At 42.7% G+C, this 72,089-nt stretch overlaps 1 pseudogene across 1 annotated transcript; it reads right to left on the bottom strand.

Annotated features, from left to right (window-relative positions):
• Positions 1-35,953: 35,953 nt before the first annotated feature.
• On the bottom strand, positions 35,954-43,411 carry LOC310782969 (SPRY domain-containing SOCS box protein 1 pseudogene; annotated as a pseudogene). The gene is made up of 2 exons: positions 43,330-43,411; positions 35,954-36,762 (listed from the first exon to the last, which is right to left on the bottom strand). The product of its transcript is annotated as an SPRY domain-containing SOCS box protein 1 pseudogene (transcript).
• Positions 43,412-72,089: the final 28,678 nt, after the last annotated feature.

Genomic DNA, 72,089 nt, shown 5'->3' with positions numbered 1-72,089 from the left:
AGCCATGAAAATAAACAGGAATGATTATCTCAGTCGCGAACATGCCATTGAGACAAGCATCCCTCATGTCACGCTGCTGGTAGCTGAGGATTACGAGCAAAAACATGTAGGGGCAATGATGGCAGAATCAGAGAGTGCCATCTTTGTACCAATAAAAGAAAACCCTGCTATTTGGAGGAGTGAAGATCACCGATTCATTAAAATCATGATATCTGCTCAGGGGCTGGGCCAGGCACAAGTGGTGCAGATGACAAATGAATCAATACTCAGTGGCAATTTGGACTCAGACCCTGAGAGAGAAGAGATGATAAGACAAGTCCCAGAGTGTCTGTGGTCACGACACAGCGCTGACATAGGACTTGTTAAGTCAGCCCAGCCAGTGAGGGTTGACCTCCGACCTGAGACAAAGCCCCCATGGAGGCCTCAGTATCCTTTAAACAAAGAAGCCGTTGAGGGAATTGAGCCGCAGATAAACGGCCTTGTCCAAGCAGGAGTTTTGAAGATAACCCAGACCCCCCAGTGTAACACACCTCTACTGCCAATAAAAAAGCCTGACGGTTCATACCGTCTTGTACATGATTTGAGGGCTGTGAATGACGTTGTAATTGACTTCTCAGCAGATGTTCCAGACCCACACACATTGCTAGCACAAATTCCAGCGGAAGCAGCTTGGTATACGGTCATAGATTTATGTGGAGCATTTTTTAGTGTTCCTCTTAGTACTGAGTCTCAAGGGCTTTTTGGGTTTACGTACAAAGGTCAATCTTACCAATACCAACGATTGCCGCAGGGGTTTAAACACAGCCCACACATTTTTAACAAAGTGTTAAGGGAGGACTTGGAGGATGTAGGCCAACTGTTGGACAGTACTGTTATTCAGTATGTAGATGATATTATCATTTGCTCAACCAATAGGGAAACATGCCATAAGGATTCAATTAAATTGCTACAGGTCCTGGCACAGCGGGGTCATAAAGTTTCTCAGAAAAAGTTGCAGTATGTCCAGGAGAAGGTGGTTTACCTAGGCCAATCAATAACTCATGGCCACAGGGCCATCTCTGATAGTCACCTTGATGCCATTCGGAAAGCTCCAAAGCCTAGAACTGTCAGGGAGATGATGGCATTTCTTGGTATTTCTGGCTATTCGTCGGCATGGTTGGAGGATTATGCTAAGCTGACAGGGCCTCTGAGAGCTATGGTTAAAAGTACAGGGAGTGATCGACTCCATTGTAATCTAACTTGGACAGAAGATGGCCATTTGGCGTTTGAAACAATCAAGCAAAAGCTACAGGAGGCCCCAGCGTTAGCATTACCAGACTATTCAAAAAAATTTGTGTTATATGTGTCTACTTCAGTAGGAGGTAGATTTGCATGTGCAGTTCTATGTCAGCCGACAGGAACGGGAGTGGGTCCGCAGCCTATTGCGTACTACTCCACAGCCTATTCAGAGGTGGAAATGGGGTTACCACTATGCTACAGAGCAATGGTGGGAGTCTATTTGATGTATGAGAGGGCATCAGCAGTTACCATGGGATACCCAGTGACTATCCTCACACATCATAGTCTTAGAAACCTTTTGCAGCATGGCAGATACACTTTGACCATGCCTAGGCTCAGAGACTATTATAGGCTTTTAGAGCAAGAGGATGTTACTTTGACACGATGTAACACAGTGAACCCAGCTGAGAATTTGCCAACCATGGAGGACGGGGAACCCCACGATTGTGTGCGGGAAGCAGAAAGGTATTCGAGACTCAGGTCAGACTTACAGGCCCTCCCATTGAAGGAGGCGGACCTGGAGTACTGGACTGATGGATCTTGTTACCGCGTGGGAGATACGTTGTGCGCCGGCTATGCAGTAATCAAAGCCCAGGGCTCTGGCTTTGTAGTAGAGAAAGCTGAGGTGATTCCACAGCCAGCCTCGGCCCAGCTAGCTGAGCTGGTTGGTCTTACTGAAGCATGTTTACTAGCAGAAGGTAAACGAGTGACAATTTATACAGATAGCGCGTATGCACAAGGTGTTTCGCATCTTTTTGGTGCGGTATGGAGAAATCGAGGGTTTAAAACTGACGGGTCACCTATTCAACATCATGCACAAATAGTGAAACTGTTACACGCCATAATGAAACCCAAACAAATAGCAATTGCTAAGTGTGCGGCACATAGGTCTGACATGTCACGAGTTACAAAAGGTAACCAGGCGGCCGATGAAGCTGCCAAGCGGGTCACAGGAGCGGATAGACTTGGAAAAGTTCTTCTAGTGACTCATGAAATGGAGCTAGAGGACAAGATCACTCTTAAAGATGTGGTGATGATGCAGGAGGCTGTCCATGCAGTAGACAAACAGTTGTGGCTGGACAGAGGTGCTAGTCAGGACTCCACAGGCTTGTGGAGGAACCATCAAGGGCTAGTAGTGGCACCCCCCGACCTGCTGGGTCTGATGATTCAGGAGGCGCATGGGCAAGCACATGTCTCCAGGGGGGAGGTCAAAAGGAAGATTACAAACGAGTATGGCTTTTGGGCACCATATTTGTTATCACAAATTGATCATGTCATCGGCAGATGTACAATTTGTTTGAAAAACAATATCAGAAGAGGAGTGTTAATTCCTCCAGGACATATACCTACCCCAAAAGGACCAATGACCGAGCTGGTCATAGATTTTGTCGATATGATAAAACCAGTTGCGGGGAAAAGGTATTTGTTAGTTGTGGTGGATCGTTTCTCGAGGTGGCCGGAGGCCTGTCCAACTAAGAGAAAAGACGCGCAGTCGGTTGCTAACTTTCTATGTCGTGAGGTTTTCAGTCGTTGGGGCCTTCCGGATCGGATTTCAAGTGACAACGGCCGCGAGTTCATAGATAAAGTTGTGAAACTTATCCTACAAAAATTAGGAATCAAACAGCGCCTTGGCTCAATTTATCATCCCGCTTCCCAAGGAATTTGTGAACGGATGAATGGCGTAATAAAAAACCGCGTCTCAAAGATATGTCAACACTAGGGGCGTCACGATACACTCAGTTCACGATACGATACGTATCACGATACTGGGTTCACGATAACGATACGATACGATTTTAACAATATTTTTTTAAACTTGAATAATGACAATATATGACTGGAAAAGTAGTATTTTATTTGAAATTCACAAATACAAAACATGCTGTTGTGGGAAATTGTTATTACAATAACAACTAGAAAAAACATGAGATTGGAGATAAGGCTTATCTTGAAATAGAATGAGTTACACCGTCACTAAGATTTACTTTGAACTAAAAGGTTTCTCAGCAGTATAAATTCTCATTATGCATCTTCAGTTTTTCTTCAAACTCAAACAACAAGACTTTTCTTAATCTATTTTTTATGCATCTTCAGTTTTTCCTGTCAAGTAAACAGTTTTGCCAGAAACTCAATTGAATGGTTTCTCTCCTGTATAACTTCTCATGTGTCTCTTCAGAGACTTGTTCAACTGAACTACTTTCCACACATTGAACTTCAACGAACAAAGACGTTTCTTAGTCTATTTTTTGATTTTTTGATTTTTTTTTTTTTTTGTGATATGAGATTTCATCTCAACGATACATATCGTGACGTTTTACTATCGCGAAATTTCGTGGGACGATATATTGTGACACCCCTAGTCAACACACAGGGCTAAATTGGGTGGCGGCACTCCCGTTGGCATTAATGGCGTGCCGTTCGAGTCAGCTCCGTGATTTGCAGATGACGCCACACGAGCTGCTGACAGGCAGGTGCATGCCAACCCCTTGTTTGCGTACAGGCGGGAAGGGCCCGAGTCTGTCCCTGTTAGAAGATGAAATGAAATCATATGTGGAGTATTTACATACTCTACATGGCAGCATATCTGCATATGTCTCCGCAAAACAGGCAAGAGAGGAGACTGAAGGACAACAGAGAGACAACGACAGCCCTGTGCAGCCTGGAGACAAGGTGTTTGTGAAAGTGTTTAGAAGAAAGTGGTTCAACTTTCGGCGTGAGGGACCATTTGAAGTTGTGCGCTGCACTGGCACAGCAGTTCAGGTGAAGGGATCTCCTGTGTGGTATCATTTGACACATTGTGTTAAAGCACCAACTGAGGGACCTGGCTCACAAGGGCATGATGATGGAGTGCCGGAAGAGGCAGAGGAAGGTACAGAAGAACGCCTCCTGGACCAGTCTCCAGGGGGGCAGATTGACTGTGACATGGATGATGATGGGGTGCATGCTTCTGATGGTGCCGGAAACGGTCTCCCAGCTAATGACCAAGAAGGGAGATTCGGTGACATCGATCTACAGCATGCCCCAGAGCAAATTGACCCAGATCCTCCAGAAAGTGACACGCCGGAGACAGAGAGAGGTGATGTCATTTCAGGAGGACCTGGGGGTCCAAGCAGACCAGGGAGCACAAGGCCAGTCAGACGGAAGGTCAAGCCCAGACGGTTTGACGACTGTAGTTAAAGCCAAAGTAGGAGCGCAAGTTGAACTTCCATGTAAATGTACGAAATGGAGTAGTGCTGATGGTCCTATTCCTCCTAAGTGGACAGACAATCTTGGCAATGACATAGTGCTGTCTGGACCTGATGTTCATAAAGTGCCTTTTCAACAGAGGAAGTATGTTCTGTTCAATGAACACAGACATAGAAAGGTTCCAGAAGACTGTTCACTTTCTGTGAGTAACGTCAAGCGGGAAGATCAAGGGGAATATACATGTACATATGATGATCCATATTTCAAAATGAGACCTATACGTAACGTCTGGATAGCAGGTGTTGTAGTTCGCAAAGTGACACTGGTAGTGATAGGACTGGACACTACCGATGCAACAAAGACTGTTGAGGAAGTTGATGAGCGCACCACTTCAGTGTCAACCTCTCGACCTGATGGTGAGAAAACAACACCCAATCACATTCTTTCAATTCTGAGAGCTATTAACAGTACCACTACATCACTGCCGGTTACAACTTCAGTGATGACAACATCTACAACTAGGATTGTGACGACTTCCATTGCTGTGTCTACTAATAAAACTATGACGATGGGGCTCACCACAGTTAAGGTTTTGAATGAGACTGAGGGACGGGCACCTATCAACAGTTTGGTGGCACAGACAGTAAAGGAAAAAGAGGAAGTGTTTGCTAACAAGACAATGACAACAATCTTAGCACGTACAAAGGCTGTAAGTACAATACAGACACCTGTAACAGCATCTTTGAAGCCTACAGGTTTTGCAAATATGACTCAAACACCCATCACAGGGGTGACAATTAGCGTGAACAGCAGTGTGAATAACAATATGACTACCTTGATTTCAACTACTCAGAAGATTAATGTGAGTGCTTTTGATCTGACCACCCAGAGGGTCAATACAAGCATTTTGGTTCCATCTACTGGAAAACCTACTGTTGTGGGGACCACTAAAGGTACTCCCACTAAAATCCAGACGACTGTGGGTACTTCAATAATGATGGGAGAGGAGATACGGACAAATAATATTTCAGACAATCTTACAGTAATATATGGAGATGGAGATGTAGAATCTGAAGGAAGGAAGAGACGGGAATCATTTATACTAGAAGAGGATGAGATGCCTCTACTAGTGTGGGACCCATTGTTGAGGAAAGCAAGAAAGAATATGTGGTACCAATGGATGAATTTTACTGGTCATGCTACCGAGAAGGAGGACTGTTACATATGCTCCCAGGCTAAAGAGACTGTACTGATAGTAACAAATACTAAATACAACTGGAAGAATTGTGAGGCAACAAAAGCTGAATGGAGAAAGAACATGAAGGGTCCGGATGATCGTGTTGAAATTGGGAAGGTTTTTCGCAAGATTCCACTTGAGAAAATTGATTTCGCACCATTATGTGAAGCTGAATGTTTACAAATGTTGGGGTCTAAGGAGTGTTATAATGACACCATGATGAATGGTAAGGTAATGCTGGATTTGATGGACTTCGTAACCCCTATCAAGACAGTGGGGGAGCGATGTGGAGCTTTGGATATAAGAATTAGTGCGCGGTTGAGACCGGTACCCGAGGAGACAGAGTTGCATTTAGTGGGACATTTCGAATGTTTTCAGAACAAGGGGTCTTCTAATGTGGGATTTTTGAATGAGAAATTCTGTGACACTATATGGGATGTTGCTATTTCAGCTGACCCCCTTAGGGAGTGGGATCGTTCAACAGAGTGCATAACAAATTATAAGATTGCGAGTAATCGGAAAGCAAAAACTATGATTAAAGGGGAACAGACTAGACCCGCTCCAAAGGTATGTGCCTATCAGCTTGCCACCCAGGCTGTAGCAGATCAATTTTGGATCTGTGGTGGGAAAGTTCTGCTTGCCACTTTGCCATATTTCTGGCATGGGAGATGTGCCAGGGTCCAGGCAGTCCAGTCGGTTATTATTATCCCAGCAGAAGATTTGGATACGTCACCTTACGCAAGACCTAAACGAGTTCGAAGAGCTGCTCTGTGGGGTCCAGATAGTGCCCAATTATCCGGAATGCCGCCGGTAGTACCTTTTGAATTTAGGGCCATAGACCATAGTCAGTCATTCATTCAGTCTATGCTTCTTCCTCAGGTGTCTATAGGTAAAAATACCGCTTGGGTGAATTGGCTATTTTATAATCAGCAAACTTTTGTAAATGAAACGCACGATGCGTTAGGAGCGTTGGGAAGGCAGCTCACTGCAAATAGTGAAATGACCTGGCAAAACAGACAGGCTCTGGACTTCCTGTTGGCAGAGAAAGGTGCCGTATGCGAAATGTTTGGGGATCAATGTTGTACTTATATTCCTGATGAAACGGGGCCTAATGGTAGTTTTACTAGGGCAATGAATAATCTGAAGAAACTTAGGAAGGAATTGCATGACCATGCTGGGGTCGAGAAGCGGAGTGACTGGGCATCCTGGATGCTGTCATATTTTGGGTCATGGGGTATGTATTTTGTTAGAATAGGAGCTTACATTTTGATTGGACTGACGATACTCGGTTTGGTGCTCTGTTGTGGAATCCCAATCCTTAGAGGTCTGATAACCAGGGGTATAGATAGGGCAATGGACATCCAAGCCCTTCAGATGGCCCTTATGAGGCAAGAGCCTGAACTTGATGACAACAGGGACATTGATTTCCTGGTGTGATATAAGGGAAAAGGGAACACTGAGTAATCAGGTGGATGGCTTGGTTTGTGTAAAGCATGACACATTGGCAACATATAATCTAGTGTATTTGGCTGAATGTGTTGTACTTTATGCTATCTACTTTGATATTCTTTTTGATTATTATTTGTTTTTGGGTATTATTTTTGGTTGGTTTATTTTTAATCCAATAGTCATGTTTGATGGCTAAATACAGTGTTTTGTGAGTTTATTTTGATTTATCTTTAAATTTGGTCAGTCCAGTAGTTACTGACTGGCGTTTGCCTTATATGGAGTTATATGGAGGAAAGTGGTGGAGTGCCAATGGAGTGGAATGTCAAGTTTTTATTTTTATTTTTTTAACACCAGCCTTGTTGCCTGGAGCAGAGATGTCCAAAGTTTGAAGGGGGGCCAAAGTGAACAAGGGGGGAATGTGGAATGTGGAAATGAAAAGGGATACACCATATACCATATTCTTGTCACTTGTCACATGTTGTTTATGGAAGGGGTAAGAAATTGTCTGGTGGTAATAGAAGGGAGATAAATTTGGAATAAAATTAAATTTCAGATCATTTAAGATCATTTGAGGTCACTAAATCAGATTTTTGGACATACCTGATCTAAATCATTAAGATCCCTTGAGGGGTTAATAGTTTGGTTGATAGTTGTTTTACAATGTATTGTTTCCAATGTTTTTGCAAGATACTGGTTGGTTTCTGTCTTCTTTCCTTTCAGGACAATATTGGGGAGCCAACCAGAGTGTGGATAGCTGTCTGGGGACCCCTACGCTTATATGGACTCAAATCGGGACAGTGAACTGGACTGTGGGCCCTGGACAGAAATAGGAGTGCACTGATCTTTGCAAACACATTATGGAATATATGACAATACTCTACAACAGGAGGCAACATCACTGGAAAGTTTATGGTTGATATCACATTGGATGACATTTAATAATGATTGAAGCATAGCATCTGTATTGTGATTTATATTTCTATATGTTTATATCACTAAAGTGTTTGATTATGTGTATAACCTGTGATACCAATGTTATGAATGATTTGTAATGATATATTCTTGATATATTGAAGAAAAGAAAAAAAAGAAAAAGAAAAAAGAAAAAATGTATTAGGAAAAAGAAAAGAAAAAAAAAGGAAAATTATAATGGAATGAATATTTACTTTTGATAATAATCTAGTTATATATTAATTTAGTTTACTTATTTTACTTAGTTACTATTGATTTAATTCTGAGTTTAAAATAGATTGATTGAATTGGCAGATGACCATAAATTAGTGGATAATGGATAATGGTTAATGACTAACTATAAAATTTTTCCTCATCCTGCTTAAACAGGAGGGTGAGGTTTTTTCTCTGTTTTGATTGAAGAATACGCTCTTACTCTGGTTACATCCTTAGGGTGGTTACAGACCGAGAGACAGTAAGTTTGAACTGTATGATTGTTTTCCAGTTTAGACTGGGATTAGCCCAAATATAGCTGAATTCGATCCTATCCAGAATATAGTTTAGTTTATCTAGTCTAACAATAACCTCACATAATGTTCTAAACTAGGACTTTAATAGGAAATTAGCTAAAATTAGTTCACCCAAATCACAGATCTAAAGTAGGACTCTAATTAGACATTTAGAAGAATAGAGATTTTTGATGACAACAGATGGTACGCTGCTGGGAGACGAGAAACGAAGGGCTTTTTCCTGGTAAGATTGGTTATTCTTTCTGTGACTTTAGGAAGTCACAGAGGGGGGAATGCTGTATATTTCATACTAATTATGAAATATGACTATGTGAAATAGGTACAATATATTAAAATCTGGATAAACTCCTTTTTAGCATCTGATTGAACAAAAGGCCACACTGACCAATTTGGATGCCACACAGGCTGATAGCAGAGGCCTAAGGAATGCATTTGAAGTAAGCATCCTGGTGACCTCTGACCTAGGGTAAACGAAATGACAGTCAAAAAAGGGGTTCACGGATAAACAAGATGATTTCCAGATGGCATTTTATTATCCTAAAGCAGGATGTGTTGATGGATGGGCTTAGGAGGTGTCACCGTTGGCGCCGAGTCGCAGCCCAGACATCCATACCGACCATTTGGCATTTAGTGAAAAAACAAGGCCTTTTAGGGCAAAGATAGCAAACTGTGACATCATTTACTAGGCGGGTAACACCGGTGCATAAAAACTGTGTGTTCAGGCCAGAGAGCCAGACTTGACCATTCGGCCCTCTCGTCTCCTCAGCGTCTGCAGCGTTGTGTTCGATACCAGTATTTGCTGTTGAAGAATAAACGCTATTCTGTTTACATCAAACTGTGTGTCGACCGGTCTTCATTCATCTCATCTGAACCAGAGACAGCACTAGTCCCGATTTATCCACTGGGGGGTTGCACTTGATTGCCTGGCCCTAGAACCACTGAGGTCATAGTGACTGACAGGGTATGTGACACATCATCATCTCTTTTGTAATGTCAAATCAGTGTTTTCAAAATGTATCTGTATATTATTTAGACATACAAAAAAAAAAGTTTGACACCCCTGTTGGGGCGTTGGTGGTGAGATCAATGAGTAAGCCCTTTGACTGCAGGGCAAATATGAAGTTAGTGACAGAACATGGCTCTTGGGTCCCTGGACAGGTCTGTATTGGAGGTGCAGGACTAGTGATGCCAGAAGGAAGGCACGGCAGGAACGACGTCTGAGAAAAACAAATGAAACACAGAATCCCACAATCACGGGTTATTTGACAAAGATGAGTTATCGATAAAGAACAGTCTCTGATTTTATTGCTATTGTCAAACACCACCTATCCAAAACAAGCCTAGATAAATCTAACAACAACAACAACAACAACCATAAATGTATAATAATGTATATGCCTCAAATAAAAGTAAAATTAACCATTTTTTTTTAAATCTTTGTCTCATTTCAGGCGTGCCCGCTACCTGGCCTACAGATGTTTCGTCTCCTGGGTCTGGGGCTATCTCGGCAAAAAAAACAGGGTTGTTTTGCCTGCTTGTGTTGTGCAACGTATACATGAGGAGTACCCAGATGAAGATGGGGAATACACAGGCTTTAAACCTCCCATTTAATCTAAAAATAAAACATATGTTTGACCATATTTGTGTAACTCCAGTGTCTACCTGGGAGTGCTTGTCTTACTCCAGTCTCTAAGCACAGCACACACTCGGGAATGGGTCTGTAGTGGTGATGGAGGTCACAAAGGCGTAGTGAGGCAAAGGAGGTGATGGAGGAGTGCCGCCTTACAGGCTCCTACTGGAGCAGGAGAAAATGAAGAGAAGAAAAACAAATAAAGGTCACAGTGCCACTTGTGAAACCTATCATCCACATTCTTGCGCTGATGTCAAAACATTTCTGTATGAATGAAAAGCTTATGTTGGACACACCTTTGTGGCAGTGTTCCCTGGCCCAGTTGAGTAAAGCTTGCTGGACGCCCATTTAATTTATACCCAGCTGAGAACAGAGAAACGCCCATCAGTCTGCATGTCATTTACATTACATGTACTCATAATACTCACTGATTTGCCCATTCTCATATAGTAAACCGATCTAAAAATCCGATCTAAAAATCTAAAAATCTAAAAATCGTATTTATAATATTATAAATATATAAGTATTATATAATTATATTAAGTATGAATTATTCTGCTATATTTGTTGTAGTGTAGTGTCCTGTCCTGTTGTTTTATCATTTTGTTATTATTTTTTTATTTTTTTGTTTTGTCTGTCTTGTTTCCCTTGAATTGTAACCTGACTTGTTGTTTTGTATCTTAGGACCCCCTCGAAAACGAGATTATTCATCTCAAGGGGTTTTTCCTAAATAAATCAATTTGAACAACAACAACAAAAAGAAAAGTCATGCAATACACTGGACAGAAATAAAAAAATATTTCATTCATCAAGTCAGTGTAGACATACCTTGTTGAGGACAGGTGTTCGTGTGCTGAAGGGCTTCTGTTGTCCCCCTATGAGCCAGAACAGGTTGACCAGCACCTTCTCCCTTTTTCTGAAGATCAGGTGAGAGAAGAGTACAACGATTTAGAGTCACTGATAGTATTGAAGGAAATGATTAATAGTCAGTTTCTCCAACTCCATCAAAGTAAAACTGATTGAAATGTCAAGGTAGAGGTTTTGTGTTGCTGTCTCTACCTGCATCTGGTACACATTCATCCAGTTCTGCTAGTTCTGCTAGACGTCAGCTGCCTAGAGATCACGCTCGCACACACACACACACACACACACACACACACACACACACACACACACACACACACACCTATACATACATACACACAAAATTATGATTTACTCTGCAACTCCCTCTTGTCTATATGTGTCACAACTTACTTATTTGAAATGGAGGCTGTTGTGGAGCTATTGCAGCGATGGGCCCGGGTCATCCTGTGCTGGATCCGTTCCCACCCCAGCTGGAAGGCTGAACCTGGTCACATGGCTTGCGACTGCTTCTGCCTTGTCAGGTCGCTCAAATGATGAGCACAGGAATCCAGGGACAACCTCTGCTTGCAGCTCAGCCAGAAATGGGGCGTTGTCGTGGATGACCTCATTGAACAGCAGGTCTGTCAGATCAGTGACATACTCTAAAACACAGGAGAGAGAGACAGAGCAGAGCACATAACATAGCACATCCCTAATACGGTCTCAACGGTTGACAATCTGGTACCAAAGTAACTGCAATATAAAAAGTTGTGTTTATTTGATGTTTCAAATGTCACACTGGTAAATGTAGTTGAATGGATGTCTAAACCAGTCTTCACCATTGACACAACATGTTCTCCTCTCTTGGCCTTTGGGAATTTAATTTTGTAGCGCAGTTCTCCTGCTGCAGTCCTCGCTTGGGGTCGCCCAGAGTTTTCATTAAAATGCATTGCGGCAAGGTAAAGCCTGAAATGAGAAGGATTTGTTTGTGATTACTAAAAAATAGTTAGTAAAAGGCTAGAAGGTAACATTTTACATTGGTGGGATCAGCGCCTGCCTAGTCTACACAAGTCATATGGAAAACAGCTACTGTATATTCCTGGGCAGATTTTCACTTACATAATATGTAAGCACTATGTATCACTCTGGAGCCCTGTTACTACACAATATTTACAATATTAATGACTATACAATTCACCTGCAGAGCATCCCTAAGTAAGAGAAGGCCACGTTTTTTGGTGCGAACCGCAGAATCACACTGTGGAACCCCTCCAAGGCAGATGTTTGGTAGAGAGGGCTCAGTTTTTGCACATCACCAAGAACACGCTTGTTCATGAGCACCTTTTCCAACCTGTGGAAGGCCTTTGTTGCTACAGTGGGAAATAGAATAACATAATGAGAAAATATGAGTACACAGCAGCTGAGAGTACATTACAGCATTCTAATCAAATACATAATTGCTATTGAATAGTGGCATACCTGTACCAGTGTACGTACCTGGCTTCAGCCACTTGTGTATGTCAGTGGAAGGGGGGTGCAGACACTTGGGGAATAGTGGATCGTCGTGGACATGCACATTCTGGATGTGGTTCAGAAGAGATGTCCACTTTGCCACAGTTCCCGCTCCACTGGATGAACCAGATGCTGACCAGTAGAGGTGGTTTTTGATGCTCTTCTGCCACAACTTGACCTTTGTGCAGTCCTTCTCCTTGGTGATGGCCTGCACCTTCTTGTTGAGTGCTGAGAACATTTTGAGAAGATGGGAGTTTTATTCTACAGTGGGTGTTTGTGCTGTAAATTAGGATTTGCGGTGCTACAAAGAAAAATACATTTTCCAAATGATCCTACCTTTACATAAATGCCACACATCATAAAAGTGGTCAATCTCTGGTTTCTGTTCCCGGAGAAACTTCTGAATCATGACGTGTCTGTCTGTCACCATGGAAGCCACTTTGACACCAGATCTCTCAAGAAATTGCAGACTCCGGATCAGCCCCTCTTTTTCCATCCGGACACTGTTTCCCACTTCATTGCTCTGTGGATCATAAACAGACACACACATCACAAATAAATATCATACATACAAGATCTACCTCCTTGGAGATCTGCGCTGTACTAGCTTGTATTAACTATGTACCTGAACAAGTTGGATATCAACAATTTTGTTGGTGGTGAGATTCATCATGGAGTATGAGCCATACTTTGCGCAATGGCCTGGGGCCGGTTGCACCAACTGGTCTTACACTGGTCTTAAGCTAAGTTGGTCGTAACTTTACGACCCAACAGCTACGCCGGTTGCACCAAGACGGCTTAAGCCTTCTTTTCACTAAGCCCAGGCGTAACTCCTACGCCTGGTCAGGAGGAGGCGTAGAGCCGGGGTCCACCCGCTATGCCGACCACCCGCTATGCCGACCACCCGCAATGCCGACCTTAGGTTTAGGCGTGGGGGTGGGAGAGGTTAGGTTTTGGGTTAAGGTCTGGGGGAGGTTAGGTTTAGGCATGGCATGGGGGGAGGTTAGGTTTGGCGTGGGGGCTGGGAGAGGTTAGGTTTTGGGTTAGGGTCTGGGGGAGGTTAGGTTTAGGCATGGGGGGAGGTTAGGTTTGGCGTGGGGGCTGGGAGAGGTTAGCTCCACCGACACGCTGCACGCCGCCTCGCTCAGCTGGTTCTGCTTGTGGGCTATCGGCATTGCGACCTGTCGGCACTGCGGCCTGTCGGCACATAGACGCGGCACCAGTCGCCTGCCTGTAACAGAGATCTCCGCGGAGACCTTTTTGAGTCCTTTACCGTCATCGTCGTAACACAGCCAGTTCTCCGTCTTTGAAAGCACGATGTTAGATTACAACGAACTAGTTGTGTGGCTTAGCCTTCCCAAATGTTGCCGTTAATTTTTTTAGAATTTAATACATAGAATTGGGAACGTTACATTCAATTTCATTCAGACTGTCTGTCAGGCTCAATCGCCACCATTTTTCCCCCGGAGCGAGGGAGGGTGGGAGGAGTGGTGCCGCGTCTATGTGCCGACAGGCCGCAGTGCCGACAGGTCGCAATGCCGATAGCCCACAAGCAGAACCAGCTGAGCGAGGCGGCGTGCAGCGTGTCGGTGGAGCTAACCTAACCTCCCCCAGACCCTAACCCAAAACCTAACCTCTCCCAGCCCCCACGCCAAACCTAACCTCCCCCCATGCCATGCCTAAACCTAACCTCCCCCAGACCCTAACCCAAAACCTAACCTCTCCCACCCCCACGCCTAAAGCTAAGGTCGGCATTGCGGGTGGTCGGCATAGCGGGTGGTCGGCATAGCGGGTGGACCCCGGGAGGAGTGTAGTGTAGTGACGCACTTACAGTAGTGGCTGAGAGAGCATAGTGGCACAGTGCGCTCCAAGCAGGTCGCGAGGCACACATCATCCAATCAGAGGGCATTCCCCGGCAATTCACATGGACATGCATTGCTAAGACCAGCGTAGTTAAGACCAGAGTAAGCCGTGTTGGTGCAACAGGCGTAAATCCACTCTAAAGACGGGTCTTAACTAAGACCGACGTAGGAGTTACGACCAGGCATAGTTAAGACCAGTTGGTGCAACCGGCCCCTGGACTGTCGGCTCTCATATCGCCTCCAAGAGAGACAGTTTGCCGCTCTTTCAGCCCCTCAAGCAGTTTGGTCTGGTGTGAGCACCATTTATGCAGCACGGAAGGCAGGATGTAGCTGCGCACATGATTTATATGGGCCGTTCTGCTGAAGATTCTCACGTGCATTGCATTGAGCACCTGTAATGTAGAAGCAGAAAGAACATCTGTAACAGTGTGTTCATAGCATGTACTTTTGGGATGCGCTGACCTGTGAAACAAAATGTGAGTAGAGTCACACTCTACCAGGGTGAGAAAAATACAAAGCTGTGTGAGAAGAAACACGTTTAGATGAAGTCATTATTATGTACAAACCTTGTTAGTCTGGACAAAGTAAGAGCCTGTGTAGTACACGGCGGCTGATAGGTGCAGATTTCCTGCTGGAGTCTGGCCCACGAATGGTTGGCTATCCCAACGTCTTGTGTTGGAGCAGCTCTGGTAGGAGCACGTCTGGGTCACCGAAAGGAATGTTCCTTTGACAAACGTCTGTACCTTGCAGACTCTTGAGCAGGTGGGGCACAATTTAAAAAGCTCAAGGAGCTTCTCCTCGTACACCAAATACTTCACCATGCTCTGTAGTGTCTTGGGTGGTGCTCTGTTGACAGATAAAATCACAGGAAACATAAAAAGAAAGAATTGTTAGAAAGTGTATTATTTATAAAGGTCTAAAAATTCATAGTGAAATTACACAATAACATTATCACATCAGCATATCAATGTATCAAGTCTAATGATGCATGTTCCTATTAAGACGGATTAACAAAGATCAAGCAAGTTAACTTACTGTTCACTGGTGCTGTCATCCAATTCAGCCGTGCTGGGAAGGTAGGTGGAGCAATCATGATCGTCCTGGGAGGAAATGGTTTGAGATTCCTGTGAGGATTCAAAGAGAGGATGCTTTGATGGTGGCGTGTCTAGAGGTGGTCCTGCTGTCCGCTTCTGTGGGGTTGAAGGCATGGAAGAGCGGATGAAGCTCAGATGTGTCGTCGTCACCTACACCAATGGTCATAGTTGCCACGACAGCTTGAGAACCTACAAAATGTAGATGTAAAAAGGGTACTGAAAATGGTGATCAAAATGCGTGCAACTAGGAGGCCTATCCTGACCATGTATTATAAAATCTATTTCCACAATAGCTGGTGACTCCACTATTCCTCACATACAACTCTTCATTACAAATAAAATAAAAAAATTATATAGAAATTCTCCATACGTTATATTCCAGTTAAACCTAGAATCTGTCTGACAGACATTCACAAAGACAAACTAAGAACTAGACCTTTCAGCATACCTTTATGCATATGGGTTAGGTTCATTTTAGACAGTTGTGTAGCCTTGGTCCTTTTCCCCACAAAATGGTCCGTCTGACAACCAACTTCTTTGGTGGCTTTCTGGATGTCACACTGGCACTCAGTCTCTCTGGTGGTTGGCATGTCACATTGGCTCGCCGTATCTCTTGTGGTACGAAGGGATTGCTTTACAAAAACATAATAGTAGAAATTATGTATCAAATGAGTCAAACATATTGTAGTCCCTGTCTGACCCATAACATGATAAAACTAGACACGCTTAGTGGAGTAATAAACCGTACAGTACAACCCTGCTTCTAACCCACCTCCTTACCATTTAGGGGAATAGTAAAACATGACAACTCCAAATTTGAACCAGCTCTGGGCATGTTGATTCTCTCTCACACACACACACACACACACACACACACACACACACACACACACACACACACACACACACACACACACAATATCGGTCTGGCATCAGTCTCTCACACAACGTTACTGGTAGAAGATTGGGTTGAGATTTTGGCGGGGGATGTCAAATTCAGCGCGGGTGAAAGATAATTCTGAAAAACTTGAGGCTTACATCATCAACCAAGAATGTCATCTAGGTAGCTCACTCAGTATGCACAACCGGAAAACGGACACGTTAGACCAGCGAGTCGCTTTGCAGCTTCTGGCTGTGTATGCAGCAACTGTGTCAAGAGACTGTAACTTAGCTCAGATACAGCTATGTTGCTGGCGTTTTACACAGCGAGAAGCAGAAGTTTCTTGCAGCGTTTTGCTGGTCAAAACGCTGTTTTGTTGTGATAACATGTCCTAAACGCAACGTTTCACTGTGAGATCATAACGACCTGTATGCTATCGATAACAGCCACGGAGGGTGTGCTAACGCCGAATTTCGTTACGTTAGCTGTGCCTGCAGCAGCCAATCTGCTGCCACAATTGAGCACCTCCGTGTCCGCTGCGATAGCCCATCTGCATGATTTTGTTATTAGTTGTTATTATTCTCAACTGGAAGCATGGGAGCCGGTGACAAATACACGCGGAACGCTGTAAAAAAAAGCTGGATGTAGCGGACTTTTCAGTGCAGAGCAAACGCAGCAGAAAGCCCCAGAGACACTCCCATGGAGGAGGAGTGTGCAGTTGAGGGAGGGGGGGGGGCACGGGCACGCAGAGCAGCATACAACATTGACTCAGACAGACCCAGACAGCAGGACAGGATTGGCAAACGCAAGCCAGAATATCTGATGCCCACCAGCAGTAAATCAAGACCAGCAAGAAGCTGCAACCAGCAGCGCACGCAGGGGCCAGCGCTGCTGGTTGCAGCTAAAAAACATTATTCTGCCAAACAAAATTCCCTGGCCTTCAATGTTTTATTGAAGGAAATTATTTTTGAGGTGTGACTACATTAGAAAATATTAGCTTCAGAGTCAGTGATGTGCTTGAAATGTTTAATTTCACAAAAGGCTCATTATCTTAGCTTCTAGAAAAAAATGGCTGTTTTTGGTTAAATCAAGCTATCTTCTCCGGCTCATAACTAAATAACGGAAAATGGGATCAATAAACTTTTATTTGCAGATGATAGAAGAGAGTCTCACCGTTCTTTGTGCGTGTTCAGTGTTTACATATCACACAATATTCTGTGGGCCTCGAGAAATCACTGAAAATGCTCTGAAACTCTGGCACTGGGAGTGTCCGTTCTCCAAAAGTGGCTGGCACTCAATGAGTTAATAGTATGAGTTGCGTCAAACGTTAATATCTCAAAAACGATACATGACATTGCTTATATTTTGACATTCTGAGTGAGAGCAGAAGTAGCTCAAGAGTTTGATAATATATGCATGTCATGTTAAAGTTGTGTGAACTGTCACAGTTTTTAAAATGTAAACAGACTGGCTAGAGTCAGCCACTCAAGCCTCGCGCCACTTGGGCTCCATAGAGTTCCATTGCCGTTGCCACCCAGTGATGCGGTTTGTTTACCAAAATGCTGCTCGGCTGCATTTTGTCCCTCGTATATACTGTACATATATATAATAAAATATGTTGCATATCAACATTTCAACAAGTCCAACAACCACAGGAGCGTTTCCAACGTACATTTAAAATGTCAGTTGAGTTCATCTGGAAACACCCCCGATTTTCCAACGTTAATTTGAAAACGTGACACAAATAAAACAACTTGGGTTAAGGTTAGGGTTTTGGTTTACATGGCTAAATAAGACTAATGTTAAATGTGACTAATAGTTGAAGTGTATGTATACATTGGAAATGTTGGCTGTTGAAGGCAAACGTCTATGCCCATGGACCGCTGCGACCACGACAGCTCACGCCGGGATTCCACTGGTTGCATTTGCGTTGCGTTGCGGCTGTGCTCCGCTCCGCCAGACAGCTGGAGTGACGGGAGTGACGAGACCGACAAGTTTTCGCGGTGAAATCGCGCGCATTCGCGCAAGACAATTTGGATGTCAACAACAACAAACAGGCGGAAGATCATTGTTCCCACCTGGAGAAGCAGAGGAGGGGTGGACTTGCTTGGTGTTGTCCTTGTAAAAAGGATGTGTCATGTCATATATTATTTTGTGGTTTTCCACTTCAATGATGAACTTTTCCTCATACATGTTTGTCCTCTGGCTTGATATTGAATGCTGTAAGCACCTCTGCCCTGTTGACTCCATGCCTGGCTCCACCCAACTTGCTGCGGCTTTGCTCCGACATCCGTGAAAAATAGAAGCCTTGCATATCTGCTTCGGAGAGCTCCGGATCGTCGGAACTGGGACAGAGTAGACACGCAACGCAGCGGAGTAGGTGGGAGTTGACACATTGATTAGAGTGGAAACGTATCGGCTCCGAAGCCGTACCGCAGCGCAGACGGACTGAACGCAGACTCAGTGGAATTTGGCCGTGATCTTCCACTGTGCCGGCGACATCCCAACACCACACGTGTTCCTGGGGGATAATGCAGCATTCCCACTGGATTCAAATCTGATGGGCCATATCCAGGTAATCCACTGATACAAGATAATTAATACAAAATACAGTACTGTACCACATCACTCTCTCTCTCTCTCTCTCTCACACACACACACACACACACACACACACACACACACATCAAATGTAGCAGACCAATAACTTCTTTGACTAAATGTTCATGTTTCTGTGCAGTATTACAAAAATAAAGTATAGCCCTGTAAACTCTTCTGCCTCTCTATTTCTATAGTTTGCTCTAACGTTTGTCTTTTTGCTTGTAGGTGACAACCTTGATGACGGGAAAACATACAACTACCGCCACTCACGGGCCAGGAGAGTGATCGAGAACGCGTTTGGCATCCTGGCTGCCCGCTGGAGGATTCTAGAGTTCCACCCTGACAAGGCAGAGTCTGAAACGTCTAAACTGACACTGGCTTCGAGGTAGACTCAGCTCTCAGTCTTAATCCGTTTCACTACCTTAAGACTGAGAATATTATTATTTAAATCTTTTCATAACGTTAGGTGGTGCTGTTGGAAGCCTTGCATCGGAGAACCAATCATGAGTGTTGTGGGCGGGCCTGCTTTCTGGGGGCATGCAGAACCGGTGTCTCGCAAAACATCGCTGCATTTGCGGAGAAACATATTAATCACTTAGAAACAAACATAACCTGTTAATAGGACGTGTTTCATCCGGCCCCGGCGGCTAGAGGTCTTTCCCCCAGCGATAAACCCGACTCCCGAGGCTTACGTTACAGAGCCTGCTGATGACTTCACACAAGTTCACAGTAGGAAAAATTATTGTAAAATAAACAACAGGTATAAACTCTCTTTGCAGCACATCAGTGTCTTGCTCTATATTGGAACTATGAAACATTGCATTGCCGCTACCAAATAAAATTCTAATAATAAATGTAGGCGTGTCTGCTGCCGGCCGTTCTCGAAGAGACAGATTTTGACAATGATATTCCCAGACGTTTGGTGGTTAGGTGGCGCTGTTGAAACTCTCGTAACGGACAAGCCCGTCTTTTATTGTCACACGAACACCACAATACATGCATGCGGCCACAACACACTCATGCTGACGGTGGCCGGTGAAAAGTGTCCTCTGCATTTAACCCATCCAGGCATGTCCTTTCCTCCGGGGGGCAGGCCAGGAGCAGTGGTCGCTTTCTCGTACAGCGCCCGGGGACCAACTTCGGATGTTGTCGTCACTGGTCGGATGACGATGACGATCTGATCTTCTGCATGTTTTTAGTGGGGGGGTTATATACGGAGGAACCCCCTGGGGGAGCACGGGGAGAACATGCAAACTCCACACAGAGAGAAAGGCCCTTACGACGAGATACCCCACCTGGGCAGTAGGCACTGAAGATATGGGGGGGAACACAACCACAGCGCCCACAGTGTCCCAGGCGAGAATCGAACTCAGGACCTTCTGACTGTGAGGCGACAGCTCTACCACTGAGCCACCGTGCGCCGCTCACCAAACGTCTGGAAACCGAGACTAGCTTCGAGGCTGTTTACGTATGACAGTTTTGCTTTGACAGGTGGTGAACAGCGGATGAAGACAAATCCAAGACGCTGCCAGTGCCTGTTCTGTTGCAAGTGAGGTGCACATTCAAACAAGTCCACATGAACAACCTGGTGCAGCCAGGACGGCTCTCCATTGCAAGGGCATGGCAGCATGAATGCATACTTCCATGCAGACACCACAGGTTGCACGTTTTTTTTTTAATCTAAAGACATTCTTAAAGCAGGACTAAACCCCAAAACACTTTTTTTCAGCTTTTAACCAATAGATATGACTTTGGGGGTGGTGTGTGAAGAATTCTGGTCAAAATGTCCACATTTGAGACCAAACTGTTACTATTGTGTATCATTTTCAGCCGCATAAGTGCCCTCTATGGGTTGAACACTGCTTTTTTGTGTGCCCTCAAATGAATGGGATATTTGGTACATCCTGACGTCACGGTGGGTTTAGTGCGTGCCCCACTCATGTGAAAAAAATACCCATTGATTATTACTGTAGTTCACGCGGTGCAAGCCCTTTAAGACCAGTGCATCTATGGGTAATGCCTACTGTGGCTAATATTAGCCGCTAGTTAGTTATGTTATATGGCAGTAAAATGCCACTGAATGACCAAATTGATATAACTTTTAACCATTTCGAGTAACACTGTTTCCATACGGATCACCAGCGTTAGTTTGTTGTTTATAACGTGGCTATATTCATAACGTTTTCTATCTCGGATGCGTTATTTCGAATCCCACATAGGTTACGTCAAAACCACCCTGGCGCAAAGCGAGTGGGTTTCAGGTCTCGAGCCACTAACGTCATATTTAGAGCACAATATTCCTGGAATGCAAGTTTAACTAAACAGTCCTCTGCATTCTACATAAAATTAAGATATTACGGGTTGTTTTATTTTGTATGTTACATACTTATTGGCCAAGATATTACTTTATGGGGGAGGAATTCTGCCAGCTAAGGAGGGCAGTGTGGGCGGCCATCTTGCCTGTGGGGTTTTCGGATCGAGTGGAGTGTTGTTTTGCAGGAAAGCTGGGGGGTTTAGTCCTGCTTTAAGGTAATATCTCATAGCCTAATCTATAGTCACATGAATGATTGCTGTGCGGTGTGGGGTAACCGTGGGGTAATGCAGCTCAGAGAGATATGAGGAGATTACAGATCACAATAAACAAGGCAGCAAGAATGCTCTTAACACATTCACTGCCAGACGTTTTTTTTTTTTACTGTAGTTAGCTTCTGCCAGAGGGTTTTTTTGAGGATTCTGGCTCATCTTTCAAGACCCGAGGATTCTTTTCTGCTAAGATTTTGTGAACACACAATATCTCAAAAGAACTAATAGAATGTGTGCTTTCTCTGTCTAAAAGAGTTAGTTTGTAGAGTTAGTAGTTATGTAAGCATTAGCAGTTGAATACAGCATGGTTTCAGCGTCAGAAAAATTATTCAGAGATAAACGGCTTTTTGTGAAATTCGATAGAACAGTCACTTTAACCATTCATTTTTGGCATCAGTAAGAATCAGACATCTAAACAATAGTTTTGAACAGTAATTTCCTCCATAACAGCAGGAAACCCCCCTCTGCTTCCAACTCCTCCCTCCGTGTGTGTTCTCCTCCTGCCTCCCTGGCTCTCCAGCGGGCGTGTCACAACGAAGTTGCTGCTGCCTGGCTGCTGCCTGTTTGAGCGGCCGCTGTTTGAGGAAGTCTGGGTGGACTCGCTCGTTTCGTGGAGTTTTGGTTGAGAGCTTTGATGCGATTCTGGTCATATTTATGCTGCGTGTTTCAAAGTGTGCATCCAATCTATTCTTGGAACCCCCCACCGTTGCCACCGCTGTGCATCAGCGCGAAAGTGAAAGCGTTTTCGCCATCAATTTTACAGTATGAGAACGGCTTCGTCGCGCTTTTCCCTCCAGTTTTGGGTCGCCTCTTTCTACTGTGGAGAGACATGTCGACACTCAGTGGGTCGTTAAAATAGATTATACACATTCAATACCTCCAATTCTGGTGTAGGAGACGTAAAAGGGTTAGATCAACGTCCCACCGTCAAAAAAAAAAATAGATTCTGAGAACGTGTTAACACGTCCTTGGCAGTCAACAGCTGGATTCTGAAAACGTGTTAACACGTCCTTGGCAGTGAACGTGTTAAGATGTGGGTTTGAAAAAGTTACGAGTGAACTACACAGTACAATGGGATGGCCCACAGTACTGGAGCATAGAGACAGTCCGCATGTCTGAGAACGCCCACAATAGATGCTGGGTTAGCCTGGCGGCGGGGTCAGGGTGGGGTAAATTCCCCCGGTCTATCCATTCAGCAACGTTAGAATTTAGCCGATAGCCCAGCCCAGGCAGACACGATCAGGGATTTAACCACCGCAGTAAACGCACATCTGAGCAGACGTCTTGTGTTCTGCTCTAGAACCCCCAAACCTGTAGTTTAGAGCCGCAGCACCATATTTTGGTGAGTCAGCCCATGAGATATATCGGCGGTTTTACCCCACTCGCGCGCCAGACGTTTAAAGGTCCCAATTCGTGCAGCTGTAACCTCTTAAAAACGTGTGTCTCTGGTCCATAAAACATGATTCTGGATTAATCTGTCGAAAATATAGCAACCCCGTTTGTTGTGACGGAGTTCTCACTTCCTCATCTCGTCGCTTCCCAAGAATGGCCTGTTTCTATAATATATTCAGAACTAACAGTTCCCATTGGCCGCTGAGGGAGAGCCCGCCCCAGGCTCCCAGCGGCCAATCAGATTAGCGTCTGTGGACCAGCACGCTAGGTTGCGAGTTATCGTTAACTTAACGGTACTACGCTAAAGAGGACATCTCAAAATGCCTAGACTTACCGAATGCACCTCTGCAGTTGCTGGATCACGTACAGTTGGCGTCGCTCCAGCTAGAAGTGTTAATTTTGTGGCTATAGACAAAATGGTGCAGGTAGCTTGTGTGAGAGAGACCCGCGCAGTATGCAGGAGGAAGCTAGTGACGTCCCAATTCCCCTCTGGGCAAACGAAGCGTTTGGGGGTGTGGCTTGGAGGAGACTGCAGGGGGACGCTGGATAGGGACAAATCCAACTGTGGCAGTTCTGAGCGTGTGACCACTCATTACAGGGAGGGCTGACAGCAGTATATATGCATTTACAAGTAAAAACAGCTTTTGCACAGAATGGGACCTTTAACATTTTGTGGGCGGTCTCTATGTCTCACTGTTGCTGCATCCTGTGTGTGTGTGTGCGCGCACGCGTGCGTGTGTGGGCGTGATATGTTGTTTTTGTATGATTATTGCATGCTGTAATGTAATATTGTATGTTGTATTCATGATTATTGTATCTTGTAATGTTTTAATGTGGGCTCTTGGAAGATTAGCCAATACGCTAAAAGAGATCCAAATAAAAATAAAAAATTAAATTAAACAAGTCATGGTCTTGTGCCATGGCAGGACACAGTTATTAGGAGAGGCTAGTAGTGATCTGTCCAGTCCAGATCAGTGTGTACATCTCTCTGAACAGAGTGACACACCACTTTCAGACAGACACGGTTCTGGTTCTGGCTCTGTTCTGGAGTCTCAGAAACTTGGTGCTTTCTGGCGAACCAGCCCGTGTTCACACCAGTTTAAGCGGAACCGAAGTGGGAGGACATTAATCGGTAGTCCTTCTTCAGTTTTTTAAGTTTATTAATTATTTGGTCTGGCGTTCGAGTGAACCCAGCCTTGGCCATCTCTTCCGCAAGTTGGGCATACGACTCGCTCTTTCTTGTACTGCTTTCTAGCTTTTCTTGAGATTCGGTAGATGCTCAAATCGCCACTAAACATTTGGTTTCCTGAGGAGACCACTGCAAATTATTTTATTATTATTAACGCCCCGGCCGGTTCAAATTTGGGTTCGGGAACCGGAACCGGCACGGAGCCCTGCTGGTGTGAAAGCCTCAGAGAACTTCCTACACAGGGATGCAAACTGGTCACTTTTAGGTGACAGTCACCTTTTTTTTTAATCCCAAAATAGGGTCATTAATTTAATGATTTCTGCTGGGTGGTTTTGTGAAACTGTCACCTTTTTCACTCTGCATGAGTTTGCATCCCTGTTCCTACGACCCACCTAAGTTTTTTTTTTTTTTTTTTTTTACTTCTGTTTGTGACGTCGGGAGGAGGAGGAGCTTTGAGGATGGCTTTAATGTGCTCTTGGTCAAGAAGGATGCCATCTGCAGTGCTGGTCTGCCCTAAGCGTAGGGAGGGCTTCCTGAAGTGACATGTTTTGTCATTGAGCACTAGACGTCCAGCGCCAGCGCCAGCTGCCCTTTGCTGTACGGGCTTCAGTCTCAGCAGAAATAAACCGATTGACAGCTGGCGATGTTGAAAAAATGTACGCTTCACCATGGGTTTTGCCAATCGTGGTCACTGGAAAGAAAACCTGTGGCACCACACTCGCATATCATTGCGTCCGACACCTGACATGTAGCTGCATATTATTTATTTATTTCCGTTTTATTACATTGATATTATTATCATGTAGTTTTGAGGATAAAGCACTTCCCAGTCTGAGAACACAGGAAATGTAATAAAGGAAATGTAACATGATATCTACAATATCATGTTAGGTGTCAGACGCAATGACATGCGAGTGTGGTGCCAAAATGCGACACACTTCAAATTGTAGTATTTGACTACGATACGAACATAATTGACACACATAATTAGCGGGCAGATGACAGAGATTACAGGTAATTTTTAATGAGAGAAATTGGATATGAATGAAGCAGAGAATGGGGGAGAGGAGGGGAGGAAAGGCCACCCCTGCTGACTGAGAAGTGAATACAGTAGCTGTGTTTACATGCACTTTTTCCTCAATCTGATCCTAATCCTGTGGGTCGTTGTCCCAGTGTCAATGCCTTGCTTGCACCTGTTTTACTTCCTGCCTTTTAAACACAAAATGGCTGATTTGGGTGGGATATATACCTTGTATTTCTATGATTAAATCTCTCACCTTGCGAGCCCTCTGCGTCAGGCCTGGTGACGTGGGGGTTTTCAATGGGGATCATGGACTCCATTGGCACTTTGGGGCTTTTCTATATTAAGGGCTCATTATGCTTTCCGCATCAGCGAGGAACGCGAGTGTCCGTGCGGAAAAGTGACGTCAAATCAGCAGACACGACCCTCCGCAAGGCTCCGTGCGGGCGGTTTTCGCCTGGCCGTGCACACCCCGAATTTTGTAACTACGCAGACGCGGTTGGGCGGACAAAGTGGAGTTTTCAAGATTCGTGCTCAATTCCGCGAGCAGAAACCTGCACAGAGTATAAAAGCTCCACACGTTTCCTCGTCAGGATTCCGTGTCTCTCATCTCCGTGCGGCCGGCCAAAGCGTCAAGCATAATCCAGGCTTTAGAATCCCATTACATTTAGCTAAGGATCAAATCTGCTGGTGATATTGATAGTTGCACAGTAAGCAAGCCAGACGCGATTTGTAAAATATAAGAATGAGAAATGTACTGACTGTGCGGCGGACGTAGTTGATCATCTTGAGTCAAAAGAATGCTAAGGTAGCCTTCCTTGAATGACCAGCACACAAATGCTTTAAGTCGGTTTTCATGAAAATACATTTTGGTATTCTCGTCTGTGAAAATGTCCATGCCAGCAAACAGACTCATTGTTAAATCAGTAAAATCCTCTCCTCTGCACTGTAAAAAAAAAAAAGTTGAGAAAACATGAATTTTCTAGCACATGCTGTTGCATGCAAATGTGAAAACATGTAATTCTTGCTTCAATGCCATGTATTTGTACTGTACCTTCAATAAACCCAAATATTCTTGCTGAAAAAACGATTCTTGAGATACAAGTTTTCCTTAATATACTGCTCAATAATAATACATAATTTAATCCAATAAAATCAAGAGCACACAGCTGAGAGTTGAAACCTCCTTTATTCCTCTTGTGGCATGGTTGTGAACATGTAACATGTTAACAGTTAAAGTGCATACAGTACTTAACAAATATGTGTTGTCACATTAAAATATTTAATACAAATTTTCAAAATGGTACTTCATGACTGAATATAGTGATACATCAGACTGGGCCCTAACTACTTCAGAACATGGAGTAAAATTAAAATCCCGACCACCAAAATACATTGATCCATGAAAAATTCCATGAAAAAGAAAAAAGTCCAGCATGCAGTCACTCACGCAGACGCGTGCTTTTAGCACCTTTAGCACTGAGCATAAATGTATCAATTTGAACTTGCACATTAAAACGATAATAATGCCGCAACTTTTTTCTTTCTTTTTTTAGAGGTAAGAGGAAACGGATACTGTAAATGATTGGCTGTGCAAGTGTACCCTACACTGAAGCACTAATGCTGTTTGTTTATGGCTGGAGGTGGCAAGTGGCAAATGCATCATCTCTGACCTAAAAGTGTTCAAGCTGCAATGCAAAATCATCTGAAAGCATATATTGTTGGGGGAAAACAATTGTCTGTCAATGTCAATTGTCACGAGCCAGGAGCAACTAGGGGTTGAGGAATCATACCCGAGTTTGTGAGTATGGAACTCCGAGTTGACGCACGGTTTTATGAGATTTTTCCTGGTAGCAACTGGCAATTTGCGACCTCCAAGGTAAAAACAAACTGCATACCACAAAGAACTAACGACCAGTTAAAAGTACTTAAAAGCTGATTAGTTTTACAAACAATGAATAGGTCCTCTTGTGAACTGGGTGATACTTCCACAAATATTGTCAAATAATAATAATAAAAATCATATGACAAAATCTCACCCTCTATTTTATATTATCAACTGGCCATGTATTGTTTTTGGACTAGATATCAACACAATTACCAACCAACAGGGAAATACCAGCATTTACCTGGTCAGTAAGCATAGTATTCATCTCATCTCTAAAGATTCACCCTGTGATTCACACCCCATGTGAAACCAAATGAGGTATAAAGAGGATACAAAGCAAAAAAATATTGTTAGCTAATGTGAAAGATGTGACAGACGCAGCATCATCTGGGATTACATTGTAATTCTATTTTAGATTATCACACTTAGCATATAGGTATAATGCCTACTGGTGCTTTCCCGCACCATGGAAATAAGAATCTACTCCTGTGGCACTTATTTCTTTACAATAAAAACGAGTGTTGTCCCGTTTTGGACACTTTATATCTTTAATCAATGGCTCAAGAAACTTTTCGTAACCAAATTGCTTGATATCCACACTTTTACCCAAGAGAGCTAGCTGAATTGAAGTGAGGCTTGATCGGCACCTGGCTGGTACATTTAGAAGAACCCAATATACTGCAGTTATCTTGTGAATCTTTCTAGAAGTGCCCAAAGGGTTACAAATTTCATAGTCATCCACGTAATAACCCAAGCTGATAGATGTGTTTTGCTGTCCCAGTAGCTTATTGTCCTTGTAATACTTGCCATCTTGAAAAGACTTAAAGTGTCCAGGTAAACCTTGTTGCTCAAATACAATTTGGTCCAAGAAATCTGCCCGTCCTAGTAAAGTCTCAAGTACTTTAATGACAGATATATAAACAAAAGATTGTTTATGGGCTGTGTTGTAAAGATATTCTATGGGTTCAATAACAGAAAATTGTTCATTAAAATATACATTCCTTCTGTAGTCTGTAGAAAGGGAACCTTTCTTTGATGTTGTTAAAAGGAGTGGATTAGTTTTAACTATAGCATTAGAAATTTCTTGCAAAACAGAATCATTTACTTCAATTTTGTGTTTTGAAAGGATCGCTTTGACACTGTCGAGAGTCTGAACGGTCGAGAATGACAGCAGGTTATGCAAGTCCTCTACAATCTTTTGTGTTGCACTTTTAGAAACATGCAAGACTGTTTGCATACATAGAAAGAGAGAAGCCAATTTGTGCTGAAGCGTCTCACTATCCACATCTTCTACAAGTTGTTCAACCTCGTCTGGTCTGACAATATTCTCTGTTGATGTCCCTGCTTCAGTATCGGATTGTTCGCCATCATTTAACTCATCTTCAGGCTCGGCTCTTGCTATTGTTCGAAAATCCCCAAGTGTACAATTTCTATGCTTTCGATTTCTGTGAGACCTGAAGGTTGCGCGAATGTTTGTTTTAAAGGTACACCTTAGAATGGGACATTGTACAGTTTGTCGATTATTTAAATGAACTGCAAGATGGAGAAAAAAAGTTTTTTGGCTGCAATTGTCTTGAAAGTCACACACTTCACATCGAAATGTTGAAATTTCTTGTATATTCTTCCCAGTTGTGTGTGATCTTGTGAGGTGTGCTCGTAATGCACCAGGTGTTTTAAATACACATACACAGTCTGTGTGAAAACAAGGCCAGTGTGCACCTTTTCCATGGTGAAGACGACAATGTTTTAGAAGAGCCTCTTGACTGGAGCTTGCAAATTTGCAAGATTTGCACTGCATGAACTCAACCCCTGAAACACAAGACACATATAGGACATAATCAGTTTTGCTGGAAGCATTTTAGCTGCAGACCACATTAGAATAAATGACAATACAGATCTATTTCCCCAATATGTGACGTGACTAAGGACAGACACGATATCAGTAGCGGAGCGTACACCGGGGCAGAGGGTGCGCCCGCCCTGGGCCCACGCCCCCATCAAAAAAAAAAAAAAAAAAAAAAATGCATGCCAGGACAGGCCAGGCCTGAGTGTGAGAGCAATTAAATCAATAGACAATAACATTGGTGTGTTTAAAATAAGATATTTTTCTTCACCGTTGGCCTTAATTGGGGGAAGAAAAAAAGAAAAAAAGAAAAAATTGGGGGTATGGGGGGGGGGGCCCTAAGAGCTCCCTAAGGCCCCCATGGGCTGATAGGGTCGCTCCGCCCCTGCACGATATGTTTTTTTTCTTTCAGCCAACGGCCTGATACGGATAATTACCTGCTTCTCATGGCCGATAATTTCACATTTTTGTATTTTAAAAAGGAGTTAATAATAACCTGTAGTTTATGCACACCTGAGGGTGAGAAAGGTTAGGCTAGGGGTGGGCAATTCTTTTTCATGGGGGGTCACATGAGAAACCCAGATATTGTCACGCCGTAAACCAGGGTTGGGCAACTTTGATGATAGAGAGGGCCATATAAAAATGTCCTCGCTACCAGAGAGCCAGATTTTGCTGGGGGCTGGGGGACTGAACGGCGCCGGTGCGAAAAATTTGGGCCATTTGAAGCCAGGTTTAGAGGAATAACTCATTTTAAATTAACAGTTGTGATGTCATTATTCAGTCTTAACCACCAATATTTGATCCTTTTCTCACTCACTCCTATGTCACCACCAGAGCAGGTGCAGGACTTGATATGTACTTTTTTGACCACCTGCCAATATGCCTACTAGATTTTAAAAAGTTACCAGTCACCGGTCGAGGCCGATCAGCTGAAAATCGGCCATTTCTGGTCACATGCTGATCGATCGGTGCATCCCTAATTGACAATGATATTTTTACTAGTTTGTACTAGTGAATGAATTATGATTTAATCTATATATACATTTGGCTATGTGGGCAATGGCCCTTTCTCAATACCAATAAATTGCATTCTTGTTCTTGTGTTCTTGGGGAGAACGTTATTGCTTATCGTTCTTGGAAGAATGAACTCGCTCGGTCACAAGCACACATGTTGGCAGTTTGAGAATTTCTGTCAATATTACAGGCCAATGAAATAAGACTTGTTACGGTTGTAGCGATACATCCACCCAGCCTGCAGGGCTACAGGAGAGAGATAGAGGAGAGTGGAGGGTGGGGGGTTCCAAGTTACTGACCAAACACTATTTCAGTGATTGCTGTCAGAATATAGAGCCATTTAACACATATTTTAACACGAAAACATCGCTGAATGCAGCTTTAAGGAAAATGTTTGATAAATAAAAAATATGGCATGTTTCAGATAACCTAAGTTGAAGTGGTTTTCTTTAGAGCCCGACCGATATATCGGTCCACCGATATTATCGGCCGATATTGGCTGATAACCGATATATCGGTATCGGACGATATGCCGATATTTTTTTATTTTGTATTTTTTATATTTGTATTTGTGTATATTTGATCTTTTTTCTTAATTCAAGTTATATTTTATATTTGTTCTATTTGTGTTTTTGTATTTCTAGTTATTTATAATTATTAAATCCCCAGTTAAGTTTACTGTTTCATTGCATTGATGTCATTTTGGACAATAAAGTTTATTGATAAGCTGTAAAATATCCTGCCTACATTACATACATGTATCTCAAGTCATGTCAAGTTATCTTTGTCAAGTGTTTGATATTTGAGGGATCATTGCAAAAACATTGTGTAATATAATGTGTATAATTAATATAAGAATATCGGCCAATATATCGATATCGGAATTTTTTTATTCCCCAATATCGGCATTGGCCTCAAAAATCCAGTATCGGTAGGGGCTCTAGTTTTATTATGGGCCATCATGATAATAATGTGTTAATTTATTCCACTAAAGTAGAGACTTGAAATAGACCCTTCTCAGACAGGTGCAAGCAAAACACTAATGAGGGTTTCCAACTTCCATGATTGGAATTTGGAAACCCTCATTAATGTTTTGCTTGCACCTGTGTTTATCCTGCCTTTTCTACAGAAAATGGCCCCTGTGAAAAGGGTCTATTAGATGGGGGGGGGAAATGTGCGCATATATCAGCATGTTGTAAAAAAAATCAATATCGTGCAGCCCTACTAAAATTTAAACAAAATGACAACCCTTTATCTGTCATCTAAAGCCCTAACATTTAAAGCTAAGCATGTCGTGAGCGGTCTACCTCCTCGGCGGTCCAGAAGGAAGCCTTGGCCTTCTTGTAGCTACATCTGCCAGATGTCGTGGTACAGGATGCGGAAGATGACAAAGTTGCACGGGTTGTCCTTCAGCAGAGGCTCCTCCTCCCGGCTGCTGCTGCTCTTTGTGCGTTTGCAAAGAAGAAGCTATGCAAAGAAGAAATAGTCCAGTTGCATATGGATTTCAGCTAAAAACAGGGTGTAAAATAAATTATGTCGTTTCATGTCAACTTGGCATCTCAGGGCTTGTACTACTCTAGGTGAGCAGTATGGAAGCATTTTATGTATTTTTTCAGTTTTTTCCATTTTACCTCATGGCGCCATTCACACTCAGCAAACAGCTCTACTCACATCACACGGCCATTAGCTATAAACTGGGACAGCACCGGATGCATTCTACTGCATGTAGTACACTGACTGTATGCAAGTACATCATACAACCCCACATCAAAAATAATTTTCAGGGGTGCAAACAGGTACAGGGGTAAAAAAGAAAAAGAAAAAAAGGAACATTTATGCTCCCCAGGACAAAATATTTAAAGATATTTGCTTTACATGCTAATTTCTAGTAACTTTGCAGTAGCCTATATTATTTTCATCTGCCTGAAAACTAATTCTAATAGCCATTATGGGGTAAAACAATCCTACATAAAAAACAAAATGAATCAATAGATGTGGGGGCTGAATACATCGGGGGCTGCTCCCTAGTCCGATACCTCACGAGTCCGACGACACCTCATGGTTTTGGGTTAGGGTCTGGGGGAGGTTAGGTTTAGGCGTGGGGGTGGGAGAGGTTAGGTTTTGGGTTAAGGTCTGGGGGAGGTTAGCTTTAGGGTTAGTGAAAAACGGGGAATATAGAACCCGGGGAACATAGAAGCCGGGGAACATAGACATGATCCCCTGTCCAATGCCTCTTTTTTCGGACTCGTGAGGTGTCGGACTCGTGAGGTATCGGACTAGGGAGCATGCACCAATACATCAACAAGCTAGAAACAATAAAACAAACGTAAAAAAAGAAAGAAAGAAAAAAGTGGGACATCAGTTTATAGTAGCCTAGCTTATGTATTAACTATCAGGCACATACAATTTTACTGAGCTGTGTTTTCACCACATTTCAATCAGGAGAGGCCAGTTGGTAGGATTAGACAAACTTTATTTAGCAATCGGCGTGCATGGCAAATGCTTTGGCGCTTGACTCCATTGGCCAGTGGCGCTGCTCTTGAGGCAGAGGAGGGCGCCTGCATGGGCTAGGAGATCCCCCCCCCGTGGGGGATCAGGAGTCAAGACTCGTTGGTGGTGGACTGGGGAGGTGGGTGGGGCAAAACAACGCTTCGGAGGCCGGCTTCAAGGGAGATGGACTGCCGTGGGCTGCTGCTGCTATGATCGGCCAGAGAGAGAGAGGTGACATAGAACCCTTGCTATATATATGAGGATTAACTGACGTCATGTTTGACGTCATAGCAGACGTCATACTAGGATTTTTGACTGACCACGTTGAGATCGGATTACGCGTGAGTGGCCTTCTGCTTGAACTATGGTCTGGAGACCTCACTTCAATCAGGAGAGGCCAGTTGGTAGGATTAGACAAACTTTATTTAGCAATCGGCGTGCATGGCAAATGCTTTGGCGCTTGACTCCATTGGCCAGTGGCGCTGCTCTTGAGGCAGAGGAGGGCGCCTGCATGGGCTAGGAGATCCCCCAAAAGGAAGATCTGATTACCGGAGGTTAATTGAGATCTGCAGGCGCCAGTAGTTGATTGCACTATTCCGGCCTTCAACCTTTTTAGCGGCTTACAGCTATTTGCGGCTGGCGCTCCCAACTCGGTCGGGCACCTTGCGATAGCGCTTCCCAGCTTGGCCTACCTGGCCGCCTTGGCGCTTCGCGATCGAACTTTCCGGCCTTCGACCTTTTTAGCGACTTACAGCTATTTGCGGCTGGCGCTCCCAACTTGGTCGGGCCTTCGATCTTGCTTTTCCTGCCTTCGACCTTTTTAGCGACTTACAGCTATTTGCGGCTGGCGCTCCCAACTCGGTCGGGCACCTCGTGATAGCGCTTCCCAGCTTAGCCTACCTGGCCGCCTTGGCGCTTCACGATTGTACTTTTCCTGCCTTCGACCTTTTTAGCGACTTACAGCTATTTGCGGCTGGCGCTCCCAACTCGGTCGGGCACGTGATAGCGCTTCCCAGCTTAGCCTACCTGGCCGCCTTGGCGCTTCACGATTGTACTTTTCCTGCCTTCGACCTTTTTAGCGACTTACAGCTATTTGCGGCTGGCGCTCCCAACTCGGTCGGGCACCTCGCGATAGCGCTACCCAGCTTAGCCTACCTGGCCGCCTTGGCGCTTCGCGATTGTACTTTTCCGGCCTTCGACCTTTTAGCGGCTAACGGCTATTTGCGGCCGGCGCTCCTAACTCGGTCGGGCCTTCGATCTTGGTACATTAGAGTTTAGCTTGGCGCTTCCCGGCTTGGCCTACTTGGCTGCCTTGGCGCGACTACCCTGACTTTTTTGCTCTCTCTTTCTCTTCTCTTTCTCTTTCCCCCCCCAAAAATGAGCCGGGGAGTTTACTGCGCCTTGCTGGCGCCGTGCTTTCGGGGAGCCACCACCAACGAGACATTTTCTTCATCGGCACGGAAGTCCGGGACATTGTTTGTTGCCATGCTCACCGATTTAAGGGAGGAGGGTTCTTTGGGCCGCCAGTATGGCCGCCTGCTCCGGGCGGATGTAGCTGGAGAATGCCGATGACGACCAGCGGCCCATTTGCTGGAGGGAGGCGGAGGACACTCCTTGCTCGGCGGCCGAGGTGGCCGCTCCGATCCTGAAGGAGTGGCTGGAGTAGTTCTTTGTCGGGAGGTTGCATTGCTGGAGCGTTTGCTTGAGGTGCAGGGTGAGCCAGGATCTTGTCATGTGGTGACAAGGTGCGATGAGGAACAGGGGGGCCGAGGGGCCGGTCCGAGGCCTGAGCCTGACGTAGTGAGCCATGGACGAGAAGGGGCAGAAGGGGGAATTGTTCCGGGCGATGACGATGTGCCGATGAGGGCCGGCGGCCCGTTTGCTGGAGGGAGGCGGAGGGCGCTCCTTGCTCGGCGGCCGAGGTGGTCGCTCCGATCCTGAAGGAGTGGCTAGAGTAGTCCTTCGTCGGGGGTGGCATTGCTGGAGCGTCTGCTTGAGGTGCAGGGTGAACCGGGATTTTGTCGTGTGGTGACAGGATGCGATGAGGAGCAGGGGAGCCGAGGGGCCGGTCCGAGGCCTGAGCTTGACGTAGTGAGCCATGAACGAGAAAGGGCAGAAGGGGGCTAGTGCCTTCCTGTATGCTATTGTGTGCTGGGGCGGCGGGGCTCTCTGGCTGCGGTGTCAGGGAAGAGAACGTTGTCCAGGCTACGCTCCATCGTGAACGATGACTCGCACCCACTCCACGGCGTGCTAGTCGAACGCAGGAGTACGTTCAGTGAGAGACTGATTCCACCTAGATGCAGTACGGAGAGGCACAGGAAATCATTCCTGCCTGTGGCCATTAGTCTATTTAATGCCTCTCTTACAGAGCACCTCGGAGACGCTCAGTCTCCCTGAGACTGAGCCAGCCGATAGGTTAACTGTGCCTGGCTGAGCCACGTGTGGCGTATAGGGCAAGCCGACTTAATATAGTCCAGGGTGCAATAATGATAATTGACACGGAATGTATACTTACCTGACGTGTTTTGTATTTTGCTACTTAGACATTCCACTTATTTTATTTATTTTTATTTTTTTTATTTTTTATTTTTTTTTGCTTCTAGCGCATTTACTAGTTATTCTATGCTATGTTTTTGAAAAAAAAAATATTGCTTAATATTGCATTTGCGTTGCATTTACTACTGTTCATTTTATTTTAAGCTATGTGTGTACTGTGAGCGAGCTACTGCAACCTGTCCCGATTTCCCCTCGGGGATCATTAAGTCATTCTGATTCTGCTTCTGAAGAAATGCCAGAGGCATTTTACTTTGAAATTCGTTAAGAACAGGAGGTGGTGTGTTAAGACCGGGTAGCTTAACATGGAAAGACGTCAGCATTCCCTGGGCCGTCTGGCTTCGGTCCGAAGTTATGCAGTAACACTCATTCTAGCTGATGCTCAGACAAGCTCCGTGGGCCAGGGGTGTTAGAATGGCCCCTTGCGTGGTTATTATTATTATTGTTGTAATTATTATTATTATAATTATTATTATTATTATTGTGACTCCCGCTGGCCAGTTCCAGAGGCCATTCGACTGGTGAACAGCCACAGTACGAGAAGTGGTCGGTTTATCTAGACTAGGTCTGTACCTTGACCTTTTGATTTGAACCCTTGAACAAGTCTAATATGTACTTGGGTTGTATTGACTGAAATTAATTTGTATTGATCTGACACCTATATTCCTTTGTGGTGTTGGATACACTGTAATCAGGGATCTTGCTTTATCAGTGTCATTTATTGTATTTATTGTCTTTTTTATTTTTTATTTTTATGTCTACACAGCGTACAGCTTGTTTGCAGTATTCATGCCTTAAATTGCCCTTTGTGGGACTGGACTGGTAGATTGCCCGTTTAAATGCTGAAGTACTGATACTTTCCTCATGGGTCCTTTCGCGTCCACGGGTGACTGGTCCTCCGGGGTATGCTCGGTGCTGTGGTCGTCAACCCCGTCCTTGGTAGAGCAGGTAGCTCTTGAGAGAGGCGGGCAGGGGCAGTCCGTGGATTCCGCTCAAGCGGTCCCTTCCTAGAGCCGCCCGCACGGAGCGCCTGCACAGGTCCATCAGAGGGAGGGGATCCGGATCGAGTCCGTTTATGTACCGGATTCGTATTTCGCAGTGTCCCCACACGGCGCTCACTGCGGGGTACACCTTCCTGCCCTTAAGTCCTCCGAACGCCACCCCTAGGTCATGTCCGTCCACTATGAAACCTAACGTCCCCTCGTCCATGTCCAGGACGACTAACAGCGAGTCTGGTATTATGAAGGTGTCGTCGGGCTCCAGGAAGGCGGGGTAGGTTCTGCCCGCGTGGTTCTTGCCGTCGTGGTAGAGTTTACACCGGCCCAGGTCCCAGCCCCAGGACTCGGTGTTGTTTCCCACCAGGACCGTGTAGCCCGCCGAATGTATCGGCGCGTCGCCCGTGGCCACCCCGACCACGGCGTGGGACCCCCTCTGGCGCGTGGCCCAGCTGATCTCCCACACGTGCAGTCCCTGCGTGTAGCCCACCCGGCCGCGGATGGCGTCCGTGCTCTGCGCCACGGGTTGGCGGTGGAGCACCAGCTTGTTGACGTCCTTGACGAAGATGTTGAGCGAGCGGTCGTCGTTGTTCCAGGAATGCTGCTCCTGGACGTCCGGGCCGGCGGGCGGCATGTCCAGCAGCCGGTCCAGCCGGGAGGGCTTGGTGTGCTCCGGGGGCGTGGCGGATGCCAGGGTATTCGTCCGGGCGGGTTGGGTGGTGGTGGGGAGCACGTCGGCTTGCTGCGCGGGCGGGGGCGGGATCGGCTGTTGAGCCGGCTGGGCTGAGGCGAGCGTGGGGGAAATGGGGGGGGGGGTTTCGAGCACCCTCAGGCGAGCCTCCACTGATCTGTTAGCATCTAGCAGGGACAGCAGGATGGCTCTTAATGGCCCGGGCAGGATCGGCTGCTGCTGGGCTGAGGCTAACGTGGGGGGAGTGGGGGGAATGGGGGGGGGGGGTTTCCAGGGCTCTCAGACGAGCTTCTACAGATCTGCTATTATCTAGCAGGGACAGCAGAATGGCTCTTGACGACCCCTGTCGGCTCGGCGGAGCTACGAATGGGGCCGCTTCCGCTTCCGGGGCGGCGGCCTGGAGGTCAGTGCGACCAGGAGGTACGTGGCGTCTCGCGGCGGCCCCGCGGCCTGCATTTCCTCGGCGGCTCCCGGCTCCCGGGGCAGCTGCCTCTACTGGTCTTCGCCCGCGGCCTCTCGCACGTCCGCGCCGAGCGGCCTCTCCCTCCGGCACGCTCGCACGCGTTCTTGGGCGTCCACGGCGCGGCGCTTCGTCTTCTGTTACACGGGCCGTCGCAGTGGCGCGCCCCGTGCCACGGGAACGCGCGCTGGGCCTTCTCGTCGGGGCTATGCTGGCAGCCTGTGGTCCGGTCGCTTTGCCAACGTTTTCGTCGGACAGGGGACCGATGTCTAGGCTGCCGTCACAGTCCATGGGCTGCCCTGGCTCGGAACTCAACATGCCAGGAATGGGAATATCCACGGGTAGAGAAGGCTTGTGGGTGCTGATTCGGTCTGCGGATCTGGTGCAAAACAACGCTTCGGAGGCCGGCTTCAAGGGAGATGGACTGCCGTGGGCTGCTGCTGCTATGATCGGCCAGAGAGAGAGAGGTGACATAGAACCCTTGCTATATATATGAGGATTAACTGACGTCATGTTTGACGTCATAGCAGACGTCATACTAGGATTTTTGACTGACCACGTTGAGATCGGATTACGCGTGAGTGGCCTTCTGCTTGAACTATGGTCTGGAGACCTCACTTCTTGCATGCATGCATGCGGGAGGCTAAACTTTGATTTGCAACTGTTCATTTTTAGTCATTTCACCAAGTAAATGTGTTGTGTTGAGAGCATGCTTTACAGAGATTAAAAGCAGCACAGAGTTGTTTGGTGGTTCATTCGTGTGCTGATGTAGCACTCAGTACTGCACATACTGTAGCGTTTCATTAAACAAATTTACCACGAGAGGAAGGGGGTTGTTGGCTGATTTACCACTGGTACAGGGTTGTGGCACGAGGCGAAGCCGAGTGCTATAAACCCTGTACCAGTGGTAAATCAGCCAACAACCCCCGACCTCGAGTGGTAAATTTGTTTTCTACAACAGCTACCAAATAATATAAAAAATACACAATTGTAACATCCAATTCATTTATTTATAATCATTACTGGTTTCAGAATACATTTATCCTTCCGCCACAGAATATAGTTCCATACACAAGATCAATGATTGCACTAAACATTTAGTTGCCTTTGAGCCAAAAAACAACTAACCTATTCCTTAACGGGATTCACAGTTATTGATACATTGCCTGTAAAAGTACAGTTATTTAAACAGTTATCTAAAGCAGCCTGTTTTGGTGGTGGTGTGTTGATATCTGGTGACGGCAGAGGGCGTTTGTTTGTTTGACAGTCCCAGGTTCGGGGTCCGGGCGCTAGTCGGACCTCCCGCTAGTCCGACCTCCCGCTAGTCCGAACTCGTGACAACTCAAGCTCAGCCAGTTCTCTCTCCCCAATTTCACCATGTCGTTCTTTGTTCACTTCACCTTCATCTTCATCTAACCACTGCTCAAAACTCAATCCACCCAGTAAATCAAACGTTACTACGAAATCGGACATTTCCTTGTGTTAGAGATGGCCATTTCCTTGTTGAAGATTTGCAGACTGCAAATCTTCTGTGGGCGGAGTCAGCACAGGGAACGGAGTCAGCGGAGTGATATTGCGGTTGGAGCCGAACTGTAGATTGTTGCCCAATTTACCACTGTTGCTAGCCAATCAGAATCCAGTATTCACTCATGCTGTTGTAGAATGCAACTTTTCACGGGCTGTTGTCACTATTACCATTGTACAATAATGCAGCTGATCACTTCACAGTATCTGCCCCAGCGCGATGTCCGCACGAGCCTTGCCATATAATGAGCTCTTAAAACGTCGTCTGGACGCACAGGGAAAAGCTGTGTGTTGACAAAGGCTTTACGCCGAAACATTCTATTTTTTTCTCTGCCCAATAAAATGCTTTTTTCAAATTAGCCTGCCGTGAGTGCCGCGGCTCCCCTCTTTCTCAAAAGCTGTGTGTGTGGCTTGGGATTAGGCTACTTACTGCCATTAACGCCAGAGGAAGAGATAATGCCTTTGGCTGCATTGTAGGCTACAGTCTTCTGCCCAATGCCTAGACCAGAACGACAATATAGCCTTCTTCTTATAGAAATGCTTCCAGATTGTAAAATGTGAGCGCTGTTGCGTTGTATTTTTCTTCTGCCTCTCAGTTAATCTATTAGGCTGCGTGCAAGACTGTCGCAGAATGCAGCCGCGTGCAGAGAGACTCAGTAAAACACTGCACGGGCCCAGTTATGCGCATTTCAAAGTGTAAATCCGTTTCCCATGAGCGCATTTTAGTTCTGATCTTTTTATATTCGTTTCTGCTGATTTTTGGACACCTAATCCGACGTAGACATTGTAGGCTATCGATTTTTTTTCTTCCTGTCATGCTTCTCAGCAATGCGCGCCTGGCCACTCGTTGAATTCAATGTAAAATAGCAGTACAAAAACAAATAGATATAAAAAAAAAGCTGAATTAATTTAGTTTATAAATTACCCAAAGACATCATGACATGACAATATATTACAACTCGGCCGGCCATTGAATGAGCAAGATACATCGAAAATATAGCTTTTAGTACATGAATGCTGTAGACGCAGCCGACTAATGAGATTACATGAGCGCGCCGGCTAGCAGGGTAGTAGGCTACAGTCTTCCCCGCCATAAGAAACCCACCATAGTCTGCCATATTGATGGAAAGGGTTTTTCTGTGCCTCGTTCAACCTAGATAAAAACTGCCCACTCCAATCAGAAGGTGTTGACATATGTTAATACCTTTCCAGCATGTCCAATTATTCCAGATATATGAAAAACCAATACAACAAGCAATTCTGATATTTAGAACATTATTTTATATAGAGAATATTGCATAGTGGTACAAAGCAGGTCAAGTTATATATTACCCCATTCAGAGATCTCCGAGGTGAATTTTCAGTGGTCCTTCCTAACAGCAAATATGTAGCAGGTCAAAAAAGACCCTTGAAAACCTACCAATTCTAATATTTTGCGTGGGCTTTTAAAGTGCATTTCCTTGGGGGCGTTCTCTTCTGGTGTGGGCTGGTCTCTCCCCGAAGGTTCCTCCTCCATCTAGTGACACCCTTCACTGCTGGGCTGGTATTGGTAGTTAGGCAATCTCTCCTTCTGTCACTCCTACTTGGCAGGCGTGTTTTCTCCTCCTCCTCTTGGTCCGCATCATGTGACCTGGCTCTTCCACTGGAGGTCACAGCACTAGCCCTCACTTGAAATAGTCATCCATAAACTTCCCTGTCTACCAAAGCAACTGTCAATATATTTACTTTAAATTCCTATTTTCAACTCCTATAATTTGGTCAGCTAATTTAGCTATTTACCTATTAGAAATCCTATAGCACTTTATCTATGGTTTACTCTTAGACTAGACAATCTAATTCTACATCCTAAATAAGATCAAATTCAGCTAATCAGTCTGAAGCTGGAAAAAACATCATACAGCTCAAACTTACTATCTCTTAATCTAAAACCACTCTATGAGTGTAAAAAGAGAAGAGGATAGTTCCTTAAGTTAAATTCAACAAATCAGAGAAAACCTCACCCTGTTTAATCAGGATGAGGAAACTCTTATCAATTACCAATTATCAACTAATTTGACGGCTACCTGCCAATTCGGTCGGCAGATTCAACTTTAATATGACCACTATTTTGACTATACATTTATTTTCCATTCTATAGTTGCAGTAATAACAATAGGCTATTATTTATCTAAATATTATAGCACTCTCCTTGTGTATCAAGTGGGACTAATTGAAGTTGTTCACAACCTCAGACTCTCCTCTCATTGGTGCTGTGTCCTTGTGCATATCTTCTCTTCTCTGGGGAAAAATCAGCGCATCTAATGTATGCTCTTAAACTTTATTTCATAAGATAACCAGTCATCTCTCTATTACCACTTCACATTACACTGAGCCTCTATCTTCCCAGAGACCAAAAAGCCTATTCGAACCCGGGCCCCTCTTCTCTGCTCTGTGCTGCGTCTCCAGAACAGGTCCTGTCCTCTCTTCTGGGGGAAAAAAGGTTAGCACATCGAATGTATAGTCTAATCTTTATTTCATATCAGATATCAAAACCCACTCAGTCAATCAGTAGGATATATATGAATACAATGTTATGATCCTTCTCACCAAGACTTTGCATCCTGTGGTGCTTTGTGGAATGTGGCTCCCCCCCCTCTGTTGATGTTCTGTAGCCATTTGTCTTAGAGAAAAGCCATAAACTCTGTGTTGTTTTCCAGTCCTATCCCACAGTGACTAAGTGACTGAGCAGAGACATATATCCATTAAAAGAATGTCCTTTTGTCGGCCAATCTCCGTGACCTCTGCCCCGACCATATCCTAAATGACCGTCCTTGTGCAGCTTATCCACCCGGCCATCCGTTCACTAACCAGTCGGCCAAGGAGACCCTGTGTAATGTTCTCCAGACCTTCCTTAAACAAGGCTTAAAATAACAGCTTGTCACACACAAAACATTGTTCAATTTCCACTGAACCCTCTAATGGTTAATCCCCAAAGCCACCATGTCTCCTGTCAGAAAGGGAGAAAGTTTATCTTTACACAAACTCACAGCAGCTCACTCAGGGACCTAGAACAGAACATTTAAAACACAATTAAAGATATATTTGAATTAACAAATTTTCATATCAGCATGCTGGGCCATGCTGAAGTATCCGCCTCCTGTTGAGTCCAATTGGGCCTAATGAGGAAATGTTTGATCAAAAAACCAAAGATCTGAGGAGAGAAATCCTATCAATATGACTATGAGCGACTACAAAATGTGTTACCTGTGTTCTGGTCTAACATTTTCTAGCGTTAATAGCTACTAAAACACACTTACCTGCCCGTAGTCTATGGCAGGCCATTAGGGTCAAATATCGTCATGGTTTCCGGCCCAACGCCGCTCTTTACGCCGTTAAAAACGTAAAAAACGCCGTAAAATACGCCGTATTTTACGACGTACAATGCCGGAAAAAACTGTGTTTTTTACGGCGTTCAATTGTGTCATTAGAACGCCGTTTTTTACGGCGTAAAATACCCATCTAAAACGCTGCTTTCTACGGCGCTTCTCAGTAGGGTAATGAGTCCCTCTGTGGTCCCTCCCTCTGTTTTGCATAGCCAGACCAATCCAGACCAAAGCAATGGATGAATAGGCTAATGGATGAAAGGTGGCTGAACATTGATCCATGTCAGGCTGCGCTAAACTAACCTTAATCGACATTGTCTCATCAATTATGAGAGTATGAGTAGTGTTAAATTTATAGTATTGGTATAACTTTATAGTAGTAGGCTAGTAGATTTGTTTAGCCTATTTTTCAAAAGGGGGATGTGCTGTATAGCCTGTATAGACTGTTTTGACAGTTACACTAACATTTAATCTCTATTCACAAGAGTGTCAGGCAGCAGAGCTGTCATCTCATGTTACTGCTTATCAGTTCTGTTAACAATTCCCCTGGTCACTTTAAAAAAATAAACATACAATCAATCTGATTGATACATACATACATGGGGAACATAGCCATTTAGGCACAATTCAAGGTAACAGTTTGCGAACCAAATAATACCTGAAAGAAAGAATTAATATAAACAATATAAACTCAATAAAGTCAGTAGGCTACACCTTATTTGGGGACTAGCTGCAGAAAAGAATTTTGCATAATAATAGTGTGCCTTCACTATTTCATAAGGGTAAGGATAAGGGTATCCATGTACATATTGAATGAAACCCAAAAATTATTATGGTTTCTGAAGAGCTTAGAGAACCTTGCTTTATGTAGGCTATGTGAAATTTACCAAGTAAAAGTATAAGATTTGTTATGTAAGATGTATTGTTACATTCAAATGTACCAATAGGCTATCTTAGGCATAGTTGTAAGTGGCCTTTTTTTGCTATTAACATTGACAAAATAAATGCATATCTAATTGTCTCAGCTATACAGAATGTGCTCGGCTGGACCTTAATCACCAGGGTAATATTAACCAGTAGCGTAGCACCATTTGAGTTGTCCACATTTTAAATTTGTTAGATGGTGAGATGTAATCTATGAATTGTGCTTAAACATGATTGCTTCAGGGATGCAAACTAGTCACCTTTGGGTGATAGTCACCATTTTTATCCCAAAATAGGATTTCTGAGTTTGATGTCTGCCGTGGTCTGTCACATTTTTAACTTACCATTGTGGCTACTGGCCTCCATATCCAGGAAACCCAGTGCAATCATGTGTGGTGATGTCTCCAGCGAACCCGATGTCGTCATTTAACCTCTGAGCCATCCAATGAAAGCTGGTCCCGAGTGCAGCGGACACAGGAAGGTGTAATAAAAATGCTTTATTGTGGATTGAATGTGTCCCGTTATTGCTATGTATACTAGGCCTACAATGCATGTACCTGGCATAACCGTACAAGGACAAGCAAAATAAGACACTGGTTGTGGACAAACACGACTATTTACAATGATATTTACAGAAATTGCATAATACATGAAAACATCTGGCTCACGTTTCACAAGTCACTCAAGTGTGCAAAATGTATCTTGAATACTCCAAAGGTATTTTAATTTGATAGAAAAACTCCTTACAGCATGACATGCCATGGAATCTCATTCAATCCTTTGGAAGAGAACGTTTGCAAAGTTTATCCATTAAACATCTCTTCTATTAAGAATTTCATCAATAGGTCCACCTCTCCATGGCAGAGTCACTTTCTCAATGCCCTGGAACCTGAATGATGAGATGTAATTTTTCAAGTCATTGAAATGTACTGCTATTGAGTAATCCGTAATGTCTCTTTATGGAGTCTTGTGTTCACTTGTTCTAATTGACAATGTTTAACCCACATAGTAGGCTTGCCCCAATTTGAAATAAATATACAAAGCAGAACATGTGATGTCCCCTTCAAACAGATGTCATCAATGTTTCGAAACCACTTAGATATTTAATCTATAAATGGATTCTCTGTACGATTGTAGATGTTATTTTCTTCAAAAAGACAAACCTATAGATTGGCAGAGCTGGGACCTACAAGTACTGCCCATCGAACCACTACTCACCTGAAGGTGATAGCCCTCAGCAAATTTAAAGTAGTTAGTACAAACTCTGCCAATTTAAGAATACATTTATAAGATGGACTGTCATCCCCCCCCCCCCACATAAAGTTTCACCAAAATGCAGTTACCACTCACATTTTTCTCTTAGTGAGAGCTTATTGATCAAGTCTATGGAATCAACCAGTTTCCCATGAAAATATTAATGTCACACCCTTTCAACAAGGGCTGCACAAAACCCAGAGTATGAAAGCAATTTAAGGTGGCACACAACACCCTCCAACACTGGACCCTTGCAGATGCCAACACTGTCCAGCTGTAGATTCTCCCCAAAGCTCTGGAGGACTTGGTGGGCCAGCAGTTCTGGTGGTGTGGGAGTGTGTATCAGAGGTCTGCCAGGGCGTCGTGAGGCTCCACCAGGCTCTGGAACAACTTGTGTCAAATGGAACTGGCTGGAGGCAGGAGAAACCACCAACATTCACCCTGTGGGTTGAAGACAGAGGCAGAGAAGGAGAGAGGTTTTGAAACGCCAGTTATCTCGTGCTACATTCTGTGTCAAAGTAGACACTTCATCAAGATGATTGACAAGTGCTGTGCAGTAAGCCGGGACTAACCATACACTTTACAAAAGGCTGCATCTTCTTGCTCTAAGGTAAGATCATTGTCATTAGTATTAAATTTGTCCGGCCACAGCTACGCCGTTTTATGTGCGATCTGCCTGAAAATTGCCCTAATTTCCTAGAGCAGTGGTTCTCAAATGGGGGTCCGCGGACCCCCAGGGGTCCGTGGCACTTTGCCAGGGGGTCCGCGAAAAGTTTTCAGGTAAAAAAAAAATATATATATAAAAAAAAAAAGTTTTTTTTTTTAATAAAAAAAAAATTATACATGTTACTTATTCCTTCTCAAACTACTTCCTACATGGTGCTAGTCTATCAAAATATCTTGGCTGTCATTGATTGTGTTGCATAGTGGTTTTCTGTACTGTTGACAAATTGTGATATTGCAAGTCGCTTTGGACAAAACGAAAGCGTCTGCTAAATGACGTAATGTAAATGTAATGTAATAAAAAAAAATATATAGATATATTTTTTTTTGCAAAATCTTCATAGTTCAACGAAAATAGTTTATGCTTTAAATCTAAAATGGTTCATGGATTACATTCTAATAACAAACCTATCAAATTAAAAATCAAGCACGTTAAGTCAAGTCAAGTTTATTTATATAGCCCTAATTCACAAGCATGTCTCAGAGGGCTTCACAGAAAGTATGTCTAGCTAATTCTAGCTGACACAACAGTAACAAGAATATACAGAATAAAGATAACATTTGAACAATTGATAATATAGAAAATATAGGAATGAGGGGAGAGCAGAGGAGAGCGCAGGAGAAGGGAGAATAGCAGGGGGAATGTGAGAGAGTGATGGGGTGGGGAGGGTATAGGAGGTGGGGAAGGAGCAAGAGGAGAGAGCAGGAGAGGGGAAGGGAGGGGAGGTGTGGGGGAGAAGAGAGCAGGGGGAGGGAGGAGGTGGGGAGAGAATGAGCAATATAGACGGAGGAGAGGGGGAGGTGGGGAGAAAATAGGAATGTGGAGGAGGAGAGAAGGAGAGATGGGGGTGCAGGGGAGGGAGAGCCAGGGTAGAGAAGCAGGGGGAGCGTCCCACATCCCCCCCCCCCCCAGAGAGGACAGAGAGGAGGAGAGAACAGAGAAGGAGAGGTGGGAGGGGGCAGGGGAAGGAGTGCAGGGGGAGATGGGGAGAGAACAGAGAAGGAGAGGTGGGAGGGTGCAGGGGGAACGCGGGAGGAGGAGGCGGCGGAGGGAACAGACCTCTCCGCCCCCTCCTCCCCCCCCCCCCCCCCCGAGAGGACAGAGAGGAGGAGAGAGCAGAGAAGGAGAGGTGGGGGGGTGCAGGGGAAGGAGTGCAGGGGGAATGTGAGAGAGGGGAGAGGACAGAGAGGAGGAGAGGACAGAGAAGGAGAGGTGAGAGGGTGCAGGGGAGGGAGAGCAGGGGGAACGTGGGAAGAGGCGAGTAGTAGTGTAGGGCTATCACCCTAGAAAAAGAAAAAAAAAACAATTTTTTAGAACTTCCTCAAAAAGGGCCACTTCCCTTTTTTGAAAAAAGGGGAAGTGGTTTCTTTTTGGGTAAAAATCAATTTCTCAGTACTTCTGCAAAGTGCACTTCTCCATTTTTGCCTTGTGCTTAAAGCCATTTTGAGCAAAAATGCTTTATTTCAGTACTTCTGCAAAGGCCACTTCTGTTTTTAAATCACTTTCTTGTGAAAAGTGATTATTTCAAAAGGCCTCCAAAGGCCACTTCCCCTTTTTCCCCCATACCACAGCTCACGACAAATACCACCGTTTTTTTTTTTTTATCTCGGGGGGGGGAAATACATTTGAGCAATCATTATGCAAACCCAGCTGGACCATTTCCACTGTCTACAGTTTTTTGATCTCGGCCAAATACATTTGGCCCATTTTAGGAGCTACTAAACTAATATGTCTATAACTAATTGTCCCTCCCATCCCATCTCACCCCCAACACCAACGACAGATTCCACTGTCTGTTGATGTTTTCTCTGACTCAACCGGCCCCCAGGTTCCCCTTTCCACCCCATCCCCCACATGACATTGTCTATTACCACGGCCGGTGTTCTGTCGATTTCGCAATCACTTCCGTTTTAAATAAACTTGTTTGTTTTTGACTGTCAGGTGGGCGTTCCCGGCAGCACGTAACGCCCCTTGAAAGCTACGAATAGCGGCGAGATCAGGTGGGCGTTCCCGGCAGCACGTAACGCCCCCTTGAAAGCTATGAATAGCTGCTTGCTCACGTATTTCTCTGACTCACCCATAGAGGCCCCACAGTTTTTTCCTCCCATGCCCCGCTTATATGTATGTACAATACAATGTACAATGTATCCACCATTCAAATATTCCATAATTGCATATTGTGCATGCAAATATTCCATAATTGCATGTTGAGCAGGCTATCTTAGCTAGTATAGCCTACTAATGTATAGCAAAGCATTCTGGGTATTCCTAAGGCTATTCTGTAGATTCCATCCGGGCAACACACACACACACACACACACACCCACCCACCCACCCACCCACCCACCCACTCACACACATATTCACAGCCAGCCACAAACACACGCACCCACAAATTCACAGGTAAACATGACACACTGAAACATTCCAGTCAACTTCATCATTCATGTGTGATATTATGTATTTTTCCATGTTTTTCCCACTCCAGATCCAATTGTGACATCACCATGATAATTTTGATAGGCTATAAGCCTATTAAGCTTTGAATTAAATATGATCAATACAGATTGAGGTTTCAATTTCAGGTTTGAATTGAAAACGATTGAATACAGACTATGGTGTATGACTATGCCGGTTGCCCGTCTCTCAACGAGAGCAGAGTTACCCAGCATGCACTAGTGTGTTTCAACACTGTGTTTTTGGAGATTACTGATGTGCTACGCGATATTAGTTATCTGCAATGTTATGTGATGACTACTAGAGTTTGTACCCGTGTGAACTACATTGCTTTACGTTGTAAAATGTTATATGGCAGTAAAATGCCACTGAATGACCAAATTGATGCATTGATAAAAGTTAGTTTGTTGTTTATGCGTATGCAATAACGGATGCGTTATTATATTTACTGGAATACATACACACGCCAGCCTATGTGTCCTATCAGAGTTTGTTACGTTATTGTACAGCATTTGGTTCAAACACAGCTGCATCACTATACGTGTGAGCGTAAGTATTAATGGTTTGCAACTTGTTTTGTGTTGTACAGCATTTGGTTCAAACATATGGCGACATTGAATCAGTGTTAGCTTAGCGCTAGCTAGCTAGCATACACTACGATCTGTAGAATTGGCCTGGTTTTGGTCGATATGACCAAAAATTGATATAACGTTACAGTAGCATGGACCCCTCTCGTTTTGTATTACAGTTGAAGATTTCACAAATCTCAACCACTCTCAATCTTGGTACAACCCAGACCCCGGATATCCGTGACCTACGGGTATTATTTCAAAATATGGATCGAATATGAATCTTGGAACGTGAACAAACATCTTAGTTTTATGTATCTGTATTTTATATGATTATTTTAATAGTTACTAACTATATTATTATATAACTAACTAGTCCTCCTCACAGAATTGGTTAATTTACTGTGAGACTTTATGTTTTGTAGACAAGCACCAAGTATATATATATATATAATAATAATAATAATAATGGTATATAATAATAATAATCTTTGTAATACAATTGTTATAAAATTAAAATGTATATCACACTTACAATATGTTTTGTTGTATGTATTACAACTTAATTCAACTTTGTCTCTCCCCACCTCTCCTCTTCTCTCCTCTCCACACCTCACCCCTCTCCTCTCCTCCCCCCTCCTCTCCTCTCCTCTCCTCTCCTCACCTCTTCTCTCCTCTCATCAACTCACCTCTACTCCTCCCCCCTCCCCCCTCTTCTCCTTTCCTCCCCTCTCCTCTCCTCTCCTCCCCTCTCGTCTCCTCTCATCTCCTCCCCTCTTCCCTCTCTTCTCCTCTCCTTACAAGCCTATAGATGAGGGATTTCAGACAATGTGTCCATTGTTACAATATGTTTGTTGTATGTATTACAACTTAATTCAACTTTTCTTACTACACATTCCAAACATTAACACACATCAAACACAACAACTCTTTTCTTACTACACATTCCAAACATTAACACACATCAAACACAACAACTCTTTCTTACTACACTTTCCAAACATTAACACACATCAAACACAACAACTCTTTCTTACTACACTTTCCAAACATTAACACACATCAAACACAACAACTCTTTCTTACTACACTTTCCAAACATTAACACACATCAAACACAACAACTCTTTCTTACTACACTTTCCAAACATTAACACACATCAAACACAACAACTCTTTCCCACTACACTTTCCAAATGTTAACACACATCAAACACAACCACTCTTTCTTACTACACTTTCCAAACATTAACACACATCAAACACAACAACTCTTTCTTACTACACTTTCCAAACATTAACACACATCAAACACAACAACTCTTTCCCACTACACTTTCCAAATGTTAACACACATCAAACACAAGCACTCTTTCTTACTACACTTTCCAAACATTAACACACATCAAACACAACCACTCTTTCTTACTACACTTTCCAAACATTAACACACATCAAACACAACAACTCTTTCCCCACTACACTTTCCAAAACATTAGGCGTTTCTAAGATGTGGGGTCAATATCAATCTAGAATCTAGATTGATTTGATTCACTAATTTGGCGTTCTCTCATGCAAAATATCCAACATCCAATATCCAGAAGTAGTGATTACTACACAGAAGTAACTTTAGTTCCACCATTTGCTCTTTGCTTCAAACATAATTTGGATCAGTTGTAACTTTGACCATTTCTAACAATTTCTAGACAGTGAATTTACACAAGCACTTGAGTGAAATTCATAGTACCTATAGGGACTGTGATTGAATGAACGCAGATTGTCAGATTTGTATACCAAACCCTTATCCTGGTGCCTGCAAGGGTCGTCTGTACCACTAATGTCAGCCACTATGTGTTACAATATTGGGCTGGTTTCATAGACCTGGCCCAAAAGTACATACATCACATATATGTGTGTTGCACATATCCATATATGCCTCTACCGTATGGGTTAGTCATAATAGTCAAACATGGTTTTTCATGTTCTGACTTGGTGAAATGTGTGTTGCATATATACATGTTAGTTTACACATAATAGCCAAACATGGTTTTTCATGTTCTGATGTGCTGAAATGTTTTACACGTCACGTAAAACAGTTTTTAAAACAGTTAATTAGCCTACACAATGTGTTATTTCAGGTTATTGTAAGTTATTGCATAGTTGCAATCTTTCATACTTACATACTTACAAGTGGGTTGTTTTTTAATGGCATGTGATTTGCGGTACTAATTACCCAATGTGTAAGGTGATTGTCAATTGTCAATTGTCAATTGTCAATTGTGTAAGGTGATTGTGATGTCAGGTGATTGTAAGTGTGTCATACATACCTACAAGCCACCATATCAGTTGGCTGTGCCAATGATTTTCTGTACCTCTTGGTGCGTCAGCATTGTCTTTGTCAGGCTTAGAAGCAATGTCTAAACAGTAAACAGTTTATGACAAGTGGTGGCAGCATGCTATGCTACTACACAAGACGTGTTATGGTACATAAATAATATGTAGCGTGTAATAATCTGAAGAACTCTGTCAGAGTTCTACTCTGTCATTATTTTTACATTTGACTTTGAGAACTATGATGAACTGTTAGTCTCTGTACTGATGTACAAAAGTAACAAGATTGAGGTTGTGAAATCTTCAACTGTAATAAAAAAAAACTGGATATAATATAACTGAATCAGTTAGGCCAAACTATTATCAGTCAGGTCGGTAATGACTGGGGGAAATTATATGATTATTGTCCATTGTGTGTATGATACAACTTTGTTTATCATTCTGCCCCTCACACTATACAGTCTGTATTTAACTCAACACACTGTACCTGCCCCTTGACCTCGGAGGGGCTCTTCTGTCAACGGGCCTGAGGCAAGGTGTGGTGATCACAAGCATTGGCATAAATATTGTGGTCAATGAAATTGGTAAATTGGTTAAGCAAAGCAAGTAATGCTTTTGCAATGAAGTTTGTAAGATGTATTTTACAAGATATTTTCTGAGATTTGGTTATATTAACTTATTATTTATATTATTATTCTATTATTATTATTCTAATTATTATTATTCTAATTATTATCTACTATTATTCTATTTATTATATTATTATATTATTATTATTATTATTATTAGGGGTTATTAACTATACATATTAAAGTATAGATGATTGTTTTGCCCACCTTATTTGATTGCCTTATCAAAACAAATGTACAGCCTGTTAAAGTTTTAAATAAAGTCAAGTCAAGTTAAATCCAACAGGTCTTAATGTCAATTAATTTAGCTTTAACGTGTTTTGTGAAACACACACACACACCCACACATTGACCCCGCTCATATATACGTAACTGCCTATAACTGTACATATATTCCTTTCACACACTTTTCAAAATAGACACTCTTTCATATTGTGATTCATAGTGATTCTTGTTTGTTTTATGTGATCCCGGTTTTTAAGCAAACCGGATCCAGTTTCCTTGTATGTGTACATCCTGTACAAGGTACATCCTGTACAAGGCACATCCTGTACAAGGTACATACTACATTGGACTCAATGATTCACAGATGTATCAAACAAATGTATGTTTTACTGATACAAATGACCAAATTACCACAAATTCAACATGTAATGCCATTTTCTCAATAATTTTGGTCAAAACATTTGGTGTGACCCAGATCAGTCCTTGTAACGAGGACCTTCACTGGTGTATATCCAGACTTGGCACATTGGATGTGGCCAAGATCAGACATTGTAATGAGGACCTTGTTATCACTGGTGTATACCCAGACTTGGCACATTTGGTGTGACCCAGATCAGTCCTTGTAATGACTTGATCAAAAATATTACAGACAATATATATATATATATATATATATATATATATATATATATATATATATATATATATATATATATATATATATAGTAAATATAATTGTATAATATATTCAAAGTATTGTTAGTTGTTAATTATTATTATTATTCAAAAACCTGAAAATACTGTAAATAGCCTACTGTAAATAAACTAAAACTAAAACTTGGAACTTGTACTGTGTGTTAATTTAATGTGTTTTTGAAACACACAACCACATATAAAATCTCAAGTGAGATTTTGAGAAAGAAAAAAGAGAAAAGAAAAATTCACCCTGTGCGCTCGGTGTTACAAAGCGCAGACTTTTGAACCCTAGCGGCTTCCGTCGAGCCGACTCGAACATGACGAGCGTGACGTAACTGTGACGTTGCTTGCTGCCAACCAAAAGAGTTGCTCAGGGGAGGAGATGCCGTATTTGATAGGTACACAATGAAGCGAAAGCAAACGACTCAAACGACACTCATTCAGTGTTTTCGTAGGCCTCCATGCCCTGCTACTGCAGCTGTAGCTGTAGATGGCAATACAGAAAGGAATCCTGAGGACTGTGATGAGGCAGCTGCTATCGCAACGTTACCTGATGATATCGACATAATTCAAACCATCCCTAGAAGATGTTTGAAGAAGGCAGCCATCCTGGCCACAATAGATCAAATACAACAAACCTACGGCGAGAAATATACCATGGACATAACCGCACACATTTTACGGAAGATCGGGAGGGGCGATTTAGCCGAACGTTTAACAGGATCCAATTTTTAAAAAGCCACGCCCTCCATCTTACTTTTTCTTCACATTTGTTCACATTTGTTCTCTAACAAATTCCGGTCAGCGTCATTTTTGATGATCTCCTCCCATATCCCTACACCACGCCCTCCCCTAGACCTAGCTCCTCCTCCTCATCACAACATAAGGATAAAAGAGACGGGTTCAAAAGAGACTCATACCATTTTACACAATAAAAAAGACAGATATCATCATGGAGACCCCGTCGCCGTCACCATTGTCCTTCATTACAACTCACAGCCACTCTGAATCGGAGGAAGAAGAGTTGAACCGTCTGATGTACGGATGTTCCGCGTCGTCATCACCCTTGTTCTTCATTACCCCACCTACCTCACCTCCTTCCTCACAGGTAGACCTTGAAGAGTTGAACCGTCTGATGTACGGATGTTCCCCGTCGTCGTCACCAATGTTCTTCCCCACCCCACCTAACTCACCGGAAGACCTTCCTTCTCCTCCGAATTCGCCCCTGACTCTGGACCAGCCAGATGGACTGCTCAGTTTTACTTTTCTGAACATTATAAAAGCCTGCACCAGCATGCTACCCCTTCAAGAGTGCAGGATGCTTCGGAAGCTTTTCTGTATGAACTGAGGGAAATATAAATACAAATTCCTTGTATGTAACTTGTATACTGTGCCAATAAAAAATAAAATTGATTCTCATCATAATCTGGTTTTTCCTTAATAATAATAATAATATTGTACAAATGTCTGTTGTAATGAAATAATGAATAACATTATTACACAATATAATCCTAATGTTAATTTAAAATTAAATATTCCTCTAAATATCTAAATATTGCTCCTCTAATATATAAGTTGCAGACTCTCATTGTTCAACATTGTACGTACACAGCCTCCATTTACCCATGGGAACTGGTCACGGGTTAGGGTTAGAGTCAGGATCAGGGTCAGGGATTTCCAGAGGTTTGGGGTATCGACGGTAAAACAACGTGAAAAGAGTTATTTATTTTTATTATCTTTATTGTTTATTTGAACAAGGACCGTATACAATAAACATATTGCATATAAAAATATTGGCACCACAGGTGCAAACCTACGTCACCAAATACAACATGGGCATAATCGTACAGTTACGTTGAGCTTCTCCTCCTTGCTCATCGTTCGCTGTTGCCACAGAGTCTGCGTCAGGGGTAACTTTTTTTCTCTTTTATTTTTATATTTTCTTCCTCGTAATAGAATTGGTAGTGCCGGTCCTGGGAAAAGTCGACAAAACATCCCAACTCCCAAAGGGATATTGAACAGTCTCCTCGCTCCTCCCTCAGATAACACCCGGTATGGTTCACCTGGTCGGTGAACCGGCCATCCCGATTCAATGCCTCTCGAAGCTTTTCTCCCTTTAGCGCATACACTTGCAGAGTCAGCTTTTCCCGCTGGGACATCTTCCTCAACACCTTGCTGTTTAGCATGTGGCGCCCCTTGTCTTTCCACGTTACATTCACAAAGAATGTGACGTAACTATCCAACGGCTCGTCGGGGTACAGCAGCTTGTCAGAATGCTTTGGTATGTCATCGAACTTAATCAGCTTGATGGTGAGCGTTTCGTCAACATTGACTACACCACAAGGAGCATGTGGTGCTAGCATGCTTCCATCCTCTCTGGTAATCAGAGGATACAACCCCGAGGGATTGGCGCCGACTCTCAGCTGCTGTATCGATTTCTCGATGGTACAGGGTTTTCCGCACGAATGTCCCCACGTTTTGACGTTATTCTGCTTCCTAACGTAGAAGCTATGTATGTGGCGTTTTTCATAGTTACATCCGTGTCCTTCCACGCATGCCATGCTTAGTAACGTGCAGAAATCGTATAGGGGCACGGCTACTTATTCACACTCAAACTCCTCCCCATCAGCCAAAGGGCCTCTTCTGTCAACGGGCCCCTCCCCATTTCGAGTAAAATTGACGACAAACATCGGATAATAAGAACAGTAAGAACAGTAAGAACACCGCAAGGCATCAGGTAGCAAGTAATACTCGAGCAAATTATCGTATGTTATCTTATGTTAGTAGACACACGTCACTATATATATATATACCACACATCTAACGTCCATAACATGGTGGACCATTTAACGTATTCAGATTTAACTCTGTATTCAGACCATTGGATTCAGCCCCAGAAAACAGAGTACATTATAGCGTTATAAATATAGTCACGTTATAAACAACTACCCAGCGCTGGGGTTAGATCAAAAATCAAGTTAAATCAATGTAATGCAATGCTGTAATGCAAAGTAAGTAGCGTTAGTCGCTACATTAGGCAAAGTACCGGTAGTATCTGACTACCCATAATGCATTACGGCGATAAGGGAGACAGGGCAAATTCGGAAACTACCCGGCAGCCGCTAGGGGGAGCATTTCATTCAATTTAATTCATTCAACCCATCAAGCGAAATGAAACAATATCCGGAAGTGAGCTTCATTTTGCTGTGTCAAAGTCAATGAGCTCCTTTTGGTCCATTAATATATACGTCAATGGACTCCACCAAACATGGTTAGGTTTTAGGGTTTAGGGTTTAGGGTGGGACAGGATTTTTCAGAGGTTTGATTGTGGGACAGTGTGGGTAAATGCAATTACAATTACACAAACTGCTCGAGAAGAGTTGTTTTCCACGCAAAAGTGTACTTTTAAAGTTAAAGTTTGATAGAGACCAGCACAAAATAGCTTGTTTATAATAATAATAATAATAATAATAATAATAATAATAATAATAATAATAATAATAAACTTTTATTTGTATAGCACCTTTCATACATAAAATGCAGCCCAAAGCGCTTTACACATGAAGAATAAACAAAGGTAAATCAGTGAAAATCAGGAAAAAACAGTGAAATTTATGTGATGTAAAGTTATGTGACCTCTCTTCTTGGTTTTAATTAAACTAATTGAACTAATTGAACTAATTGTAGCCTGTCAGTATTACTACTATTACAGTAGTCAGGGTGTTATGAAGAGTTTGATAAGTTGCTTTGATAAGTACTTAGTTTACCACGTGCTATTTGGATAGCCAATTCAGTACCATGTTTCGCCTCTATGTGTTAGACATAATCACATAGCTGGGAAGGGTTTATATACTTTAAACTTTAAACTTTTTTTTCTTTTCTCTTTTTTCTTTCTCAAAATCTCACTTGAGATTTTATATGTGGTTGTGTGTTTCAAAAACACATTAAATTAACACACAGTACAAGTTCCAAGTTTTAGTTTTAGTTTATTTACAGTAGGCTATTTACAGTATTTTCAGGTTTTTGAATAATAATAATAATTAACAACTAACAATACTTTGAATATATTATACAATTATATTTACTATATATATATATATATATATATATATATATATATATATATATATATATATATATATATATATATATTGTCTGTAATATTTTTGATCAAGTCATTACAAGGACTGATCTGGGTCACACCAAATGTGCCAAGTCTGGGTATACACCAGTGATAACAAGGTCCTCATTACAATGTCTGATCTTGGCCACATCCAATGTGCCAAGTCTGGATATACACCAGTGAAGGTCCTCGTTACAAGGACTGATCTGGGTCACACCAAATGTTTTGACCAAAATTATTGAGAAAATGGCATTACATGTTGAATTTGTGGTAATTTGGTCATTTGTATCAGTAAAACATACATTTGTTTGATACATCTGTGAATCATTGAGTCCAATGTAGTATGTACCTTGTACAGGATGTGCCTTGTACAGGATGTACCTTGTACAGGATGTACACATACAAGGAAACTGGATCCGGTTTGCTTAAAAACCGGGATCACATAAAACAAACAAGAATCACTATGAATCACAATATGAAAGAGTGTCTATTTTGAAAAGTGTGTGAAAGGAATATATGTACAGTTATAGGCAGTTACGTATATATGAGCGGGGTCAATGTGTGGGTGTGTGTGTGTGTTTCACAAAACACGTTAAAGCTAAATTAATTGACATTAAGACCTGTTGGATTTAACTTGACTTGACTTTATTTAAAACTTTAACAGGCTGTACATTTGTTTTGATAAGGCAATCAAATAAGGTGGGCAAAACAATCATCTATACTTTAATATGTATAGTTAATAACCCCTAATAATAATAATAATAATAATATAATAATATAATAAATAGAATAATAGTAGATAATAATTAGAATAATAATAATTAGAATAATAATAATAGAATAATAATATAAATAATAAGTTAATATAACCAAATCTCAGAAAATATCTTGTAAAATACATCTTACAAACTTCATTGCAAAAGCATTACTTGCTTTGCTTAACCAATTTACCAATTTCATTGACCACAATATTTATGCCAATGCTTGTGATCACCACACCTTGCCTCAGGCCCGTTGACAGAAGAGCCCCTCCGAGGTCAAGGGGCAGGTACAGTGTGTTGAGTTAAATACAGACTGTATAGTGTGAGGGGCAGAATGATAAACAAAGTTGTATCATACACACAATGGACAATAATCATATAATTTCCCCCGGTCATTACCGACCTGACTGATAATAGTTTGGCCTAACTGATTCAGTTATATTATATCCAGTTTTTTTTTATTACAGTTGAAGATTTCACAACCTCAATCTTGTTACTTTTGTACATCAGTACAGAGACTAACAGTTCATCATAGTTCTCAAAGTCAAATGTAAAAATAATGACAGAGTAGAACTCTGACAGAGTTCTTCAGATTATTACACGCTACATATTATTTATGTACCATAACACGTCTTGTGTAGTAGCATAGCATGCTGCCACCACTTGTCATAAACTGTTTACTGTTTAGACATTGCTTCTAAGCCTGACAAAGACAATGCTGACGCACCAAGAGGTACAGAAAATCATTGGCACAGCCAACTGATATGGTGGCTTGTAGGTATGTATGACACACTTACAATCACCTGACATCACAATCACCTTACACAATTGACAATTGACAATTGACAATTGACAATCACCTTACACATTGGGTAATTAGTACCGCAAATCACATGCCATTAAAAAACAACCCACTTGTAAGTATGTAAGTATGAAAGATTGCAACTATGCAATAACTTACAATAACCTGAAATAACACATTGTGTAGGCTAATTAACTGTTTTAAAAACTGTTTTACGTGACGTGTAAAACATTTCAGCACATCAGAACATGAAAAACCATGTTTGGCTATTATGTGTAAACTAACATGTATATATGCAACACACATTTCACCAAGTCAGAACATGAAAAACCATGTTTGACTATTATGACTAACCCATACGGTAGAGGCATATATGGATATGTGCAACACACATATATGTGATGTATGTACTTTTGGGCCAGGTCTATGAAACCAGCCCAATATTGTAACACATAGTGGCTGACATTAGTGGTACAGACGACCCTTGCAGGCACCAGGATAAGGGTTTGGTATACAAATCTGACAATCTGCGTTCATTCAATCACAGTCCCTATAGGTACTATGAATTTCACTCAAGTGCTTGTGTAAATTCACTGTCTAGAAATTGTTAGAAATGGTCAAAGTTACAACTGATCCAAATTATGTTTGAAGCAAAGAGCAAATGGTGGAACTAAAGTTACTTCTGTGTAGTAATCACTACTTCTGGATATTGGATGTTGGATATTTTGCATGAGAGAACGCCAAATTAGTGAATCAAATCAATCTAGATTCTAGATTGATATTGACCCCACATCTTAGAAACGCCTAATGTTTTGGAAAGTGTAGTGGGGAAAGAGTTGTTGTGTTTGATGTGTGTTAATGTTTGGAAAGTGTAGTAAGAAAGAGTGGTTGTGTTTGATGTGTGTTAATGTTTGGAAAGTGTAGTAAGAAAGAGTGCTTGTGTTTGATGTGTGTTAACATTTGGAAAGTGTAGTGGGAAAGAGTTGTTGTGTTTGATGTGTGTTAATGTTTGGAAAGTGTGGTAAGAAAGAGTTGTTGTGTTTGATGTGTGCTAATGTTTGGAAAGTGTAGTAAGAAAGAGTGGTTGTGTTTGATGTGTGTTAACATTTGGAAAGTGTAGTGGGAAAGAGTTGTTGTGTTTGATGTGTGTTAATGTTTGGAAAGTGTAGTAAGAAAGAGTTGTTGTGTTTGATGTGTGTTAATGTTTGGAAAGTGTAGTAAGAAAGAGTTGTTGTGTTTGATGTGTGTTAATGTTTGGAAAGTGTAGTAAGAAAGAGTTGTTGTGTTTGATGTGTGTTAATGTTTGGAAAGTGTAGTAAGAAAGAGTTGTTGTGTTTGATGTGTGTTAATGTTTGGAATGTGTAGTAAGAAAAGAGTTGTTGTGTTTGATGTGTGTTAATGTTTGGAATGTGTAGTAAGAAAAGTTGAATTAAGTTGTAATACATACAACAAACATATTGTAACAATGGACACATTGTCTGAAATCCCTCATCTATAGGCTTGTAAGGAGAGGAGAAGAGAGGGAAGAGGGGAGGAGATGAGAGGAGACGAGAGGGGAGGAGAGGAGAGGAGAGGGGAGGAAAGGAGAAGAGGGGGGAGGGGGGAGGAGTAGAGGTGAGTTGATGAGAGGAGAGAAGAGGTGAGGAGAGGAGAGGAGAGGAGAGGAGGGGGGAGGAGAGGAGAGGGGTGAGGTGTGGAGAGGAGAGAAGAGGAGAGGTGGGGAGAGACAAAGTTGAATTAAGTTGTAATACATACAACAAAACATATTGTAAGTGTGATATACATTTTAATTTGATAACAATTGTATTACAAAGATTATTATTATTATATACCATTATTATTATTATTATTATATATATATATATACTTGGTGCTTGTCTACAAAACATAAAGTCTCACAGTAAATTAACCAATTCTGTGAGGAGGACTAGTTAGTTATATAATAATATAGTTAGTAACTATTAAAATAATCATATAAAATACAGATACATAAAACTAAGATGTTTGTTCACGTTCCAAGATTCATATTCGATCCATATTTTGAAATAATACCCGTAGGTCACGGATATCCGGGGTCTGGGTTGTACCAAGATTGAGAGTGGTTGAGATTTGTGAAATCTTCAACTGTAATACAAAACGAGAGGGGTCCATGCTACTGTAACGGTATATCAATTTTTGGTCATATCGACCAAAACCAGGCCAATTCTACAGATCGTAGTGTATGCTAGCTAGCTAGCGCTAAGCTAACACTGATTCAATGTCGCCATATGTTTGAACCAAATGCTGTACAACACAAAACAAGTTGCAAACCATTAATACTTACGCTCACACGTATAGTGATGCAGCTGTGTTTGAACCAAATGCTGTACAATAACGTAACAAACTCTGATAGGACACATAGGCTGGCGTGTGTATGTATTCCAGTAAATATAATAACGCATCCGTTATTGCATACGCATAAACAACAAACTAACTTTTATCAATGCATCAATTTGGTCATTCAGTGGCATTTTACTGCCATATAACATTTTACAACGTAAAGCAATGTAGTTCACACGGGTACAAACTCTAGTAGTCATCACATAACATTGCAGATAACTAATATCGCGTAGCACATCAGTAATCTCCAAAAACACAGTGTTGAAACACACTAGTGCATGCTGGGTAACTCTGCTCTCGTTGAGAGACGGGCAACCGGCATAGTCATACACCATAGTCTGTATTCAATCGTTTTCAATTCAAACCTGAAATTGAAACCTCAATCTGTATTGATCATATTTAATTCAAAGCTTAATAGGCTTATAGCCTATCAAAATTATCATGGTGATGTCACAATTGGATCTGGAGTGGGAAAAACATGGGAAAATACATAATATCACACATGAATGATGAAGTTGACTGGAATGTTTCAGTGTGTCATGTTTACCTGTGAATTTGTGGGTGCGTGTGTTTGTGGCTGGCTGTGAATATGTGTGTGAGTGGGTGGGTGGGTGGGTGGGTGGGTGGGTGTGTGTGTGTGTGTGTGTGTGTTGCCCGGATGGAATCTACAGAATAGCCTTGGGAATACCCAGAATGCTTTGCTATACATTAGTAGGCTATACTAGCTAAGATAGCCTGCTCAACATGCAATTATGGAATATTTGCATGCACAATATGCAATTATGGAATATTTGAATGGTGGATACATTGTACATTGTATTGTACATACATATAAGCGGGGCATGGGAGGAAAAAACTGTGGGGCCTCTATGGGTGAGTCAGAGAAATACGTGAGCAAGCAGCTATTCATAGCTTTCAAGGGGGCGTTACGTGCTGCCGGGAACGCCCACCTGATCTCGCCGCTATTCGTAGCTTTCAAGGGGCGTTACGTGCTGCCGGGAACGCCCACCTGACAGTCAAAAACAAACAAGTTTATTTAAAACGGAAGTGATTGCGAAATCGACAGAACACCGGCCGTGGTAATAGACAATGTCATGTGGGGGATGGGGTGGAAAGGGGAACCTGGGGGCCGGTTGAGTCAGAGAAAACATCAACAGACAGTGGAATCTGTCGTTGGTGTTGGGGGTGAGATGGGATGGGAGGGACAATTAGTTATAGACATATTAGTTTAGTAGCTCCTAAAATGGGCCAAATGTATTTGGCCGAGATCAAAAAACTGTAGACAGTGGAAATGGTCCAGCTGGGTTTGCATAATGATTGCTCAAATGTATTTCCCCCCCCGAGATAAAAAAAAAAAAACGGTGGTATTTGTCGTGAGCTGTGGTATGGGGGAAAAAGGGGAAGTGGCCTTTGGAGGCCTTTTGAAATAATCACTTTTCACAAGAAAGTGATTTAAAAACAGAAGTGGCCTTTGCAGAAGTACTGAAATAAAGCATTTTTGCTCAAAATGGCTTTAAGCACAAGGCAAAAATGGAGAAGTGCACTTTGCAGAAGTACTGAGAAATTGATTTTTACCCAAAAAGAAACCACTTCCCCTTTTTTCAAAAAAGGGAAGTGGCCCTTTTTGAGGAAGTTCTAAAAAATTGTTTTTTTTTTCTTTTTCTAGGGTGATAGCCCTACACTACTACTGAGGCGGCAGGGGAGGGAAGAGCATGGAAAGAGAGGGGGCGGGAGGGGGGAGTGGGAAATGTGGGAGAGGGGGGAACAGGAGGGGGAAGAAGGGAAAGGAGCGGGGGAAAGAGAAAGAGAGGGGGGGGGGGAAGATCAGACAACTGACTACTCTAAGCATTAACCAGAGCTAACTGGGACATAGTATCTAGCTAATCTACAGCCTAATCTGGCCTATCCTACTCTGCTCTAGTCTGATCTTTGCCTGAACACTATAACAGGTCAGCCTTAGGCTGTAGCTAATCTATCGCCTACCTAAACTGTTCTAAACCAACCGGCAGCCCTCGACCAGTGATGAAGAGCACCGATGCCCCCCGCCCCGGCCCCCCCCCCACATAAGGCGTGGGAGACGTTACCGTGGAAACAATTAAGCTTAGCCCAAAATCACAAATCAGAATGAGGGGGTCCCCGGTATATTTTCTATCTTGTAAGAGCTCCTTGGCTGAAAAACATTTGAGAACCTCTGTCCTAGAGGATGCAGATTTGACGACTGGGTGGGTCAAACTCCCGGTGTGGGGGTGGTTCCAACTCCCACGGGTCCTCTATACCAGTGGTTCTCAAATGGGGGTCCCCGGACCTTGAGGTGGTTCCAGGGGTTCCCCAACCAAAAGGGGGGCAATGTATTTTCGCTATAATTCCATTCATAAGTAACACAATGACTATTTTCGTCATGGGTTTTATACACTTTCTGTAACAAAATCTATAAAAACATCAATCTTATCATATGGGGGCCGTGGGACAAAATCCTATCAATTGGGGTCCGTGGTCTCATTTTTGTCAGTTTAGGGCTCCTTCATGTGAAAGGATTTGAGAACCACTGCTCTATACTCTAAGAATGAGAAGTGTCTTTGAGCAGAAGATTGGTTTGAAACTTTCAGGAAGTGTAAATATGACCTGACAGAGCCAGAGTTTATAATTATGGAATTGTCCTAATTCCCCAATGATGTGGTGTGATGTCACTCGAGCAATGTCATCATCAGTGAGGATGTCATTAGTGACGTCATCCTTCCCGAAATTCAGGGCTTCCAAAACAATGCTGAAGACACAATTCCCATCTCCATATTTGATTTGAACACCTCATAATCAGTGGACACAGGTAGGTAGATCACGATCCCACATGAATTGGCTCTTGAGAATGTTGCCGCTCTATTCCTGGTTGTAAGAAGTGGAGCTCCGGCCGAGGGTCAAACCCCATTGCCAGGATGCACGACAGGCCAGTGGCAAACAAATTTACTTGTCCAAGTGTGTCTCCATCTTGAACTGCCTCCTGTTGGATCCAGGAACGAAGCTGGAGAAGATTGGTTCAAATAATTCCTGCAATGTCGTTGCCTCCAGCGGAGAGCTCTGTCTTCCAGGAAGATTTCCTGGGAGACTTGAGGGTGGGCGGTGACCTGGGCCAGGACACCAAGGGCACACAGCCCTTCCATGACACTTATCGAAAAAAGAAACAGCATGACTCAAAACAGACAGTGGCGTTACTCTGTTATTGTCATGGTTTACGTAAACACAATCGAAGTAGCTGCAAGCAGAATATCTTTACTTCGTCTTTTGTGTGCATCAGTCTCTCAATTATTCTTATTCTTTGGCCTTTTATTTGTATTATAATTTCAGTTTTCGTCAATTGCTTCTGTGTATGCGTATAGTCTATTTTGATTTGTGAATTTCCACTCTCCCCAATGCATAGACACGCACGGTGCACACTGTGGTGTGTGTGAGAAAGGGAGAGAGCTCTGACTTGGCTTGCAGGCAGGCTATATTTTGTGCATAGGCAGTGCAAAGTGTTTGCCCATCCAATATTACAATCTGAAATGTATGTACTATTATTTTTGGACCACTAATGACATCAACACGTTTAAAGGATGGCTTTATATCATATATAATCTCTGCAATATCAGCACATGGGCAGTGTTTTGCCTTCTCTCTCTTGTTTACCTCATGGAGAAAAAAGCTCCGTGAGCGTCCTGCAGCGTCTGTGCAGCCTTCATCTGTAAATAAAAATACAATTAGTGACACAAACACATAAATGTAAACACATAGGAAATTGCCACATACAAATACAATGATATTAATCTGTAGAAAAATTAAGTGTTATTTTATTTTGTCGTCCTGGCATATCTGGAACTACAGCGATAGTTTAGAATTACTTTCAGGAGTATTTACTATGGGTAAGTGTACTATCCTGAGAATGGTCGGATTTACCTAGATGGAACTCTAGGCTCCAGTTGGGTGTTACCTATCAGGAAGCCTATATGAAGAAGACTCGTAGGGCTCTATTCTCCCACAGGCCATCGGCGCTATTACGGGCCTTAACCGCAAAAAAACGTGCCTTGCGCCTGTTTCGGCAAGATAGCAATAGGCTTTAGGCTGCCAAATGCGCTTTAGGCCGAATGGGCGTGGCGCAGTCCCAAAGTGGGCGTGTCGGCGCTAAATACCAGCCTAGTGATATCTTGGGACCTGGCGTACATTTAGCGCTTTGCGCTTTTGAAAAGCAGGCCTATTCTGTGCCTTCACTGCCTCTTCTCTGTCACCCTTCTCTCTCTCTCTCTCTGAGTTCCCAGCATGCATTGTGTTTCTCCATTTCGCTACTAAATAGCAACCAAATGAGCCAAAATAGATATAAAAGGTAGTTCTAAATTAATGTGTAATGGTAACACAGCCTGCCATTGTCAACATTTCAATATTGGACCAAATAAAACATCGAAATGAAAACACCACCCTATGTGAAACATATATGTCCTCCTGGGCCTATATATACCCCTTGTCGAGTTAACGTGATTTAGAGAAGTAACAGCGGAACGCGCTTCGGAACGCGCTTCTAATGGCATCTGCTATACTGTGATGTCCCTCCAATAACTTGGCCCTATTTCACATTTAGTTTTACAATAAAAACACATTTATGCAATGACTTGACATAATGTAGGCTATATTTATGTGCATCATCCTTCCTGCAGCAGGCGAGAGAAAATGATATCTTTCTGGACAAACTTTCACCAATCTAATAGGCTATATTTTTCTAGCTGATGCATAGAACATTATTTTCACTTTGATATTGCTATAGTGTAGCGTATTTACATGCTTGCAGTATTTAAACTGCAGTTAGATTGGTTTGAGAAGCATCATAATATGGAATAATAGCCGATATATGGAGACAGACGGGATGAAGGGAGGTGGGGGGGGGGGGGGGGGGGATCAGAGGCTTGGGTTTCATCTGGTTTTGCGGGACCAGTGGAATTGGAGCTAAAAAGGCAAGCGTGCCATTCGTTTATTGCACTTATCCAATGAGCATGACAGTGCATAATTTTACGCCTAAAAGGCGTGGTTGTAATGCTTTGGGCTGCATCTAGCGCCAGCACGACGATATCAAGTGCGCCTGTCCACGCCCACTGCTTTGATCTGCGCCTGCCGCTCGGCCTAGAAACTGCGCCGATGCAACGATAGGGCCCATTGTCATGTGGTTGCTTCCAGTCTGTATGTGCAAAGTAAAAGTAAAGTGACACAAAGCTATCTTTGGTGTCCAGAGTCCTCATTTATGTTTTGAGATGATTATGTTATATCATGCATGGGCAAACTATCCGGCCCGCGGGCGCCACCTGTGTTGCCCGCGATGGAATTGAAAAAAAAACAAAAAAGTTTTTTTTACACAGTGCACCTGAACGCAACATGCAAGATACCCGCTGAATAAGTGTCCAAATGTTCATGTTATTCTGGCCAATACTCCATTTCTGTTATAGCATTTCAGTCTGGAATATGGAATATCTTTCATTAATCTTTATGACTAAAAGGCTACATTGAATTAGAAATTTAAATAATTAACTCACTGGTTTGGATTTATTTAGCTTCAAAACTGCATTTTTGTTCGTGTGACCCTCAACACAGGCTTTGAACATCCCGGGCCACTTACTGATACTTATGCTTAAATAACCCACTCATATTCTGATTTATTTCAAGAAAAACATTTTGGCTAGTGGAAATTCTAATTGGCTGGTAACTTTAAAATCTAGCAGCCATATTGGCTAGGGATGTTCGATATTGGCTTTTTTACCGATATCCGATAATGTCCAACTCTTAATTTCCGATACCGATATCAACCGATACCGATATAAGCGGGCTTTTTTTCCACAAAAATTTTACGTAACAAGTTACATAATGTAGCTTAATGTAGCTGAAGAGTTTAATATATAATATGCATGTTGTGTTAAAAAACATTTTTTCGAATGTGTTTGGATGGAAGTTTGACGCTAGGCCAATACGAGGCAGAGAGGGGCGGGTTATGCCTTTGCATAGCCTTCGCCATCATCCCCAAAAAAATATCGCTTCCCGATGAGCAGTCATGAAATGCACGTTCATGAAGCCTCGGAAAATACACCCGTACCCGGCTCTTAGTGGCTTCTAAAGAAAAAATGCCCCATAAAAAAATATTTGATAATTAAAAGAGTCGTTTTATACTTTGTATTTGTATTTATATATACTGGTCTATAGCTTATGTGCTTGATAGTGCATCCATGGCCTAGCCACTTGACTTGATGTCTAGTGCAGTGGTTCTCAAACTTTAAACTGACACAAATTAGACAACGGAGCCTCATTTGATAATATTTTGTCCCAACTGATATGATTTTTAGCTTTTGTGACTACCCTCCCATGTGTGGTCGTCACAATGTTTTATAATATAAAGTGTATGAAACCCATGACCAAAATACTCATGCATTCTGTCATTGTGTTACTTATCTTTGGAATTCTTCTGAAAATGAATTACTTTTTTTGCTGGGTACCCCCTGGAAGCCCCTCAAGGACCCCTGGGGGTACCTGGACCCCACTTTGAGAACCTCTGTAGATTTTTTTTTATCAAAAAGCTCATTTCTGGCAGTTTGTAAGTAAATAAATAAATAAATGAAATTACTGTAATTAAAAAAAAAATCCATTGTTCTCAGGTGGGACAAGGCCCAAAATGATCACTGTAAGCGGAGTATTGATCACTATAAGCAAATTATTCATAACAGCATGGAATAATTCAGGACCAAGGTTTTTGATCAATATAAGCAGTTGATCACTATAAGTATGTATATATATATATATATATATATACACACACACAGATCCTTTCCCAAAAATTTGAATATCATGGAAAGTTTTCTTCCATAATTCCTTTCAAAAAGTGAAACTTTCATAGATTATAGATTCATTACACACAAAGTGAAATATTTCTGGCCTTTATTTGTTTCATTTTTCATAATTTTGGCCTACAGCTCCAGAAGACCCCCAATACAGTATTTCAAGAAAGTATTATAGTGTGAAGAAAATCAGCAGTTACGGTACTTCTCAGTTATGACTGACTCCAGCCTCAGTCCACTCCCTCTGAATCTCTGCCAAATTTTTTGAATCGTCTTTGCTTGACAATCCGCTGAAGTCCACGGTTATCCATGTTATTTCCATGATATTCAATTTTTTTAAAGGATCTGTATATGTGTGTGTGTGTGTGTGTGTGTGTGTGTGTGTGTGTGTGTGTGTGTGTGTGTGTGTGTGTGTGTGTGTGTGTACACAAAGGGGAAAAAATCATTTTAGGAGTAGAATGTGAATCTGTATGAATTTTGCAATACAGATGTGGAGACAACAGATCACTTTTTTCCCCTGCAAAATTACTCATAATTGGCCTAATTTTAATTTATGGATAATCTAGCATTGATGCATTTCTACTTGAACATGTCTGGGGGTCCGCGGATCCCCATTAGAGAACCACTGGCCTACATGCTTTGAATCCCTTAGTTTGAGCTCTGCAGTGTTCTAAGCAGACAGGATGGCATGCAGCAATGATAGAACCCTCATCCATAAGAGACTTGACTTGAGACTTGACTTGGACTTGTGACCAAAGAGTTGAGACTTGACTTGGACTCTAGCTCAAAGACTTTAGCTCAAAGACTTGAGACTGGCAAAAAATGACTTTTGAGCAGCTCTGAATAACGTAGCATTAACAAAACGCATTCATTTCACAGTTTCACAAATGGCAGATAAGATACCTGTCAATACCCCGTTTGCGATTTGTCCAGGCTCAGCGTTGCACTGTTAGTTACTAAAAGCGTAATTTTGTTATGCTAAAACATATATAAGCTATATATATATATGCTAGCTGCTATCGCGCTAGCAAGAGATGGTAACACTTACACCATTTACTTATACTTTCAGCACATTTTCATATCCCGGGACTACCAATCACATCTTAATTTTGTCATGTTCATATCGTCTAGAATTTACTTATGTGGCAATAGCAGTTCTTACCTGTGCAAAACATTCATCACTCAGCTAGCAACATAACGTGACCAGATTTCGGCTGTTTGAGTTCCTGTTCATTTTTTTCTTCCGGGGTGTAGTTCATCGTCCTCTTCTTCTTCTTCTTCTGTGGTGTTTTATGACGTTTGGCATACTCAATGTTGCATTACCGCCAACTACCGGATTCAAACTGAAGTGCAGTTAAATATAATCAAACATTTCCCATTTTACAAAGCAACTCCATGATCCGAAGGTTTACAGAGCCTAAGAGCTTCTCTCAACAACCTCTGCACACCATCTAAAAACAACAACACACACAACACAGCACACCCAACAACACTCAGGAATCCCCTTGCTTCCTCCACGTTACGTTTCAATGTTTGCCAATCCATCAGTAGTTAGCCAAAATCAAGAGCGTCACCGCCCTCTGCTGCCCATTAACCGACCTAGCAGCACAGACACAGACGCTGCTAACTTGTCAAAATAAGTTCTTAAATGGGGGCAACAGCTTAACCCATTATGCTATTTAGGTTTGAATAGCTTTCTGCTTGGGTATATTCTCTATTTTAACCCCTTAAGGACCATACTCATGAATTATCTATTTCAACAACAATAAAAATAGCCTACATTTAAAGCATTTCGATAAAACCTTTCAGCGATAGTTAAACTGTTCAAAAGTGTTGCTCAAAGTGAGACAACAAATAACCAAACTCTATTCACCATTGGTAAGTATATGGTGATGGTGGTTGGATGGCGTTATTTCTCAGCAGAATCCATAATTATCCTTATAGGTCCGGTTAATTCAGTCAAAGCACATGCAAGGTCCATGGGGTCACGTCTTGTCTGAATGAGGTTCATGAAAATGTCCTCCACAGCACACCTGAATGACATTTCAGTGAGCCTCAGTCAGCTTGACCCAATTGTTTTTTTTTCATCACTTACTAAGTAATTTTGCTTTGAGGAACAGCATAGATTAATACTGAGCATATCAAGATTATTTATAAGTAGCAAATATTGGTACACTTTAAAACAGGTGCACTACCCCTTTGATCTGGATACAATGTGGCCATATATTTCTTGTGGGTCACACTATCTCATTTGGAGTTGTGCAGCCATAGGTCTCCATGTTAGAGCCAACTGAGCCTGAATCAATATCTGAGCCGGAGGACACTGACATCCAAGATAATCCTCTTTTCTCTCAATCGTCAACAAGATATTGGTCGCCTTCCAATTATGCAATGTAGGAATATGTATGACAACACTATTAGCTAGCCAAATTATGCCATGAAAAACATATTTATTCAATGATCCAACTAGCATCCATCATTCAGCAGGAGGACAGAGCTTTTATCAAAACAAGTAGCTCACAGAGAGAAACTGGAGCCAATATGGAGCCAATAGTGGAAAAAGGAGCGTCTTTCTTTTTAGAGAACAATTTAATGCAGAAGTGTTGGTACACAGGTAACCTGCACAGGTTTACAATACAATGTCCAACTTCAAAAAATAGGAGAGAATATGGAGCCAAAAGCAAACACCAGCAGAAAGAGTGGGCTGAAGCAAAAAAATAAATAAAAAATAAATAAAAACACTTTGCAGTGTTGCGGCCGTTATAGACTTGACAAAATGTAGGTTAAGTCAACAAGCTGATCATCTAAATGGCATGTGAAGAGAATAGAGACTCAGGAATCTGGGGTGGAACAACAATCAAGACATCAACACTGGACGATTTGACGACTAGGCCTACTAGAGGGGAACACAAATGATACAGACTGGAACAGGGACATCGATGATATAAATATGTCAGCCGATTAAGTGAAGGCATTTCCCAAGGTCGCAATTCCCAGGCATATTAGGGATAAAGGACGCAAGGGCACAGGAAAGGAGGTAGCCTACAAGTTGCAAACTGAACATATTAGAATTTGACTTATAAACAGATTTTTATCAATGCTCCAAACTAAACTGTTTTCCATGTAGCAGTGAGAATTCAGTTATTTTCTGATATGTTATATCTAAACTGAACCTATGACAGTGCCACAGTGACACGTTCAAATTTAATGGAGGCTATAGGTTGTTATAGGACAGTGGGGTTAAACATACGGCCCATGGTCCAGAAACTGCCCCTCAAAGGGTCACTCTGGACCACTGAATGACTTCTAAAGTGTGAATATTGCAATAAAGATCCATTAAACCATATTTCCAAGTGAAATACATTGCTATAGAGTTCTCCATGTGGGTTGCGCTGTCATGAAGATAGGCAAGCCCTAGATCAGAGGTGTTTAAATTGGGAGAAGGGCCTCCCCAACTGGACTCAAAATGATTTCATGTGAGGAACATTGAATGGAAGTGATATTGTTTAACATTAATTGTTCTCACATTTGTTATTTTATGATTTTGATGCACCTGTTTGGGTGTTGGTCATGTGTTCTATTAGGCCTACGCCGTTTGACCGCGGGGCTGTAAATGCCAATTTGTAAGATCACTTCATATACCAGGCTGTGGCCTCCATCAGGCTCATGTGGCACCGACGAGGGCTGCCTGATCGATCTTAGCTGTGAAAATTGTAGCCTAGGGGAGGTCCGGGACGAATTAAGCAGGGGGACGGAGTAAGCTTGTCCTCATATACTATCTTTGACAAAATTCAGGAAGAAGGGGACAGTCCCTTTGGTGAGCGGTGACCAATCGTCACTTCTCATGCCTAAACTTCACTAGTCGGAAGCTTTGATCCCAGTCCTTTGATGCCCGCCAACCAATCAACATTCTCCATGTCCAAACCCAACCCACAACACAATCCTCCCTGACGCACCTCGCATGTGCGACTTTTCACATAGCATAGCCATAGAGACAACCATGAGCAGGCGAAGGAGACTGTCTGAGCTGCGGGAGCGAATAACTACCAATATCGACCGTTTTGCAGCTATGGAAGAAGAAGAGGCTGACCCAGCGAATGTCGTGGAAAGGTAGGCTATTGTTATAATTCTGATAGGCCTACATCGTTTCACTGACCTTCTGTCATATAAGTAAATGCCTTGAATGAAAGTAGGGGTGGTGATCACCAATGACTAGGCTACTAACTTCCTCTTTTAAGTAGCGAAGTATTAGTTAAACTGCAAGATATATCCAACTAGAGCAGGGCCTTCAACGAGTATTTTCGTTGGGGATGTCTGTAAATGTCACGGTTATTCTGCAACAACCAGCAAAGCTCTGTAAATAAGTTTACTCTCCAAGGTAAGCCCTATAGTTGGCTCAGGTCGCTGGGGTGTATCCATTGAAAAACACGCTTTTTGTTCCACTGAGTAGCTGGAAAGATTGTGTGTGGGATGGTTTCGATTTCCGCGGAATAGAAACTATATTGGACATCACGCCACCACCCTCTGGCTAAAAGTGGAACTACAAGATAGGGTACCATAGTAGGGTCATCTGTGGCACTTCCGTGACCGTGGAGAGCGAAGGTCCGTTTCTCAATGGATTTGTCATCTAGGAGGGTTAATAAACAAATTTAGCCGGGGTGTATTTTTAAAAAAGGCGGGGAAAATATTTGAGAGACCAAAATCCAAAATGTCTGCCGTGGAAATGAACTTTTTAATGGTTTGACCTACAATGATGCACAATACATGGTTTCAGAGCTTATTCTGGTCAAGGAATACATATTTGGTGTTTATATAATGATTTGACTTATTTTTTACCTTCAAATCCAAGATGGCTGCCAATTTTGAGCTCTAAAAGGCAGTTTTTTCAAAATCGTCATAGAGCCTTCATATTAGGCTTGAATGACAGGTCTTCTCATGATGAGTTGAATAATATACAGTAAAAGTACACAGAAGTAATCTCTGAGGTCATTAAAGTCAATGTTTGTGTGTAAACAACAGTTGCTGATTTGCGGTTTCCCATTAAATAGGGTAGGCTACTGAGAATATGGTGTCCAGTTCATCCCATCACATTTTCATAATGAACCAAAAACAATTTTGCACTATAGCCTAACATAAAATAATATTCTGTATGCAAAGCTAGCAAGGTTAGTTGCTTGAGCTGAATTTAAAGGTCAACTCAAAACAAACAATGAAATTAACTTTGAAATTAAAACTGAATCCTAGGCTACTAAATTTCATCAGCACACAGTAAAGGAAACTTGTCTTTGAACTCAGCTGACTGTCTAGTCCTAATCCCT

This window comes from Poromitra crassiceps, assembly GCF_964638095.1.
Source record: "Poromitra crassiceps genome assembly, chromosome: 9".
In the NCBI taxonomy this organism is placed as follows: Eukaryota; Metazoa; Chordata; class Actinopteri; order Beryciformes; family Melamphaidae; genus Poromitra; species Poromitra crassiceps.
Note: the sequence above shows the minus strand (reverse complement) of the source record. Positions and strands in the feature narration are given on the sequence as shown.